The sequence below is a fragment of the Apostichopus japonicus genome, chromosome 6 (assembly GCF_037975245.1).
Source record: "Apostichopus japonicus isolate 1M-3 chromosome 6, ASM3797524v1, whole genome shotgun sequence".
Classification (NCBI taxonomy): Eukaryota; Metazoa; Echinodermata; class Holothuroidea; order Aspidochirotida; family Stichopodidae; genus Apostichopus; species Apostichopus japonicus.
In genome coordinates, this window is record NC_092566.1 from 12,403,093 (window position 1) to 12,464,040 (window position 60,948).

Sequence of the window (60,948 nt, forward strand, 5' to 3'; positions counted from 1 at the left end):
CACCGGTTCCGTCGCCACTGAAGTCGAGTAGGGGGGATTTCGAGCAGTAAAGAAATTACATCGGCATTGCCATTGCATATTGTTGAATGACACGGGGGGGGGGGGGGTGTCATGTGTCAGTTTATTGAATTTAATTATTGATATACCCAATATGCAAATCTGGCTTTCGTAAATCGTTTCTCTGGATTTAGTTATTCAACGCATTCAGTAGAGCAGCAACGTTGAAAATCAATTCCTGAAGCTAGCACTGTAGCACATGCCGCGGATTCAATGTATGCAGAATTGAATCGCTAGTGTGTTAGCTCCAGGGTTCGTAACCTGTGCTGCGAACCATGTGCTAGCTCCAGCTCCAGCTCCAGTTATTCTGCATGCTACATGTAATACGATCTTAAACACAAATTCGACTTAGATTCGAAACAAATAGGCCTATTTGATAGAGCTGTTGTGGGGGAATAATTTCGATTAGGGTTGTGCACATTTGTCTGCAAAAACGACAAAAAAGTGAACTAAGATTTGGAAAAAAGTGGGGGGCAAATGCCCCCTCTTGCCCCCCCCCCCCTCCCGTAATCCCGCCCATGACTCCAGAGATCAAAATGATCCAATGAAAAATGAAGATTAACATTAGGTCATTTCATTACAATAATTCAATACAGTTCAATATAATAATTCAAATTTTAGAATGAAGACAACTATACAAGAGTTTCAACATAACACATGCAAACACTTATGATTAACAAACGAGAGCCAAAATAAGTGTCTTACAATAGGGTATCGACTATTATTGGTTTTATCTAATTGACAGATTGGTTTCTCGCCGTTAATACCGCAAATTTCAATGAAATTTGTTTCAACCTGTTGTGACTTTTCTTAAATGATAAACACAGCAGAAGCCTATACTGTTTTTCTATTGTATAAACTTGTAAGTATCTGAATGTTATGACTAATAACAGTCAATTGGTGTTGACTATTATTCAACAACTTGCTAAACCTTTTTCTTTGCTTATTCGAGAGTGGCATATTCATTCCATTATTAAGAAGGGAAAATAAAGAAAAACTCTCAAAGACAAATGTGTTGTGTGAATGTTGTGTGAATATTGTGTGTTGAAAAATAAGTAAATTTTGATAAATAATTTGGAAAATTGACAAATTAACAGTCACATTGCAACAAGAGAACAGCTATAGAGTAAAAAGGATTTATGCTCTGAAAGAAGGAAGATTGTCCTGATGATCAGATATACACATTTTAATGAATCACCCATGGTACAATGTTTACAATGTGCATCATGTACTGTAACAACAATGTATCATGATGATATATTGATGGAAAAATAAGCTGATCAGTAAAGCCTGTGAAATTTACTTTAACTATTACTTGAGATTCATCCAAATGAGCATCACATGAACAGTGTACTGTCAATTTTGGTTTTATTAAACATGAAGGTTGTACTGATAAGAAATTAACTTTCACATTAATGAATCAATGGAGGTAAAGTGATAGTAATGACAGTGTATCAAAGGTACAGTACGCTCTATTGGCCCCAAATATGCTATGTATTCAAATATGGTCATCTTGGTCAAAATTCTTAATGGAAATGGTTCTTGATTCCTATATGTCGAGAAAGCCGAGATCCAGCGAAGGTCTTTGAACAGAATGGGCACTGTGACAATCTCTGTGGACATCCTTGTCTTTGCTGAGGCGGTTTATAAGCTGTAAATTAGAAAAGAAATGACAAATTGCACTTAAACCAGGGTTGCAAAAGCATTGGTAACACCCACCATCACCACAAACTGTCCAATTACATTCACTGTAAACAGAGCCAATCATTAGTGATATAGACATTGATGTCTTCTTTAATTAAAAATAAACTGAGATTTCAATACATTCAGATGAAGACTTTCACGAAATATTCCGAGTTCCATGCTTCTTTCATCAGGTTCTGGTGTAAATTTTTCTGTGGTGTATATGATTACAGCTTAAATTACTTATGAACTCTTGTTGGATTATTAATCAACATTAGCCATATTGTGGTACAGAATGATTTAAGGGACAAGGAGTTTTACAGTGTAGTTAGTCCAGGCTTTTCCAACGTGTGTGTTTCACCACTTGATTTCACATTGCAAGTAAACCAATGTAAAACTGGGGGAAAGGATGTTCGGTGGTGACATTCCTGGGGGGTGGGGTGATGGGAGCTCCGGGTCTCTGCCGACAAGGTGATGACGACAAGAATAGAATAGACACGATGGTTTTTGTATCAGTCCATGTATTATCTCTACTAGCGTGTTCTCTGACACCGACTAGTGAGCTCTACGTAAAAGGAAAGGAAAACAATGTCTCATAAGTAAAAGCCATTTACAAATAAGATAAAAGTGAAAATCTTAACATTATTAGAATAAGGAGCAGCATGACAAACAATTAAGTAAGACACTTAAATAAATGAAAGTAAAACTTAAGGACGGTTACACTGAAATGAGAATGCTGCTATTAAAGTTAATTAGTACTCCTTTAATAATTAAATACAGGGACGGCTCCTTTAACTACGTGTGGTCATGTGACCATGCACAGGGTGAACATTATTAAAGTCCACAATTCTGATAAGGAATTAACTAGCAACTAAATTATGGCAAAGCAAATACAAATACCTGTTATTCACCTAATAACAATTTGTTTGTCGGTTATTCACCTTATAACCATTTAACCTCAACTTGTAACCTTTATAAATGGCTCTATAACAATGGTTGCATATTAGCTAACTTTCCAAAGTTATAATTAAAAAGGTGTACATATTTCCCAGTACAAGAAATTAATCTCTTTTGAAAACCTAAGAGAAGTATCCAAAATTTTGTTGAAACAACCTCTCTGTACACATTAATAACATGTCAATAAAAACAACTCGGCCTAAAGTTCACATTGACATTACAAACATGAGTTAAGACTATTAGATCTAACGACTCATGGGCGCGGCCATATTAAATACAAGTACTTCACTAAATGAGGGCGCTTTGCAAAAATATAAGTTTACTATGACATATAAGGTCCCCTGTTAAGGCTACAATACAATTTGTTCATGTGCATACGTAAATTACGGTCTTTGGAACCACTGAGATAATTAAGTATGGAGATATGAAATTATGATAAAGGTTGATTAAAGGTTCTGGAAAAGCACTTATACTATTATTTACGAAATCTTAACTCAGCATTTTACAGAAATATTGGATTGAAAAGCTACGATATATGCTGAAAATTTAAGCCTAGGCTACACTACTCAGGCAGTAGCCTACCATTGTAATAGTGTTAACAGTACAAGTAGGGCCAACCGTGACTCTGAACTTGATCGAGAGTAACAAAATCTAATCGATATGAATCACAGAACCCTTGTTTGCTTAAAAGATATAAAAAGAAGAGAAATTATATATTTACCTCATAGAGCTACTGTATTAAAGAAACAACTCCAAATGCTGCAAAAGCAGACAAAAACGTAGCTAAAAGGTAAATAGAAATCTTGAAGGTGTTTTGTTAACTAGTGAAAGTAACATAGTGTCTTAGAACAATGGATTTCAAGGCTACCCCATGCCCTAAAGGGTCTCCCAATCTGAACGCAAGGGTTTGACCAGTTCCGGTAGAGTTAGATTCTAAGGCAGGCCAGCTATGCCAAGAGGGCATGGCTCTACATCCTCCCCTGCTTAAATTATAACAAGTAAAGAAAAGTAAACATAGATACTAATGCTAATTGAAAAGAAAATCATTTTACCTACATACACAGTATGATATAATATGAACTATAGAAAATATATACAAACTTCGGCATTAAAAATACATGCAGTACAACCCTGTAGGTTACCATATGATTGTAGTGCACCAACACAAACTAAACTGTTTCCTGTTACACCACCTGCATAAAACATAAGAAAGTGTAACTAACTACTAAATTTTGAGCATGTGCATTCAAGATGAATACATTTAAGAAAAAAAGGAAAATGCATATTATTATTCCACCTATTCAAATATAGCGTGACAAAAATCTGCAAAACCACTCTGCATGACAATGAAAATTAAGACATATTAAAAACCGATATTTGGCACCTATAAAACAATGTCTAGTTCAAAAGCTAAAGTTTACTAGAAAGGAAATTTAGTTGGTCTAGCAAAACCCTATTTTGCTCCTTCAACTGTTGGTCCCTGACGTCCACTACGGCCCTCATCTCCACCAGCTCCTGTCTCCTGGGGCACCAATGGGTCCTGCATGGCCACGAGAATCCTGGGGTCCAGCTGGGCCTTGGTATCCCTTGTTTTCAATTGATCCTGAAGGTCCAGCATCACCATCAATTCCAGCTACGCCAGGTTCACCAGTTTGACCTTGGAATCCAATAGCACGTTGGGCACCAACACCGCCATCTTCTCCTGGATCACCATGAGCACCAGTAGCACTTTGAGGACCCTGGATTCCTGGTGCGCCATCGCGTCCAACATTTCCTTCTACGCCTGGGCTTCCCTGATCACCCTGAGCTCCTCTTTCTCCAGCTGGACCATCAGGTCCATTACCACCACAGGGGGGACCCTGTTGTACTTGAGGCCCATTGAGTCCAATGTCACCAGTTTCACCATCTGGACCATCCAACTGTTACATTGAAATCATAACACATTGCCAGTTTTACCACAAAAGAAGAATTGCAGATCTAGTATTGACTGTTCTAAATCCAACTGGCCGTAAGTTTTGTGAAAAATACCAGGTAACCAATAAACAAAATTGTCATTTGCTGCATTAAGGAGGCCTAGTCTGTGGTCATAACAAGTAATTTGGCAATAGTTTAGGCCCACAGGCACTCGTTATATTGTCTATGTGTAGTGTTTTGAACGAATCATGTCCAAATTCTTTGATTTCTGTCATCTTTTGGAAAAGCGTGCAGGTAAAATCCGTCTTTACTTGTGTTGGAGCAACCTGCAACCACACATCGGCTTGGCATAATTAACGAACTTTACGAGATAAATTTACGTAAAAACAAAACTCCAAACACCAAATCTCAATTACTATAGAGCACTGCAACAGTGTAATGTTGTGTGAACGCGGACGTTAAAGAATGTAAAATTAGCGCCCGTCAATGCGCTGGGTTCCTCGACTGACATCACGCCGCATTTCCCTATATACATCAATTTTTGGAAAGATTTTATTACCCGCGAATTTTTGATTGTTTATTCCTGGAGGATGCAAGCTTCGTTTGACAATAATTGGGTATCATTGGAAATCTACGAGTGTATAGAAAATGATGATTCATATAAATATGTCCATTTCACCCCCTCTTAAAGTGTCATGTATGCCTACAGATTGTGTGTTTGTCATTATGTAAATGAGTATTAATGGTAGACCAGCTTACTGTGATGAGGATGAATTTCCCCATGCTCTTCCTTCTCCTCATATCGGACATGCTTATATGTCAATGCTTGATTATAGTCCAACTAGATTCGTATATGAAAGGATGAATTCAGGCAAGTTTTTGAGTGGAATTCTTCTTTATAAATTGATCAATGTCTAAAGTTAAAAGAGTTAATAACTTAACAATGTACCCATTGCTACTTGATGTTTTCAGACTTTGGCCTTGAATTTTTTCTACCAAAGTAAGGAAAGTTTGTGATTTCCGGATGTGTAAATGCTACATTGCAAAATCTGTTGTGTTGTGACCACTTATAACTTGGCAATAGCTAGGAAAGTTTTGTAATTATGTTATCAACCTGCCACCTTCATAAATACCTTGGTCACTATGAAGTAGCCTCCACAGCTTGTTGACACTGAGGTTCTTCGTGTAAACACTGCCTAGTAATATATCGTTATATGTCTACAGTGTAGTTTACCAGACAGTGTCTACACAAAGATTCTGATACCTGGAAAGATATGTGCCAGGCAGAGCAGGATAACTGTTAAAATGAGGTTATTTTACAACCATGGCAGGTGGGTTACATAATTGTAGGAAACTCTTTTTTGCGGGTAGCATGCTATATTTGGGGCCAATACAGCAGTATGACCTATGAGAATATATCTTCAACAGTTGTTCTGTTCTAGTCATATACCTCACTTTTTTATATGTGGTTTAATGTACAGTAACATAAAGATGACATAAAAGCAAGCAGAGTGCAGTTAGCTGGAATTTTACAAGATGCTACATTTATTTAGCCGGCTAAGGACAATCCTGTGGAGAAACAGTCAGAACTCACCATCCTCATCTGATTTAGAGACTGAATATTTTCCATCTGTCTTGTTGTTGCAGTCAGTTTCTGTGTGTATCTGTAAAACAAATATCCAACACATCATAATTTTGGAAGATCAGGAAGATTGAACATAACTATAGCTGAATGAGATGAAATAAAATGTACAATTAAAATAGTATATGAAGTCAAATGTCCTATATTCAACATCTTAAAATCAAATGATAGATTATTCAAAAACTATTTTACACCATATATGATTACCAGCTGTTAAAAGGGCATGTTTCTATTGCGTGACATGGCAGGGTAATTGCTTTACTATACAGAGAATCATTGCATTTGTTGTACAGGAAAATGGTCGTAAAAAGACTTTTTTAGTAATGTTAACCTCCAGCTAAACTGTCTCCAAAAGGCCTTAGGGACTATGACTATATACTTTAAATTGAGCATGTTCTGGATTTCACACTTCAATTTTTTACTATAAACATTAGAGAATCAGTGTTACTAGGTAAATTGACTGAAGGTATTAAAGTGAAATATACAATTGTGGAAAATATTCATGCTCAAGTGATTAAAAAAAATATGGTATTCATTGCATCTTAGATCGATCTAGGATACTAGTAGTGAATAAGAGGCATGAGTGAAGGGTGGGGGGGGGGGAGGGAAGAGTCTTCTAGTTATAGTCTTCTTTCAAGAGAAAAAAGGTGGGACATAAACCACCTCCCTTCAGCTGCAAAGTGGAAGCCAAGAGATACAAATTTACAGCCCCTTTGCCATCACCATTCCCCCTACCCTTCAATGGGGTGTATATTAAACCTACACAGGTTATGGCACATAAGTTTCAAGGTATACATTTTGTGTGAAAGTAACAAAATTACAAAATCAATAAGGGCTCTCAATGTGATTTGGCATTGGTTCAATACATACCAGGAGTAGATGGTGGTAAATGTAGGAAATGAACAGAAAGTGGGAGGGTTCTTTAACGTGGGTTAAAATAGTACATAAATGATATCTACTACTGCTACCTTTAACCTCAAAGTACAGGATAGCCGAAGCAATGGAGGTCAAGGCAACCGCAACCCCTCCTCCCCCCCCCACCCTCCTTAGTTTCAAGACAGAACAGAAATGTTTCACAGCCTTCTACCAATGATTCTCCCCATTGCAAGCAGGATAAAAAGGGTCTATGTTAACGGTATGCTGTATTGACCCCAAATATGCAAGTACACTCTACCTAGCAAATTCTTTGATAAATTATTGGTTCCTTGCTTTAGCAAAACGAACCTATGCAGTCAGGTTGGCGTGTGTGTGTGCGTGTAATGCCGTGTATGTGTGTGTGCGTCTGTGACACTTGCTTGGGTACGCTCTATTTCAATAAGGGAATGTTGGATTGAGGCCAAACTTGGACTATAGATCCGCCATATGGAGAAGGTGTGCCCTATTGTTTTTGGTGCCCACAAAGGTCACCATAGGTCAGTTATGGTCCAAAAACCAAAAATATTAAAACTGCAATAACTCCCAGTGCCAATGTGCGACAAGGTTGATATTTTGGGACAAGTTGTGAACTGGTTAGGGGAACATTTTCAAACTTAACGGTCATGTGATCCGCGGTCACCAAAGGTCAATTAATGATAAAAAACTAGTATTTTTGCAATAACTTGAGAACGAATTGTCCGTTAGGGTTGGGAGTTACCTCAATGTAATCCAATTGTCGACCCGCATCTGGGTGACCTTTGACCTCTGGTGACCTTTATGTGTTTTGGGGATTTTTACAGTTTCGATGCTATTTTCAGATGTCAGAGGTACCTTCTGATCAAAAAATGTCAATAGGTTGACCCCGTGTGACCTTTTTGTGCAAAGTTATAAGGGGTCAAAGTTTTTCGGTTGGAGACAGAATGGCTGTACAGACTTGTCGTTTTGTTTTTTGTAATCAGGAGATAAAACTACATCTGAAACCAAGGTCAAAGGTCACATTAGAAAAAATATGCTTATTTAGGGAGGAAATGAACAAAAAAGAAAATGTTTGGTTTTGATGCTAGATTTGGATATCAAAGGTACCTTCCAATCAAAAATGTCAATAGGTTGACACCCCTGTGACCTTCATGTGCAAAGTTATATGAGGTCAAAGTTAATTTTCAAACATTTAATGCAATAACTCCCAGTTCCAAGTTGTGACACAGTTGATATTTTTGGACAAGTTGCAAATGGTACAGGGTAATATTTTCAAACTTAACAGTCATGTGATCCGAGGTCACCAAAGGTCAATAAATGTTAAAAAACTAGAATTTTGGGGGGAGAAAATGGGCAAAGACAAAAATGTATGAATTTTTTATAGTTTGATGCTATATTCACGTCACACCGATCAAAAATGTCAATGAGTTGACCCAAGGTGACCTTTGTGGGTTCAGTATATGAGATCAAAGTTAATCTTCAGACATTAAGTGCAATAACTACCAGTGCCAAGGTGTGTCACGGTTGATATTTTGGGACAAGTTGCAAATGGTATAGGGAATATTTTCAAACTAACGGTCATGTGATCCGAGGTCACCAAAGGTCAATTAATGATAAAAAACCAGTTTTTTGGCGATAACTTGAGAACGAATTGTCCGTTAGGGTTGGAAATTACTTCAATGTAATCCAATTGTCAACCCGCATGTGGGTGACCTTTGACCTCAATTTGACCTCTGGTGACCTTAACTTGTTTTGGGGATTTTTACAGTTTCGATGCTATTTTCAGATGTCAAAGGTACCTTCTGATCATAAATGTCAATAGGTTGACTCCCGTGTGACCTTCCAATGCGAAGTTATACAAGGTCAAAGTTAAATTTCAGACATTTAATGCAATAACCCCCATTGCCAAGGTGTGACATGGTTGATATTTTTGGACAAGTTGCAAATGGTAAAGGGGAATATTTTCAAACATAAGGGTCATGTGATCTGACGTCATCAAAGGTCAATTAATGTTAAAAAACTAGTATTTTGGGGGGAGAAAATGGGCAAAGACAAAAATGTCTGAATTTTTATAGTTTGATGCTATATTCACGTCACACCAATCAAAAATGTCAATGAGTTGACCCAAGGTGACCTTTGTGGGTTCAGTTATATGAGGTCAAAGTTAATCTTCAGACATTTAGTGCAATAACTCCCAGTGCCAAGGTGTGTCACGGTTGATATTTTGGGACAAGTTGCAAATGGTATAGGGGAATATTTTCAAACTTAACGGTCATGTGATCCGAGGTCACCAAAGGTCAATTAATGATAAAAAACTAGTTTTTTGGTGATAACTTGAGAACGAATTGTCTGTTAGGGTTGGAAATTACTTCAATGTAATCCAATTGTCAACCCGCATGTGGGTGACCTTTGACCTCAATTTGACCTCTGGTGACCTTTACTTGTTTTGGGGACTTTTACAGTTTGGATGCTATTTTCAGATGTCAAAGGTACCTTCTGATCATTAATGTCAGTCGGTTGACCCCCGTGGGACCTTCGTGTGCAAAGTTATTAATGTTAAAAATTATTTAATGTTAAAAAACTAGTAATTTGGGGGGAAAATAGGCAAAGAAAAAATGTTTGAACTTTTACAGTTTTGATGCTCTATTTAGGTCTCACCGATAAAAAGGGCAAGTGGTTGACCTCCGGGTGACCTATGTGTGTGTTTACAAGTTCAAAGTTAATTTTTAGACATTTAATGCAATTAAATCCCAATGCCACGGTTGATATTTTGGGACAAGTTGTGAATGGGGTGGTGGAACATTTTCAAATTTCACGGTCATGTCATCTGTGGTCACCAATGTTATCATATATGTTGACCTTCTTGTAGGTGACCTTATATCTCTTACATTTTCGACGCCATGTTCAGATCTCAAAAGTGCATTTTGATCATAATCGATCACAATTTGTGATCACAAAAGTGTTGGCTATAGTGTTGGTTACTTTATGGGTACATGTAGGACCACAATTACTTGACTATTTGAACCCAATCTTGCTTGATAATATTATGTGTATTGTCATATACCCCTACGCAAGGAACCACAGTGCCCTTGGGCTCTTGTTGGAATTTACAGCCCGGTAGTCTGTACAATTAATTTATTATGCCCATTGTAGGACCTAATACATATGATATGAGTACCAGTGTAGCTTGTGGGGTACAGAACTGAAATGTGATATAAATGTACCTTAATTCTTCTAGGTTGCAGCCAAAAGTAGTTGCCTTCATTGCTATTAGAAGTCAAACAATAATTATAACTGAGGTGTTATACTGGAATATGAAAATTCACCTATTGATGTTGTATTCTGGTCATGTTGTATGAGTGCCAGGCAGGGACGTCGCTAGAGGGGGGATGTGGAGTGTGTCTCACCCCCCTAATCTCGGTAAAACTGATGATGCGACAGTGGGAATTTCCGACTGTCGCACTCTAATTTACATATGCCTATTCACGTATTCTTGTGATTGTGAATGACCTAAAAACTTTGGTTAAATTTGACCTTCAATCAGTCATATTCATCACGTTTTCCTTGCCACTTTGAGAAATTGTATCTCGCGATCCTTATACTCCACCGTACAAAACTCTGTATGATTTTGAATATTCTACAAAAAATGCCTAATAGAACAACTGTACAACGTTCGCCAGCTTCAATTCAGTTTATTTATGTACAAATTTTGCTATTGGGTGGGTTGACTCTGTTCGCTAGCTTCAAGTAAGTTCTGGATATATATTGTCTCTATGGAATACAATAAAACACTCAATGCTAATCTATGGAAGCTTAAAAGTGCCATCAACATAAGAAAAACTTTGCCCCATAAGTTGACATTTTTCAGTAAATTGTTTAGATAACAAGATAAAATCTTATCAAAAATTAGAAAAATGTTGGATTGCTCAGTTGCTTTAACTGAGCAATTGAACAATTTTCTGCAAAATGTTTAATTGACAACTTATCATATTTCGTCAATTGGACATTTTTCTTCAAAATGTGCAATTGTTCAACTTCATTCCATCTGAGCAATTGAAACATTGACTGCAAAATGTTTAATTGACAACTTATTGTATCTCGTCAATTCAACATTTATCTGCAAAATATTCACTTCATTCCAACTGAGCAATTGAAAAATTTTCTGCAAAATGTTTAATTGAGAACTTATCGTATCTCGTCAACTCAACATTTTTCTGCAAAATGTTTAATTGTTCACTTCATTCCAAATGCTCAGGTGGAATGAAGTGAACATTGACAAATTTTCATGTGAGTGATAAATAGCACGCCTCCCCCCACCCCCCAAAGAAAATGATATTAAGTGCACTAGGAAAAAGCTCTGTATTTTTTGGCAATTCACTATGTCGTGGAATATGATTTGTTGAAGAAACAAAATTTACATTAACATAGCTTTTGTAGTATATAAGTAGTCTATGTAGCCTTTAAGCAGATAACTTATACTCAGTTGCTAACTTGCTTAACCAGAGTGATAAAAAAGTTTGTGAAGTGATGGCCAGTGGTACAAATGTATCAAAACAAGTTGAAAAGTGCAGTCGCGAAAGATGGGGGGTCTGACTGACACTGACCGTATCGTTGAAGAGTAGCGTGGGGGTAGGGTACAAGGCAGCAGTCGGAATTTTCTGACTCCAAAACCCATCCAGTTGGAATTTCAGCCACTACAAAGCCCCAATCATCAGGCCTTAGCTACATGTCCCTGGTGCCAGGATACCTTGTGGCGTACAAACAGTGAAATCAAATGCCAATTTGGCCCTCAAGAACCTTCTACCGAGCAAACAATGGAAGTTCCATGATATGAATTCATAGAATTGACAGCTTTAATCTTTGCGCGATTCTCGATTTTGATCGTATATGGAATAAACCTTTAGTACACCCAATAACCCATTAGTATCATCTGGTAAATTAAATTGTCGGTCTATCCTTTTAAGTCAATGGGGCAATCTAGCCGAACCATCTGTTCATTCGCTGGATTTTTGTGACGCAGTTATAAGATATCCATGGAATACTTTCATTATATTGCCTTATCCTTTGACCATATGGTAGCCTAACACCACACTAAGTCAATGGGGCAATCTAGCCTAACCATCTGTTCATTCGCTGGATTTTTGTGACGCAGTTATAAGATATCCATGGAATACTTTCATTATTGCTTTATCGTTCGACCATATTGTAGCCTAACACCACTCTAAGTCAATGGTGAAATCTGGCCTAACCATCTGTTATTTGCTGAAACTGGGACGCAGTTATAATATATCCATGGAATACTTTCATTATTGCTTTATCCTTCAACCATATGGTAGCCTAACACCACACTTAGTCAATGGGGAAATCTAACCTAACCATCTTAGCTGAAACTGGGAAGCAGTTATAAGATATCCATGGAATACTTTCATTATTGCTGTTAACTTCAACCATATGGTAGCCTAACACCACTCTAAGTCAATGGGGCAATGTAGCCTAACCATCTGTAATTTGCTGAAACTGGGACGCAGTTATAAGATATCCATGGAATACTTTCATTATTGCTTTATCCTTCGACCATATGGTAGCCTAACACCACACTTAGTCAATGGGGAAATCTAGCCTAACCATCTGTTTATTCGCTGAAACTGGGACGCAGTTATAAGATATCCATGGAATACTTTCATTATTGCTGTTAACTTCGACCATACGGTAGCCTAACACCACACTAAGACAATGGAAAATCTTGCCTTACTATCTGTTATTTGCTGAAACTGGGACGCAGTTATAAGATATCCATGGAAAACTTTCATGATTGCTGTTAACTTCAACCATATGGTACCCTAACACCACACTAAGACAATGGAAAATCTTGCCTAACCATCGGTTTCACGAAAAAAGAAAAAAATCACACTTAGCGAAGGTTTCGGGTAATAAATCAGGAACTGCGTAGTACCGCGTCGGGTGGGTACCCGGGTACCCAGATGCCCCGTGAAAACACATGAATTCATGGATTGACATGTACAGTAAAATTATTATTCGTATTGTAGGACCTAATAAATATTATATGAGTACCAGTGTAGCATGTGGGGTACATAACTTAAATGTGATATAAATATACCTTAACGTATCTAAGTTGCAGCCTCAAGTAGATTGCTAGTAGAAGTCAAACAATACCTTTGATTGAATGATATGAATTCATCAAATATACTTCAAATGAATTCATCCAACTTACAGCTGGGTAATCTGTACAGTAAATTTATTACTCCCATTTTAGTGACTAATCAATATTATATGAGTACCAGTATAGCATGGGTGGCAATCATGGGGAGACGAGGGGACATGTCCCTCCAATATTTTAGGTGGGGGGATATAGTATTTAATACCCCCCCCCAATATTTGGTGGCATAGTTTTTTTTGTGGGCTATTAATAGAAAATAATGCATGAGATTATTTATCCAAATCATATTTGGCAGTGGCTAAACCTTCATACAAACATGCTGCATGAGGTAAATTACACCTCGTGGCGAAGGTGGCGACCGCCTCCCCCTTGAGCCTATTTTTTGAATTTTTTTATGATATTGCTAGTAATTTCAAAATAGAAAATGCTTAGATGCAACATACAAGTCCTGGGAAGGGCCATTTCCAGCGAACTGGGAGGCATCTTCTGCCAAAGATTTTTGTCACGCTAGATATATGTATATATGTATATATATATATATATACATGTATACATACACGCATACATACACCCATACATACACATATACATACACATATATATATATATATGGGTTTTAGTTAAGTATATTATGTGATATATATATATAGATCATATATATAGATCATTTATATAGATCATATAGATATAGATCATATTAGATAGATGATTTATTCAGCCACATGCATAAAAATACAATGGAAATTGTTCAAACACAAGAGCTCTAAAACAGACATGAAATTGAAAACGCATAACGATGAAACACATATAAAAGTGATATTGCATCATGAGTAATATATACCGGTATGCTATCGACAATGGTATAAAAACATTGCGATAAAAGTGACGATGTAAAAAAGTACGAAAAAATATATTTGCTTCTTTGGGATGGGTACTATGATGGCATCTTTGAATGACCGGGGTACTTCTGACGTGCTCAGCGACCAATTGAATATGTCAGTGTAGACGCCAGCAAGTTGTTCGGCGCATATTTTGAGCAGTTTTGGAGTGATGCCATCAGGTCCTGGAGCTTTCCGTTCGTTGAGTCGTTTGAAATTGTTCCTCACCGAGGTCACATCTATGACGAATGGCACGGTGACATCTGTGCTGTTGGCTGGAGATGGTTGGCTGTTATTATCTTTGTCAAACCGCGTATAAAATTCGTTCAGCTTGTCTGGCAGCTCTCCGTCATCACTGACCTCTTCACCCCTTTGTAGTTGGTAATCTCCCCGATGTTCGCCCATGCTTCTCCCGGGTTTACAGTATCAAACTTTTGCTCAATCAGTTCCTTTTGTGCTCTTTTCGCGTTCCTAATGGCTCTCCTGAGGTCAGACTTGGCGTGGTGGTATCTATCTGGATCAGTGGTCTTAGTCCGATAAGCTTCATCCTTGGCCTTTATTTTTGCTTTGTCACACCACGATTTGTTGTTTGGGTATTGTGAGACAGTCTTAGTTGGTATACAAATGTCCTGGCAGAAATTGATGTACCCGGTTACCGTATTTGTGAATGAATGCAAAACATTATCCTCTTGGAACAAATCCCAATTCATGTCATCAAAACAATCTATATTGATATAGATCAAATAGATATCATATAGATATAGATCATATCGATATATATATATATATATATATATATATATATATATATGTATATATATATATGTATATACCGGTCGTGAAGTGGAATTTTTCTGGTGTGTTATTTCTTTATTGATTTACTATATATCTGTCATACCACTTGCTACACATTCATTTCTTATTTACGGCTTGGCTTGCCTATAAAAGAGTGGTTATTCTGTGTAAAATTGTGTAAAGTTTGTTAGATTCAAAGCGCCAGGGGCGCACTCTGTACAATCTTAATACTTGGGTAATACGCCCTTCATAACAGTTATTCAAAGCCAATTTATACGCTTTAACACACCAGTAGAATCACTGTGGTCGAGTGGTACGGGCTTAGGTTCATGACACGAAGATCCAGGGTTCGATTCCTACCTTCGCCTGATGAGTCCCAAAAGGACGAAACCGGTCCTGAAGTGGAATTTTTCTGGTGTGTTATTCTTTATTGATTTACTATATATCTGTCATACCACTTGCTACACATTCATTTCTTATATATATATATATATATATATATATATATATATATATATATATATATATATATATATATATATATATATATATATATATATATATATATATATATATATATATATATATATATATGGATGGATGGATGGATGGATGGATGGATGGATGGATGGATGGATGGATGGATGGATGGATGGATGGATGGATGGATGGATGGATGGATGGATGGATGGATGGATGGATGGATGGATGGATGGATGGATGGATGGATGGATGGATGGATGGATGGATGGATGGATGGATGGATGGATGGATGGATGGATGGATGGATGGATGGATGGATGGATGGATGGATGGATGGATGGATGGATGGATGGATGGATGGATGGATGGATGGATGGATGGATGGATGGATGGATGGATGGATGGATGGATGGATGGATGGATGGATGGATGGATGGATGGATGGATGGATGGATGGATGGATGGATGGATGGATGGATGGATGGATGGATGGATGGATGGATGGATGGATGGATGGATGGATGGATGGATGGATGGATGGATGGATGGATGGATGGATGGATGGATGGATGGATGGATGGATGGATGGATGGATGGATGGATGGATGGATGGATGGATGGATGGATGGATGGATGGATGGATGGATGGATGGATGGATGGATGGATGGATGGATGGATGGATGGATGGATGGATGGATGGATGGATGGATGGATGGATGGATGGATGGATGGATGGATAAAAAATATCACCACGCGTGCGAACAATTTTGGGGATGAAAGTTGCTATGTGCCTGCACCCAGGCAAATGTCCCCCCCAATATTTGAAACAAATTGCCGCCCCTGTTGTGGGGTACAGAACTTAAATGGCATATCAATATACCTTCAATGCATCTAAGTTGCAGCCTAAAGTAGATGCCTTCATTGCTATTAAAAGTCAAACAATAATTATAACTGAGGTTTTATACTGGAATAGGAAAATTCACCTATTGATGCTGCATTCTGGGTCATGTTGTATCAGTGCCAGTATACCTTGTGGGGTGCAGACAGTGAAATAAAATTTCAATTTGTCTCTCAAGTACTAAAACACTCTACCTAGCAAATTCTTTGATAAATTATTGGATTTTACAGCTCGGAGTCTATACATTTCATTTATTATGACCATTGAAGGACCTCATACATATGATTTGTGGGGTACAGAACTGAAATGTGATATAAATGTACCTTAATTCTTCTAGTTTGCAGCCAAAAGTAGTTGCCTTCATTGCTATTAGAGTCAAACAATAATTATAACTGAGGTTTTATACTGGAATATGAAAATTCACCTATTGATGTTGTATTCTGGTCATGTTGTATGAGTGCCAGGCAGGGATGTTGCTAGAGGGGGGATGTGGAGTGTGTCTCACCCCCCCCCAATCTTGGTAAAACTGACGATGTGACAATTGGAATTTCCGACTGTCGCACTCTAATTTACATAGGCCTATTCACGTATTCTTGTGATTGTGAATGACCTAAAAACTTTGGTTAAATTTGACCTTTAATCAGTCATATTTACCATGTTTTCCTTGCCACTTTGAGAAATTGTATCTCGTGATCCTTATACTCCACCGTACAAAACTCTGTATGATTTTGAGTACTCTACAAAAAATGCCTAATAGAACAACTGTACAACGTTCGCCAGCTTCAATTCGGTTTATTTACGTTCTAATTTTGCTATTGGGTGGGTTGACTCTGTTTGCTATCTTCAAGTAAGTTCATGATATATATTGTATATATGGAATACAATAAAACACTCAATGCTAATCTATGGAAGCTTAAAAGTGCCATCAATATAAGAAAAACTTTGCCCCATAAGTTGACATTTTTCAATAAATTGTTTAGATAACACGATAAATCTTATCAAAAATTAGAAAAATGTTGGATTGCTCAGTTGCTTTAACTGAGCAATTGAACAATTTTCTGCAAAATGTTTAATTGACAACTTATCATATCTGATCAATGGGACATTTTTCTGCAAAATGTTCAATTGTTCAACTTCATTCCATCTGAGCAATTGAAACATTGACTGCAAATGTTTAATTGACAACTTATTGTATCTCGTCAATTCAACATTTATCTGCAAAATGTTCACTTCATTCCAACTGAGCAATTGTACAATTTTCTGCAAAATGTTTAATAGACAACTTATCGTATCTCGTCTACTCAACATTTTTTATGCAAAATATTTAATTGTTCACTTCATTCCAAATGCTCAGGTGGAATGAAGTGAACATTGACAAATTTTCATGGGAGTGATAAATAGCATGCCTCCCCCCCACAGCAGCCCCCCCCCAAAGACGTTGTGACGCTGTTATAAGATATCCATGGAATACTTTCATTATTGCTAAAGACTTCAACCATATGGTAGCCTAACACCACTCTAAGTCAATGGGAAAATCTAGCCTAACCATCTGTTATTTGCTGAAACTGGGACGCAGTTATAAGATATCCATGGAATACTTTCATTATTGCTTTATCCTTCGACCATATGGTAGCCTAACACCACACTTAGTCAACGGGGAAATCTAGCCTAACCATCTGTTTATTCGCTGAAACTGGGACGCAGTTATAAGATATCCATGGAATACTTTCATTATTGCTGTTAACTTCAACCATATGGTAACCTAACACCACACTAAGACAATGGAAAATCTTGCCTAACCATCGGTTTCACAAAAAAGAGAAAAAAACCACACTTAGCGAAGGTTTCGGGTAATAAATCATGAACTGCGTAGTACTGCGTCGGGTGGGTACCCGGTTACCCCGATACCCCGTGAAAACACTTATGAATTCATGGATTGACATGTACAGTAAAATTATTATTCGTATTGTAGGACCTAATAAATATTATGTGAGTACCAGTGTAGCATGTGGGGTACATAACTTAAATGTGATATAAATATACCTTAACGTATCTAAGTTGCAGCCTAAAGGAGATTGCTATTAGAAGTCGAACAATACATTTGATTGAATGATATGAATTCATCAAATTTACTTCATATGAATTCATCCAACTTACAACTCGGTAATCTGTACATTAAATTTATTACTCCCATTTTAGGAACTGATCAATATCATATGAGTACCAGTATAGCTTGTGGGGCATGGGTGGCAATCATGGTAGGACGAGGGGACATGTCCCCCCCCCCCAATATTTTAGGTGGGGGATATAGTATCTAATACCCCCCTCCAATATTTGGTGGCATAGTTTTTTTGTGGGCTATTAATAGAAAATAATGCGTCAGATTATTTATCCAAATCATATTTGGCAGTGGCTAAGCCTTCATCCAAACATGCTGCATGAGGTAAATGACACCTCGTGGCGACCGCCTCCCTCCCCCTTGAGCATATTTTTTGTATTTTTTTATGATATTGCTAGTAATTTCAAAATAGAAAATGCTTAGATGAAACATACAAGTCCTTGGAAGTGCCATTTCCAGCGAACTGGGTGGCATCTTCTGCCAACATTTTCTTTCACGCTATCTATATATATATATATATATATATATATATATATATATATATATATATATTTATATATATATATTTATATATATATATTTATATATATATATTTATATATATATATATATATATATATATATATATATATATATATATATATATATACATATATATATATATACATATATATATATATATTTATATATTTATATATATATATTTATATATATATATATATACATATATATATATACATATATATATATACATATATATATATATACATATATATATATATATTTATATATACATACATATATATATATTTATATATATTTATATATATATATATATATATATATATATATCAGGCGCGTATCCAGGGGGGGCGTTGGGGGCGCGCGCCCCCCGGGTAAGGAAAAGAGGAGAGAAAAAAAGAGAAGAAAAAAGGGAAAAAGAGGGGGAAAAGAAAAGGAGGAGAGGAAGGAAGGGAAAAGAAAAAGAAGAAAAAGGAGAAAAGGAGGGAGTAGAACATAAACGCCAAGACCTCGGGAAGAGAAAGAGGAACAGTCATAATTACAACGCTGACCCCTATTATATATACATGGTAGCCAGTGACAGATCGAGTATTACGGAGGGGGTGTTCGCCTCACCCTACCCCTTACACCGACAACTCCATTTTTGACGTTTCCATTTTTTCTCTCTCACTAATGTATCTATATATATATATATACTATATATGGTCTATCTTAACGCGTGTGTGTGTATGGACGCCTTAAACAATTGTTACAATTGTGCTATGGATCCAACTGTGGCTGGTTTTGAACTCGACCGAGTCGTCGGGAAACATGACGCATTTCGGGAAGGGGGCGACCGCCCCCCACCGGCGACCGCCCCCCCACCCCCTGAGCAAATTTTCTTTATGATATCGCTAGTAATTTCAAAATAGACAATGCTTAGATGCAACTTACAAGGCCTGGGAACTGTCATTTCCAGCGATCTGGGAGGCATTTTCGGCCAAAATTTTCTTGTACGCTTCTCGCCAACTCATGGTGGCGCTAGGCTTAGATAGTTTGCCTACAGGCTTCGCCCCTCCCTTGGCAAATTACTCGCTACACGCCTGTTCGAATTTGTAAAGCAAAGAGCAGATATCACATCATATCAGTGAGCATGAAAATGCATTTTCCAGGATGAACAGCCTCAAAACTGTCTATGTGTGTAGTCAAAGGCGTAGCTAGGAGCCCAAGTGGATTTGGGGGCTGTAACGACTTGCCCGAAATATATAAGCAAAATTTTTCGCGCGCCTGGCGCGCGTTCAACATGTTAATGTCAATATCATATAAAGCATGCATCGGTCATTACATCGCATGGCATGCTAATGTAAACAACGTAATGTCTTATGTAGATGGAGAAAAAGCATACAGGTCCAATTATATCAAAACTCTCTTTTACAGTAGTAATGGCGAATAAGTCGGCCAATCTTAGAACTTTATTTTAATTACCAAGGAGATCATTTTTGGGTCCTTGCTTTTTGCAAAGCAAGGAACCTATGCGTTCAACTTGGCGTACTCACCTTTACATTAATTGTGGAGCCAGTGACTGAAAACACATCTAGAAATGTGGGACAGCAATAGCAATTGTGGGACCACTGCCTGGTCCCACAATTTACAACCTATAGAACCCTATTTTTCCATCTTCTGAGTGATCATCTTCATGAATATGCATGGTGCCAAAAATTCTGTATGTTTTCTCATTGTGTCTTTTTTGTGTGGAAAAAACATAATACACTCTAAATACACACTAATATTGATGAAGGGCTATTGTGAATAGCGCCCTCAAATGGTATGGTCAGTGGTTAGGGAAAACACACATACTGTAACTTGGTACATTATATATCTCACTTTTACAGTTTTTGTTTTGTTTATTTGACAGCTGATTAACTCTCATTAGTTTTAATAATCTTCTGCCAGGCCTGTACAGGATATTCTTACTTCATATTTCAATGAAAGCAAATATCATGACCATGCAACCTCAGTGGACTATTTAGTAGTCCTACTGTATGTGTCACTGTAGCTGTTGGTATACACTACTGGCTTAAGAAGTACCACACTACAGTACTTCTACTCTCAATGTACCTGCAAGCTAGAAGCTGTTATTTTTCAAGGAATGTGTCAAAACAAGTGGGTACAGTATGTAGGCTTTTTTTGTTTTCATCAGTGTAATGCCAAATTAACCATTCAGTTTTTATAACTATATTGAACTTTGATACTGGTATTAGAGTTAGAATATAACCAGCAAGTCAAAAATCGCCATGCATTCATGCCCAAAATTTCAACTTCAAAAAATATATATATATATAGTTTTGCTGTAAAACAATTTTGTCATGGAAGTAGAGCTAGACTTGTTTGGGGTTAAAATAAATCATGAAAGCATGCATTATTAAAGGAGATCAAGTACTAGGCTCATGAATCTCTTGATTGGGGTATTTCACGGCCACTAGGTAAATATTGATGGTCATGACCATACTTGCATTGTTCATGTGACACCTAACGGATTTGAATTTCAGTAGAGTAGAGTAGGTAGAAAAAAATGTCAATATAAGAATCAATTGTTAGCCATTCACAAAATATACTTGATATTTTGTCTTGTATCATCAAAATTTAATGAGAAAATACACAAAAATTACACTTGCATGTATATCGCAGAATAACAGTACAGGACATATTGAAAATAATGATATCGAATGTTGTCCATTCAAAGAATCTACAAGTTGAATTTTGTTTCACATTTATGTAACATAGTGCAATTTTGATCATTATGGAGTAAGATGCTGGAGAACTTTCAATGTCTCTTCATAATCTGCTACAGAACATGTTTGGATTTTTGTTACCTCAATGAGTGGCCCTGTCCCCATCTTTTTTGAGGGGTGGGCTGTGTGGGTGGGGGAGCCTGGGTTGGTGGGGGAGGCAGGGATCAACTTACTATTGAATCCATATGTCCCATATAAAATGTAACCCTTTCAGAATTCAATTTCAATGATCTATGAACGAACAGATTGGAATTAAAACAAGAACTCCCAAGTTCTTTCATCAGCAGTACTATATATTGGGCATGGAAAAGTTGCCACTCATGACTTTGCTAACCTGGCAGACTTTCCCTCTGTCCAAGCTTAGTACGCGACTGCTTTTAACTCTTCCAAAACGCTGTAAAGGTTTCAGTTCTTTCGAATGACGAAAGTCTAAAATGGTTTCAAAGGCAGTGCACTCCTACCCCAAATATAAGATCCATAAATATACACCATCAGTTTCAGTGGTGAATACAGATTTTTGTAAAAGTAGGTTTCTCAGTGACTTTTAAAGAGGAGACCATCAGGAGACTGTCTGTTTTGTTAACTCTTGCTTTGCGCATGGTGGTCTTGGGTCCAGGGGCCTGCACAGTTTCCCTGTAAATTATACAGTAGAAGCTATATGGTTTAGTACAGATCTGAACACCATCCGTACATGTCTGACCGCTATGTATTCCCCTTTGATACCATGAGGATCATGTAGTTAATCTATACAACCATATAATTACCTAATGATCATATAATTGACCCCTTTATCCTATTTTCATCCCCCCCCCATTCTTTTCTTTTCCTCCTTTCCCATTTGTTTGCCTTCCCCCTTTTTCCTTCTTCCTTCTTCCTTTTTCCTTTTTTTAAGGAGGGGGGCTCCCCCACCCATCTGGATATGCACCCGATATATACAGAAATGAAATCTATCTTCCTTTTTGTTACTAGTGGGGTACAGAGGTGAATCCTGGAGATGATAAAGCATTTCGAGCGTCAAATCTTGTCAAAGTGCAAAACAATTATAAATTCCATCAAACAACTAGTAAACTCAATGGCATGCAATGGCATGCACATTTTGCACAAACATGTATACCCAAAACTCTGTGAAGTTTGAACAGCTACCATATTGGAAACTCTTTTGTGAAAATTGTTTGACAATTAATTTAAATATGCAATAAAATCTTACTCAATTTAATGTTATAGCGTGACTGTTACAGTGTGACAATTGAAATGTCAATGCATAGTCGATGTATAGCGGCACACTGTCATGTTTCAATGGTGCTTTGAAGTTGCTTACAGTATATCTTTCTGATGGTCCCTAGCATCAGTCTTTGATCTTAGATGTAGAAATGTGTTAAAAATACATTAATCATGAAATAAAAATTTCAAATTAGCATAGCATTACATCGTGACAGACAGCAGGCAATTACAAAATTATGAATATTTTGTCATGTGAATATAACATAAATATGACTTGATTAAAAGATAACTTGACAATTTATGTTCCCTAAAAATAGATCACATAGCATATCCGGAAACGCATGTATACAGTAGCTGAGGTGAATGAAGAAGTTGGAATGGTGCCACCAGCTTTTAAAAAGGGTGTCAACTATAATTAATATGTGTTATATTTTCCCTGTCTCTATTGTTTCTCATTAGTCATTTAAGAAGGTGAGTGATATCTCACATTTGAAAGCTAAATCACTTTATAGGCAACCTCATTTGAAGTGGTAGGTACAGTAGGGTTGGTGCCAGAGAGGTGGGGGGATGTTTCAATCATGTCTGGGAATAGGACACTACACTGCAAAAGTTTGTGTTTATATCAGCTGTAACGTCACGCTGTAGCAAAATTGTTGCAGCGTACGTGACAGACTTTAATTAGTCATTAATGAAGGCAAGTCAGATGAACTTAAAAATGTGCTTGTATTTAATGGTTATCGATGTCCTAGGTTTGGAAACAAACTTCATTGCAAATTGTCTTGCAAAGGAATAATTAAAAAACATCAAAATTTACCCTTACAGCATGACATATTTTTTCAAATTCTAATTACTGTAGGTCATTGACCAGTAATGAAGTATGTTACAGAAATGTTAAGCTCATGCTTTGGATCTCTAGAGTTCAAACATCATGCACCAATTCAGGTTTATCATTTTTATCATGCATATAAATGTATTTAGTATCAAACTTGACAACCATTATTTTTATTAATGTTGCATTAAAATTATGCAAATTTCAATATGTAAATGACATGAAAATAGTATTTCTTATGCAGATTAAGGACATTTCGATTCTTAGCTTTAATTTGATACCAAATTTGTTACGATTAAACCTATTTGAAATTTTGGAAGTCATGTCCTGTTTTGCTTGGAACTGCCCTTAGACTTGTTGCGGCAGACAAAATAGTCATATATGCTAATCACATGAAATTGCACTTAATTAACTTGATTCAACTCTCAAATTTATGAAATGAGTTTTTTAAAGCATTTTGATGGCCACTTGAGGTCAACAGGCTGTTTTGAAAGTTCAGTAAAAGCTCTCTCAAACTGGGAGTATGGTAAATGTTGGGAAAGTGACAAGTAGAAGCTGCTCATGGAGTTGGTATAGAAGAGCATACAAAGGTCACCATGTTTTGCTTTAGTTCCATCCCACGTGTTGTCACAGCTTGTATTAGACCATTCGATTGGAATAAAGAAAGTTAACTCTTATTTGAAAGGAAGAGAATACCATACAAGAACACATCATTCCTAACTTGATGTCCCAAACTTAAGGAATTGGAATAACCAGAATGCAAAATGCATTGAGGTTTCGATGACTTTAATGCACTAGACTTCTGCTTGTTAGTATAACCAGAACTAGCTGTTACAATAACACTATGACATGCTAACACAGGTCAGTCTACTGTACGTGGTTATACACACCTCCATCAAAAGCAATAGGGTTCTTGTACTCAATGTTATGAATCCACACACCAAGTATTACAAAACCAAACCAAATCTCTTAATAACTTCGCACATTAGGGTTGCAGAGGAGTCCACTTATGGACAAGTTAGATTGGAATATGCCCACGAAACTTCAAAGAATCAACTTGAAAGAAGCTAATACAGGTCACTGGAGGTCAACCTGAGGTCAAAGGTCACCCAAATGCAGTTCGACCATTGTATTACAATAGCGTTAAGGCCCGGTCACACTACAGCGATATTTTATCGAATACGGTCCGATTTTTCCGATTTTAGGCCGAAGAGTGAGGTTTGTGGTAGTGAATGTAATGAACTCAGTGGAATATTCGAATACCTACTCCAAATCTGAGGGGTTCTGGAACGGACTACATTCTGAAGTGACGTCACATCGAAAAACGATAAAAATCGTAAGAGAAATCGGATAGCTTTCCGATAAAAGGAAACGGAGTCAATATCAAAAGTTAGGAGAGGGCTATTTCACATCGCAATGGCTCAACAGATAGCAAATCAGGTCCTTTATCACTGTGGCTAGAAGACCCGAACGAAAAACTGGCAGTTTCGATTCCTCCGGGAAAATCGGACCGTATTCCGATAAAATATCGCTGTAGTGTGACCGGGCCTTAACTCTCAACCCTGTCTGTGGTAGTTTCACAAGTTATCGGGAAAAAACACATTTTGACCCATAAATGACCTTTGGTGACCTTGGATCACATCACGGTTATTTTGGAAAATGTGTCCCTACTTCATTCACAACTTGTCCTAATATACCAGCCATGTCAGACTTCGTGACTAGAAGTTGTTGCAAAAATTAGCATAAGTTGGGAGTTTTTGGCACATAATCAACCTTGAATGACCTTGGATGACCTAATGGTTTTTATAAAAAATGTTCCTCTTGATGATGTGCACTCTGTCTTAAAATCCCAACCTTGACGGACATTTGGTTCTCACGTTATTGCAAAAATACTAGTTTTTGACCCCTAATTGACCTTTGTTGACCTTGGACCATATTACCGTTATGTTTTGAAATGATCCCTTACCCCATTCACAACTAGTCCCAAAATATCAACCATGTCGGACCCGTCAATGGTAGTTTCAAAAGTTATTGAGAAAAAAACACATTTTGACCCATAAATGACCTTTGGTGACCTTGGATCACATCACGGTTATCTTTGAAAATGTGTCCCTACTCCATTCACAACTTGTCCTAATATACCAGCCATGTCAGACTTCGTGACTAGAAGTTGTTGCAAAAATTAGCATAAGTTGGAGTTTTTTGCACATACTCAACCTTGAATGACCTTGAATGACCTAATGGTTTTTATAAAAAATGTTTCTCTTGATGATGTGCACTCTGTCTTAAAATCCCAACCTTGATGGACATTTGGTTCTCACGTTATTGCAAAAATACTAGTTTTTGACCCCTAATTGACCTTTGTTGACCTTGGACCATATTACCGTTATGTTTTGAAATGATCCCTTCCCCATTCACAACTAGTCCCAAAATATCAACCATGTCGGACCCATCAATGGTAGTTTCACAAGTTATTGAAAACGTGAAAATTTGAAAATGTGTCACAACTTGTCCTAATATACCAGCCATGTCAGACTTCGTGACTAGAAGTTGTTGCAAAAATTAGCATAAGTTGGGAGTTTTTGGCACTTAATCAACCTTGAATGACCTTGAATGACCTAATGGTTTTTATCAAAAATGTTCCTCTTGATGATGTGCACTCTGTCCTAAAATCCCAACCTTGATGGACATATGGTTCTCACGTTATTGCAAAAATACTAGTTTTTGACCCCTAATTGACCTTTTTTGACCTTGGATCATATTACCGTTATGTTTTGAAACGATCCTTTACCCCATTCACAACTAGTCCCAAAATATCAACCATGTCGGACCCTGTTAGTGGTAGTTTCACACGTTATTGAGAAAAACAACACATTTTGACCCATAAATGACCTTTGGTGACCTTGGATCACATCACGGTTATCTTTGAAAATGTGTCCCTACTCCATTTACAACTCGTCCTAATATACCAGCCATGTCAGACTTTGTGACTAGAAGTTGTTGCAAAAATTAGCATAAGCTGGCAGTTTTTTGCACATAATCAACCTTGAATGACCTTGGATGGCCTGATGGTTTTTATCAAAAATGTTCCTCTTGATGAGGTGCACTCTGTCCTAAAATTTGTTTGGCTTACAATATACACACATAATGTTATTGCTAGAAATGTATCAAAACCAACCTTTGGCCCCTCATAACTTGAGAACTGGGTGTCCGATTGAAGCGGGAGTTGGTTTCCTATATTCAGCACAAAAAGCTCTATCATATGTCAACAAATTTTTAAACTTATCTTTGTTCTGTTTTGTTTTGCCCCGTATCTCCTAAAATGAGCATATTTTTTAAGATTTGACCTTTGACCTTTTGACCTCGCGGTCAGATGTAATTTGACACGCTGATTCCAAAAAGCAACATGACAAGTCTGTGCGACCATCCTAACTGTACTTATTAAAAAACAAAAACATTGACCTCTGATAACTTCGCACACGAAGGTCGCACAGGGGTCAACTATGCATCATTTTGATCGGAAGGTACCTTTGAGATCCGATTATGGCCACGAAAATTCAAATAACCCAAAAAACTGATAAAGGTCACCGGAGGTCAACCTGAGGTCAAAGGTCACCTAGATGCGGCTCGACTCCCTGATTACAATAGCGTAACTCCCAACCTTCACGGACATTTGGTTCTCAAGTTATTGCAAAAATACTAGTTTTTGACCCCTGATTGACCTTTGTTGACCTTGGATCACATGACCGTTATGTTTTGAAATGATCCCTTACCCCATTCACAACTGGTCCCAAAATATCAACCATGTCGGATCCTGTTAATGGGAGTTATTGCTTGTTTTAATATTTTGGTTTTTGGCCTCTAACTGACCTTTGGTGACCTTCACAGGCAACACAAAAAATAGGGCACATCTACTCAATGTGGCACTCATATACACCAAATATTAGATTGGTCCAAGCTTCCCTACTTGAGATACCGTGTTTACAAGCCAGGCGTCACACACACACACACACACGTACACACATACACACATACACACACTCTCCGCCTGCATGAATGCATAGGTTACGATTTCATCGAAACCAAAAACCAAGGAATCTTTAGCTATAGCTTTCTCCTCACTGCAATTTCATGTCAAAAGATTTGATTAACGCACCTGTTCACATTTCTGTTTCTAATATTCAAAACCAAAAATAGGAACCTTTGAAGTGTACATAGAATTACATACAGTAGTGCAAGCTGTTGTGATACAAATTAAAACAAATTTGAGAACAAAAAAAAAAAGACTTCACCATACAGTGTTTACCTGTTGTACACATGCAGTCACATGCTTCATACAACTTCCATTTTTTAACCATGAATATTACAGTATGCCTGCAGTTAATTGTGTACAATTACCATATTAGGCATATATATATACACAGGGAAACCTCTTCTGCAGAAAAAAGCCAATGTGAACCCCAAAGGTCAAATTGTCTGCCCTTCTTAGTAACTGTTTCTCTATATTTGCATACCTTTAAGGTCACATTTTCTTGACTTAAGTGATAATGGGTCCTGTGGGAGAATCAAAAGTCACTGAGAGATTGCTACTTTATGTGTATAGGGATCCAATGATGAGTCAATAGGGTAAAATATAACAATATTCTTAATTTCATTTACCCATGTTTTTTTTATTTTGAGGGTTTTGTAGTTCCCATGTTTTCTGAATAGTTTTTCTGTGGAGTATGCATACTGTACATGTGTTCAGTAACCTAAATGACTGAATCATAGAGTCTGAGATTAGTAACTGTGCAGTTTAGAAGAAACTTCTAATTTGTAGGACATTAGATGAATTTGAAAACTGTTTCAACTCTCTTTGGAAAAAGACTGTTGGAGAACAATTGAAGGTAGTAGCTAAGTAATCTTGACTAATTATAATTAGTGGGCAAATGGAATGCATGTACATGCAGACTTTTGATTCTGATACATATTTTCTCCAGTCACTTTCGCACTTGTTGGTACACATTTAAAGTTGAGAAAGAAACTAGAAACTACTCCTAGAAATGTTCATATATAAGAATTTCTACTGATTTCACTCTCTTGCCATACTAATCTATAATATAATGTTCAGTATTCAAGAAGTATGTTTATTAAAGATGTATAACCACTTCACATCATTGGGCTGAATTTCAGTACAATTTTTTTTCAGCATGCTACAGTAATGTCAGATCATCAATGTTGTTTCCTGGACTAGCTAGGTTTTACAGTATGCCTTTGAAATATTTTAGTGGAAGGGAAAAAAAGGATGAAGTGAAACTTCCTCTAAAGTTTTTGGGATTCCTTGCATGCAGTGTAATGCCATGGTTTACTTCTACCAGATAGAGAGAGAAAGGGTGGGGGGGGGGGGGAGGCGTGGGGTACACTAAGCTGTACCATGCCCTATATTGTTCATGCCTGTTTGGTCTCACAATTAAGAGATCACACAAGCATATTGGCTAATATATTATTATTGAAAACTATGGTTTCCAGTCAATATCTCAAGAGTTTTCCAGTCCTACAGTATCGTACAAGGTTGGGATAAATTTACTGCTGTATAGTGCTATTTATACTGTTATACAGTAGCCTAAAAGCACATGAGAAAGGGGAGAAGCATGAGGGAAACACATTTTTAGTGCTCAAGGGCATACATTGTAAACCCTTCTTTAGGAATACCACTTGAGAAAAATGTTAAGCTTGTTTGCAATTTTGGGTAAGTGCAAGGCCAGGAATTATTCTTTTAACTATATGCAGGTTGGTCCAACATGTTCTGTGCTCCTTTGAGCCTACGGTTAATGTTAGTGGAAACTGACAAAACTGTTGCTTCTGCCCAGTATATAAATTGCTGCCACCCTTGTTGAGGACTACTGTACTAATTGAGTATAGCAAAAAAGTACCTGAAATCAGAGGGGGGGGGGGGCACATGGGGGCACCAAATTTTCTGTGTTCAAATCAAGGGCATATCCTACACCCCTGTTTAGGACTACTAGTTGAGTAAAACTTAGCTTTTTTTTGGTAATTTTTTTTGAAAGGGTATATATTCAACATAAAGGGCAAGACCAGGAATTATCCTTAAATGAACTAAATAGGTTGGCAGGTTGGTCCCACATTTTCTGCGCTTATTAGATCGTACTGTAAATGTGTGTGGAAACTGATACTGTTGCTTCTGCCCAGTATATAAAGCTTCCACCCTTGATAAGGTCTACCAATTGAGTAGCCAAAAAGTACATGAAAGTGAGTGAAGGTGGGGGGGGGGGGGGCACATGGGGAAATCAAATTTTCTGTGTTCAAATCAAGGGCATATCCTTAACCCCTGTGGAGGGCATTGTGGTCAAGTGGTTAAGGCAGTGGACTTGTGATCTAAGGATTACAGGTTCGAGCCCTGGCCAGATCATTGCGTTGTGTCCTTGGGCAAGGTGCTTTATCTCCATTGCCTCTCTTCACCCAGGTGTATAAATGGGGACTTGCGAGGTAACTTGTAAATATAGTTGTGTGCGCCGGTTTGTGGCTGCATCCTATGGGAAGTCCCCCGGGGGACACATGGTTGTGGTGCACTGTGGTGCCCCAGGAGAGATTAATTGAATTGTGCACACTATGGTGTGAAGATGTGACAAGTTACCAATGACCAGGATTAAGTTGAAAAGTTGTGTGAGAAGGCCTTGGCCCTGAACAAATCTGTAAACCTTAAAATTAAAAACTTAGCTTTTTTTTTTGGCAATTTTTTTTTAAGGGTATATTCAACATGAAGGGCAAGACCAGGAATTATCCTTAAATGAACTAAATACGTAGGTTGGCAGGTTGGTCCCACATTTTCTGCCTTATTAGATCGTACTGTAAATGTGTGTGGAAACTGACATTGTTGCTTCTGCCCAGTATATAAAGCTGCCACCCATGATAAGGACTACTAATTGAGTAGCAAAAAAGTACATAAAAGTTTGGGGGTTAGGGAGCACACAGTTGCTTCTGCCCAATATGAAATACATAACAAGCTGTCATCCCTGATGAGGACTACTAATAAAAAGAAATTTAGCCTTATTTCTTTAAAAAATTCTATGGGGATATTAAACAGGAAGTGCTAGCCCAGGAATTATCTTTAACTATATATACAGCAGGTTATTTGACAGGTTGGTCCCACATTTTCTGTGCTCATAAGGGCCTACTGTAAATGTTAGTGGGAACAGACGTAATAGTTGCTTTCTGCCCGTTAGGTAGTACATGTCAAGCTGCCACTCCTGTTAAGGACTACTTATTGAGTAAAGCTAAGCCGTTTTTTTGTAAAACAATTTTGTGGGAATATAAAATTTGAAAGGCCAGGAGTTATTCTTTGACCTTTACCGCAGGTTATTGGCAGGTTGGTCCCACATTTTCTGTGCTCATTAGGGCCTACTGTAAATGTTAGTGGGAACAGACATAATGGTTGCTTTCTGCCCGTTAGGTAGTACATGTCAAGCTGCAACTCCTGTTAAGGACTACTTATTGAGTAAAGCTAAGCCGTTTTTTTGTAAAACAATTTTGTGGGAATATAAAATTTGAAAGGCCAGGAGTTATTCTTTGACCTTTACCGCAGGTTATTGGCAGGTTGGTCTAACATTTTCTGTGCTCTTTGGGCATACTGTTAATGTAAGTGAAAACTGACTATATTGTTGCTTTTGCCCAGTATGAATACATATAAAGCTGCTATCCTTGTTGAGGACTTCTAATAGAAAAAAAAACTTATTATTATTTCTTAAAAAGTTCTGTGGGTATATAAAACAGGAAGTGCTAGGCCAGGAATGATCTTTCACTATATATACAGTACAGCAGGTTATTTGGCAGGTTGGTCCCACATTTTCTGTGCTCATTAGGGCCTGTACTGTAGATGATAGTGGGAACAGACATAACAGTTGCTTCTACCCAGTATGTAGTATATAAAGCTGCAACCCCTGTTATCACTATACTAATTGAGTAAAACTAAGCAGATTTTAATTGTAAAACAATTGGGTGGGGATATAAAACAAGAAGTGCAAGTTAGCCATGATTTATCCTTTTAACCAACAGCAGGTTGGTCCCACATTTTCTGTGCTCATTGAAGCCTATACTGTAAATGAAAGTGGTAACAGACAACACAGTTGCTTCTGCCCAGTATGAAATATATAAAGAGCTGTCATCCTTATTGAGGACTACTAATCGAAAACAAAACTTAGTATTTCTTAAACAATTCTGTGGGGATATAAAACAGGATATTCTAGGCCAGGAATTATCTTTAACTATATATATATATATATATGTATATATATATATATATATATATATATATATATATGTATATATATATATATATATATATATATACATAGGCGTACGGGACCATTTCAGTTTGGGGGGGCAGAACTTTTTGTGCCCGAAAGTTCCCGTGACACTATCTAAGCGGAGGGCCACCATTGGTTGGCGCGTAGCGTACAAGAAAATTTTTGGCAAACAATGCCTCTCAGATTGAAAAGTCACGGGCTTAGCCAGGATTTGCAAAGTTGTATGCACGACTATCTTAGCGGAGCGTCACCATCGGTTGGCGCGGAGCGTACTAGAAAATTTGTGGTTTTACAAACCCCTCAGATGGCCGGAAACGGTTCCCTGGCCTCTTGCTAACTTGAGGCACCTCAATTTTTATGTAGAAAAAAGGCACATTTTTAACCTGAGGCAAAGTGGGGGGCACGTGCCCCCTGTGCCCCCCTGGTTCCGCCACCCTTGGTCCAGGTAAACAATTGACTAGTTAGAAAAAAATTGATCGTGCAAAAAGCGTGGTAGCCCAGATGAACTGCGCTTACGGTGGTGTTACACGGAAATATTCAGGCATCATGATGCTAAATAAAGAAAATCATAGAATTGTCAGGCAAAAATTTGAAAAGATTCGGGCAAGCTACTGCATATTTATATATAAATATATATATATATATATAGTTGGTTGGTTGGTCCCACATTTTCTGTGCTCATTTGAGCCTACTGTAAATGTTAGTGCAAACTGACAACATTGTTGATTCTGCCCAGTATGAATACATATAAAGCTGCTATCCTTGTTGAGCACTACTAATAGAAAAAAAACGTTAGCATTATTTCTTAAAAAGTTCTTTTAACCAAACAGCAGTTATTCTGATGTATCAATTAAACAGAGAAATACTTTGAATTAGAATACCTTGATGCCAAGTTTGTTGTGCATGAAAAGGTATTAGTTCAAACTCAAACTGAATGAAAAGTGACTCTGGTCAATTTGTCAAATTATATGCAGTGCAGACTGAAAGATAAGGACAACTGTGGAGAATTGAAAATGTTCCTTTCCTAACATATTTACAGTTCCTTAACTTGACACATCTGAATGGCTAAAGGAGGATAGGTAGTTATGAGAGATAAATGTGTTCCTTACTTTCTGTACAGTATTCCTCCAACTCATTGAGCTGGGACGTCAACTTAAGAAAAATTCATATATATACCGTTTTTTCTGCCGATTAGAGAAATTTTTGTTGGAAATTGCTATTGCTGAGGCAGTTTTTTGGGGGAAAATCTTCGCAGGATGAATATCTATTGCTGATTTGGGGGGAACAGTACAGAAACTTATGTATAATTTATCTTTCAACTACCAAAGCTCCTTTAATTTCTGTCTTAGAGAAAGAGACACGGTATTTGTGTTCATTAGATGGTACGTCCCACAAAGGAGTTAATCCTGCATTTTGGGATTGGTACCCAAACATTTTGAAAGGTCTGCTTTTGGTCCCATACATGTTGGAACAGCAAGATTTGTGGTCCCACATATTGGGTGTGATTCCACAAATTTAGTTTGAAACATGTTTTATCTGGTCCCACAAATGATGTTTCTCAGGTGTGTTTTTCTGGTCCCATAATTTGGTCTGGTCCCACAAATGATGTTTCTCAGGTGTGTTTTTCTGGTCCCACAATTTGGTCTGGTCCCACAAATGATGTTTCTCAGGTGTGTTTTTGTGGTCCCACAATTTGGTCTGGTCCCACAAATGATGTTTCTCAGGTGTTTTTCTGGTCCCATAATTTGGTCTGGTCCCACAAATGATGTTTCTTAGGTGTATTTTTTGTGGTCCCACATATTTGGACTGGTCCCACAAAGGTGTGTTTTTAAGGTCCCACACATAAGGTGTACATTCTGGTCCCACAAATCAGGTTCAACAATTGTTGATGCAAAACGTACCAAGTTACTGGTCCCAATAGTATTGTGGAGGTGAGTATGCGTGGGTGTGTATGTGACGCTTGGCTTGTGTACACGATATCTCAATAAGGAAATGATGTATCATGATCAAACTTGGTGGGTGGATAGCCCATAGTAAGAGGAAGATCCCTATTGTTTTGGTGCCGGCAAAGGTCACCAAAGGTCAGTTAGATGCCAAAAACCAATATATTAAAAACAGCAATAACTCCCATTGACAGGGTTCGACATGGTTGATATTTTGAGAGTAGTTGTGAATGGGGTAAGGGATCATTTCCAAACAAAACGGTAAAGTGATCGAAGGTCACCAAAGGTCAATTAATGGTAAAAAACTAGTATTTTTGCGATAACTTGATAAATAAATGTCCGTTAGGGTTGGGAGTTGCTTCAATGTAATCCAATTGTCGACCCGCATCTGGGTGACCCTTGAACTCAATTTGACCTCTGGTGACCTTTTTGTGTTTTGGGGATTTTTACAGTTTCGATGCTATTTTCAGATGTTAAAGGTACCTTCTGATCATAAATGTCAATGGGTTGACCCCCGTGTGACCTTCGTGTGCGAAGTTATAGGAGGTCAAAGTTAATTTTCAGACATTTAATGCAATAACTCCCAGTTCCAAGGTGTGACACTGTTGATATTTTTGGACAAGTTGCAAATGGTATCGGGGAATATTTTCAAACTTAACGGTCATGTGATCCGAGGTCACCAAAGGTCAATTAATGATAAAAAACTAGTATTTTGGGGGGAGAAAATGGGCAAAGAAAAAAATTTGTGAATTTGTATAGTTTGATGCTCTATTTAGGTCTCACCCATCAAAAATGTCAATAAGTTGACCCAAGGTGACCTTTGTATGTTAAGTTATATAAGGTCAAAGTTAATCTTCAGACATTTAGTGTAATAACTCCCAGTGCCAAGGTGTTACACGGTTGATATTTTGGGACAAGTTGCAAATGGTATAGGGGAATATTTTCAAACTTAACAGTTATGTGATCCAAGGTCACCAAAGGTCAATTAATGATAAAAAAACTAGTATTTTTGCGATAACTTGAGAACAAATTGTCAGTTAGGGTTGGGAGTTGCTTTAATGTAATCCAATTGTCGACCCGCATCTGGGTGACCCTTGACCTCAATTTGACCTCTTGTGACCTTTTCGTGTTTTGGGGATTTTTACAGTTTCGATGCTATTTTCAGATGTTAAAGGTACCTTCTGATCATAAATGTCAATGGGTTGACCCCCGTGTGACCTTCGTGTGCGAAGTTATACGAGGTCAAAGTTAATTTTCAGACATTTAATGCAATAACTCCCAGTTCCAAGGTGTGACACGGTTGATATTTTTGGACAAGTTGCAAATGGGGTATCGGGGAATATTTTCAAACTTAACGGTCATGTGATCCGAGGTCACCAAAGGTCAATTAATGATAAAAAACTAGTATTTTGGGGGGAGAAAATGGGCAAAGAAAAAAATTTGTGAATTTGTATAGTTTGATGCTCTATTTAGGTCTCACCGATCAAAAATGTCAATAAGTTGACCCAAGGTGACCTTTGTATGTTAAGTTATATAAGGTCAAAGTTAATCTTCAGACATTTAGTGTAATAACTCCCAGTTCCAAGGTGTTACACGGTTGATATTTTAGGACAAGTTGCAAATGGTATAGGGGAATATTTTCAAACTTAACGGTAATGTGATCCAAGGTCACCAAAGGTCAAGTAATGATAAAAAACTAGTATTTTTGCGATAACTTGAGAACAAATTGTCAGTTAGGGTTGGGAGTTGCTTTAATGTAATCCAATTGTCGACCCGCATCTGGGTGACCCTTGACCTCAATTTGACCTCTTGTGACCTTTTCGTGTTTTGGGGATTTTTACAGTTTCGATGCTATTTTCAGATGTTAAAGGTACCTTCTGATCATAAATGTCAATGGGTTGACCCCCGTGTGACCTTCGTGTGCGAAGTTATATGAGGTCAAAGTTAATTTTCAGACATTTAATGCAATAACTCCCAGTTCCAAGGTGTGACACTGTTGATATTTTTGGACAAGTTGCAAATGGTATCGGGGAATATTTTCAAACTTAACGGTCATGTGATCCGAGGTCACCAAAGGTCAATTAATGATAAAAAACTAGTATTTTGGGGGGAGAAAATGGGCAAAGAAAAAAATTTGTGAATTTGTATAGTTTGATGCTCTATTTAGGTCTCACCGATCAAAAATGTCAATAAGTTGACCCAAGGTGACCTTTGTATGTTAAGTTATATAAGGTCAAAGTTAATCTTCAGACATTTAGTGTAATAACTCCCAGTGCAAAGGTGTTACACGGTTGATATTTTGGGACAAGTTGCAAATGGTATAGGGGAATATTTTCAAACTTAACGGTAATGTGATCCAAGGTCACCAAAGGTCAAGTAATGATAAAAAACTAGTATTTTTGCGATAACTTGAGAACAAATTGTCAGTTAGGGTTGGGAGTTGCTTTAATGTAATCCAATTGTCGACCCGCATCTGGGTGACCCTTGACCTCAATTTGACCTCTTGTGACCTTTTCGTGTTTTGGGGATTTTTACAGTTTCGATGCTATTTTCAGATGTTAAAGGTACCTTCTGATCATAAATGTCAATGGGTTGACCCCCGGATGAGCTTTGTGTGTGAAGTTATAGGAGGTCAAAGTTAATTTTCAGACATTTAATGCAATAACTCTCAATGCCAAGTGTGACAAGGTTGATTTTTTTTGGACAAGTCGCGAATGGTATAGGGGAATATTTTCAAACTTAGCGGTCATATGATCCAAGGTTACCAAAGGTCAGCTAATGTTAGAAAACTTGTATTTTGGGGGGAGAAAATGGGCAAAGAAGAAATGTTTGAATTTTTACAGTTTTGATGCTCTATTTAGGTCTCACCGATCTAAAATGTCAGTTGGTTGACATCCGGGTGACCTTTGTGTGTGAAGTTATGTATACAAGTTCAAAGTTAATTTTTAGACATTTAATGCAATGAAATCCCAATGCCAAGGTGTGACACGGTTGATATTTTGGGACAAGTTGTGAATGGGGTGGTGGAACATTTTCAAACTTAAAGGTCATGTCATCTGAGGTCACCAATGTTATCATATCTGCTGACCCACTTGTAGGTGACCTTATATTTCTAACATTTTCGACGCCATATTTAGATCTCAAAAGTGCCTTTTGATCAAAAGTCCGATCACATTTTGTGATCACAAAAGTGTTGGCTATAGTGTTGGTTACTTTATGGGTACATGTAGGACCACAATTACTTGGACTATTTGAGCCCAATCTTGCTTGATAATATTATGTGTATTGTCATATACCCCAAGCAAGGAACCACAGTGACCTTGGGCTCTTGTTAAACTATTCTTTTCCTTAAGATGCATCATTGCTATTTATTTTCTTTTAGTAGGTGCCGGAAAAATTCTCAGCATATTGCCCAAATTTTCAGGAGAAAAAATTTGATGGGGGGGGGGCAGCCCGTGCCTCCTACGCCTATGTGTGTAGTGTTCGGTGTCGAAATATCTGATATCGGAAATATATGGTATTTTTCATTTCCTTCAACGAAGTTTTATAATAGCTGTTACAAGAGGTTTTAATGTTTCCACACCAATAAATTAACTGTGTCTGAATTTTTGAAAATGTTCTGACCAACATTCTTCATCAAACTTCCCTCTACTCGTGCAATTTTGACCAGTCTGTTAGGGGTTTAAGGAGGTTTTTCTATATTGGTTGTCCATAGATTGAATTTTGTGCAACATTATGGGTTTTGAAGTGATTTTATTCACGAGAAATGTGAATTTTCAAGTTCTGAACAAATAATGGTCTTAAAACTTTGAAAAGTGGGGCTTTCAGATATTGTGGGCCGTGACGTAGAATCACCTACAAAAGCATGATCCACAGGACATGCAATGAGGTCGAACATGATGTGTGACTGGTAACAATCTTCAAAAAGGTTATGGATGGAAAAAAAAAACTGTTGGGAAAACTTGGTTCTCAGGCAAAAGTGTACATCTGGTTGGTCATTTTCAAGCCAGAGAAGTGCCATTTCCGGTGATCTGGGGGGTATCAAAACCAGAAATTTTCTTGTACGCTCTGCGCCAACCGATGGTGGCGCTCCGCTTAGATAGAAATTCGCGCCCCCCGGGTTAGAAAATCCTGGATACGCCCCTGTATATATATATATATATATATATATATATGTGGTATTTTAGTTAAGTATATTATGTAATATATATATATATAGATCATACAGATATAGATCATATAGATATAGATCATATTGATATAGATCATATAGAGCATATAGATATATATATATGTTTATATATATATATATATATTTATATATATATTTATATATGTATATATATATATATATATATAGATGTAGATATATATACAAAATATCACCACGCGTGCGAACAATTTTGGGGATGAAAGTTGCTAGGCGCCTGCACCCAGGCAAATGCCCCCCTCCCCAAATATTGGAAACAAATTGCCGCCCCTGTTGTGGGGTACAGAACTGAAATGGCATATCAATATACCTTCAATGCATCTAAGTTGCAGCCTAAAGTAGATGCCTTCATTGCTATTAGAAGTCAAACAATAATTATAACTGAGGTTTTATACTGGAATATGAAAATTCACCTATTGATGCTGTATTCTGGGTCATGTTGTATGAGTGCCAGTGTACCTTGTGGGGTACAGACAGAGAAATAAAATTTAAATTTGTCTCTCAAGTACTAAAACACTCTACCAAGCAAATTCTTTGATAAATTGTTGGATTTTACAGCTCGGAAGTCTATACAGTTAATTAATTATAACCATTGAAGGACCTAATACATATGATATGAGTACCAGTGTAGCTTGTGGGGTACAGAACTGAAATGTGATATAAATGTACCTTAATTCTTCTAGGTTGCAGCCAAAAGTAGTTGTCTTCATTGCTATTAGAAGTCAAACAATAATTATAACTGAGGTTTTTTACTGGAATATGAAAATTCACCTATTGATGTTGTATCCTGGTCATGTTGTATGAGTGCCAGGCAGGGACGTCTAGAGGGGGGATGTGGAGTGTGTCTCATCCCCCCCCCCTAATCTCGGTAAAACTGACAATGCGACAGTGGGAATTTCCGACTTTTGCACTCTAATTTACCTAGGCCTATTCACATATTCTCTTGATTGTGAATGACCTAAAAACTTTGGTTAAATTTGACCTTTAATCAGTCATATTTAACACGTTTTCCTTGCCACTTTGAGAAATTGTATCTCGCGATCCTTATACTCCACCGTACAAAACTCTGTATGATTTTGAACACTCTACAAAAAATGCCTAATAGAACAACTGTACAACGTTCGCCAGCTTCAATTCGGTCTTTATGATCTAATTTTGCTATTGGGCGGGTTGACTCTGTTCGCTAGCTTCAAGTAAGTTCATGATATATATTGTATATATGGAATACAATAAAACACTCAATGCTAATCTATAGAAGCTTTAAAGTGCCATCAACATAAGAAAAACTTTGCCCCATAAGTTGACATTTTTCAGTAAATTGTTTAGATAACAAGCTAAAATCTTATCAAAAATTAGAAAAATGTTGGATTGCTCAGTTACTTTAACTGAGCATTATTGCTTTATCCTTCGACCATATTGTAGCCTAACAGCACTCTAAGTCAATGGGAAAATCTGGCCTAACCATCTGTTATTTGCTGAAACTGGGACGCAGTTATAAGATATCCATGGAATACTTTCAGTATTGCTTTATTCTTCAACCATATGGTAGCCTAACACCACACTTAGTCAATGGGGAAATCTAACCTAACCATCTTAGCTGAAACTGGGAAGCAGTTATAAGATATCCATGGAATACTTTCATTATTGCTGTTAACTTCAACCATATGGTAGCCTAACACCACTCTAAGTCAATGGGGCAATGTAGCCTAACCATCTGTAATTTGCTGAAACTGGAACGCAGTTATAAGATATCCATGGATTACTTTCATTATTGCTTTATCCTTCGACCATATGGTAGCCTAACACCACACTTAGTCAATGGGGAAATCTAGCCTAACCATCTGTTTATTCGCTGAAACTGGGACGCAGTTATAAGATATCCATGGAATACTTTCATTATTGCTGTTAACTTCGACCATATGGTAGCCTAACACCACACTAAGACAATGGAAAATCTTGCCTTACTATGTTATTTGCTGAAACTGGGACGCAGTTATAAGATATCCATGGAAAACTTTCATTATTGCTGTTAACTTCAACCATATGGTACCCTAACACCACACTAAGACAATGGAAAATCTTGCCTAACCATCGGTTTCACAAAAAAAAGAAAAAAATCACACTTAGCGAAGGTTTCGGGTAATAAATCAGGAACTGCGTAGTACCGCGTCGGGTGGGTACCCGGTTACCCCGATACCCCGTGAAAACACTTATGAATTCATGGATTGACATGTACAGTAAAATTATTATTCGTATTGTAGGACCTAATAAATATTACATGAGTACCAGTGTAGCATGTGGGGTACATAACGTAAATGTGATATAAATATACCTTAACGTATCTAAGTTGCAGCCTCAAGTAGATTGCTAGTAGAAGTCAAACAACACCTTTGATTGAATGATTATGAATTCATCAAATTTACTTCATATGAATTCATCCAACTTACAGCTCGGTAATCTGTACAGTAAATTTATTACTCCCATTTTAGTGACTAATCAATATTATATGAGTACCAGTATAGCATGGGTGGCAATCATGGTAGGACGAGGGGACATGTCCCCCCCCCCAATATTTTAGGTGGGGGATATAGTAACTAATACCCCCCCAATATTTAGTGGCATAGTTTTTTGTGGGCTATTAATAAAAAATAATGCTTGAGATTATTTATCCAAATCATATTTGGCAGTGGCTAAACCTTCATCCAAACATGCTGCATGAGGTAAATTACACCTCGTGGCGAAGGTGGCGACCGCCTCCCTCCCCCTTGAGCATGGTTTTTGTATTTTTTTATGATATTGCTAGTAATTTCAAAATAGAAAATGCTTAGATGCAAACATACAAGTCCTGGGAAGTGCCATTTCCAGCGAACTGGGAGTCATCTTCTGCCAAAATTTTCTTTCACCCTATATATATGTATATATATATATATATATATATATATATATATATATATATATATATGGGCAAATACACAGTAAACCAACACGAAATGATAACATAGAGGTTTTTCACCCCTAAAATTGATATTTCCAATGTTCTGTAATGTTCAATATTACTCATTTGAAGCAAAGAGCTAGAGTAAAAAGTTTCAACTTCCTACTTGAATTTTGAAAAAATGGCCCATTAGAATCCTATAGGAAAATATCGGTTGAACATTGACATACGGCAAGAAAATACAATGGTTGCAAAACATTGACATACATCACATAGATGGCAATTTTTCATAAAGTTTGAAACATACTTAGTCTTTGACCTTTTCCTATGGTGACATACAGTCATGTCTAACTCACAACCAAATTAGAATAATATATGATGTATATATCACGCTCAGTACAGCATGAAATAGATAACGGGCGAACATGTAAAAAATGTTCGACCGTTATAAATTTATGTTAAAAAATGGCATAACTCAAAAGATTTGAAATGTATATGATCCATGTTACTGCACTCAGAATCTTAGCCAGTAGTGGTTTATATAAACACTGAAAACATTTTTTGGTACACATGGGGCACAGGTGGCAAATTTTAAGAAGTTTGACATACAAATATGTAACTCATGTGAATGTCGATCTTTTTCAAACATACCACTATACCCCCATGTGCATCATCAAATGAAGTTTCCATGGTTTTTATAAACTATTTCATGGTAGGAATCTGTATTCACAAAAGGAACTACATGCACTGTATACTTTTTGAGTTTCGCAATTTTTTGTGGTACATTTATAACGGTCGAACATTTTTGACATACTGTTCGACCATTACCTATTTCATGCGCTACTAAGCCTGATATGCATCACCTATTGCTCTCGTTTGGTTGTGTGGCAGGTATGACTATATGCCATCATAGGAAAATGTCCAAGACTATATATGTTTTAAACTTTATGAAAAATTGCCTGCCATGTGATGTATGTCAATGTGTTACAACCGTTATATATTTCTGGTGTATGTCAATGTTCGCGCGTTATTTTTCCCATAGGATTCCAATGGACCAAAATTTCAAAATTCAAGTAGGATGTTGAAACTTTCTGTGCTATCTCTCTGCTTCAAATAACTAACACTCATCCTAATAGAACAAAGAAAATACCAATTTCAATACTGAAAACTGCATGTGTTGTTTTTCGTGTTGGTTTACTGTGTAAAGGCCCATTTATATATATATATATATATATATATATATATATATATATATATATATATATATATATATATATGTATGTATACAAAATATCACCACGCGTGCAAACAATTTTGGGGATGTAAGTTGCTACGAGCCTGCACCCAGGCAAATGTCCCCCCCAATATTTGAAACAACTTGCCGCCCCTGTTGTGGGGTACAGAACTAAATGGCATATCAATATACCTTCATTGCATCTTAGTTGCAGCCTTAAGTAGATGCCTTCATTGCTATTAGAAGTCAAACAATAATTATAACTGAGGTTTTATACTGGAATATGAAAATTCACCTATTGATGCTGTATTCTGGGTCATGTTGTATGAGTGCCAGTATACCTTGTGGGGTAAAGACAGTGAAATAAAATTTAAATTTGTCTCTCAAGTACTAAAACACTCTACCTAGCAAATTCTTTGATAAATTGTTGGATTTTACAGCTCGGAAGTCTATACAGTTAATTATTTATGACCATTGAAGGACCTAATACATATGATATGAGTACCAGTGTAGCTTGTGGGGTACAGAACTGAAATGTGATGAAAATGTACCTTAATTCTTCTTAGGTTGCAGCCAAAAGTAGTTGCCTTCATTGCTATTAGAAGTCAAACAATAATTATAACTGAGGTTTTATACTGGAATATGAAAATTCACCTATTGATGTTGTATCCTGGTCATGTTGTATGAGTGCCAGGCAGGGACGTCTAGAGGGGGGATGTGGAGTGTGTCTCATCCCCCCCCCCCTAATCTCGGTAAAACTGACAATGCGACAGTGGGAATTTACGACTTTTGCACTCTAATTTACCTAGGCCAATTCACATATTCTCTTGATTGTGAATGACCTAAAAACTTTGGTTAAATTTGACCTTTAATCAGTCATATTTACCACATTTTCCTTGCCACTTTGAGAAATTGTATCTCGCGATCCTTATACTACACCGTACAAAACTCTGTATGATTTTGAACACTCTACAAAAAATGCCTATTAGAACAACTGTACAACGTTCGCCAGCTTCAATTCGGTCTTTATGATCTAATTTTGCTATTGTGTGGGTTGACTCTGTTCGCTAGCTTCAAGTAAGTTCATGATATATATTGTATATATGGAATACAATGAAACACTCAATGCTAATCTATAGAAGCTTAAAAGTGCCATCAACATAAGAAAAATTTTGCCCATAAGTTGACATTTTTCAGTAAATTGTTTAGATAACAAGATAAAATCTTATCAAAAATTAGAAAAATGTTGGATTGCTCAGTTGCTTTAACTGAGCAATTGAACAATTTTTCTGCAAACTGTTTAATTGACAACTTATCATATCTCATCAATTGGACATTTTTCTGCAAAATGTTCAATTGTTCAACTTCATTCCATCTGAGCAATTGAAACATTGACTGCAAAATGTTTAATTGACAGCTTATCGTATCTCGTCAATTCAACATTTATCTGCAAAATGTTCAATTGTTCACTTCATTCCAACTGAGCAATTGAAAAAATTTTTGCAAAATGTTTAATTGAGAACTTATCGTATCTCGTCAACTCAACATTTCTCTGCAAAATGTTTAATTGTTCACTTCATTCCAAATGCTCAGTTGGAATGAAGTGAACATTGACAAAACAAATTTTCATGTGAGTGATAAATAGCATGCCTCCCCCCCCCCCCCAAAGAAAATGATATTAAGTGCGCTAGGAAAAAGCACTGTATTTTTGGGCAATTCACTATGTCGTGGAATATGATTTGTTGAAGAAACAAAATTTACATTAACATAGCTTTTGTAGTATATAAGTAGTCTATGTAGCCTTTAAGCAGATAACTTATACTCGGTTCCTTTCTTGCTTAACGAGAGTGATAAATAAGTTTGTGAAGTGAGGGCCAGTGGTACAAATGTATCAAAACAAGTTGAAAAGTGCAGCCTCGAAAGATGGGGTGTCTGACTGACACTGACCGTATCGTTGACGAGTAGCGTGGGGGGGGGGGGGGGGTACAAGGCAGCAGTTGGAATTATCTGGCTCCAAAACCCATCAAGTTGGAATTTCAGCCACTTCAAAGCCCCAATCATCAGGCCTTAGCTACGTCCCTGGTGCCAGGATACTAGTGTTTGCACGGGTTATCCGGGTACCCGGGTACCCGCCCGACGTGATACTACCCGGTTCCTAATTTATTACCCGAATCCTAAGCAAAGTGAGATTTAAAAAAAAAAAAAAATTGGCAAACCGATGGTTAGGTAGATTTTCCATTGACTTAGTGTGGTGTTAGGCTACAATGTGGTCAAAGATAACAGCAATAACGAAGGGGCCTGTTCGACGCGATACTACCCGGTTCCTAATTTATTACCCGAATCATAGGCCTACGCAAAGTGTGATTGTTTAAAAAAAATTGCAAACCGATGGTTAGGCTGATTTCCCATAGACTTAGTGTTGTTAAGCTACCACGTGTTCGAAGATAACAGCAATAACAAAAGCTTTCCATAGATATCTTATAACTGCGTCACAATTTCAGCTAATAAACAGATGGCTAGGCTAAACTCCCCCCATTGACTTAGTGTGGTGTTAGGCAACCATGTGGTCGAACGTAACAGCAATTACGAAAGGATTCCATGGATGTCTTATAACTGCGTCACATCTCCAGCAAACAAACAGATGGTTAGGCTTAGCTAGATTTTTCATTGACTTAGTGTGGTGTTAGGCTACCATGCGGAAGAAATTATTATTTATTCATTCGTTTATTTCAAAGAAGGAAAGGCTGACAAGAAATTTTACGCGATGTTTATGGATTATAGACTGGATAACTAAAAAATAGTAATCGCAACTGGCTTTTTACTAATCGTTTATTCCAAATGCGATCAAATTGCGCGATCTCGCGGCTAATGAGAACCCTGGGCCTGCACAATAGATAGTAGTAGTATTAAAAACTGTTTAAGAGCTAAATTGGATATCTATATGGTTTGATCCAATAGACGTGCACGAGCTAGCATAAGCAGCGGCGGCAGTGCGATGTTAGTAGTAATGCTAATTATAATTAAATAATTTATTTATTAACAAGTTAATGAAAGAAACAGAAGCATATAAAAATTATTGAGGGAGGTTTTATACCTTATCTTACACTAACTTATTTGAACATGAAAACATTGTCAGTAGAGAATATAATGCATTTATTACAGCATCCAATATGTAATATCTTGAAAATCGTGATACTGTACACGAGGGTAAACAATTTTTTCCGGGTACCCGGATACCCGACGGGTAACGGCCCTCGGGTACCCGGTTCCCGATTTTTGGACCCGTGTAAACACTACAGGATACCTTGTGGCGTACAGACAGTGAAATCAAATGCCAATTTGGCCCTTAAGAACCTACTACCGAGCAAACAATGGAAGTTCCATGATATGAATTCATAGAATTGACAGCTTTAATCTTTGCGCGATTCTCGATTTTGATCGCATATGGAATAAACGTTTAGTAAAAACCCACTTGAAATTATTATTTTTTAGTTATCCCATCTATAACCCATAAGTATCATCTGGTAATTTAATTGTCGGTCTATCCTTCTAAGAAACAAACGAATGGAAAATAGTAATTGTTAGAATTCTTTCTATTTCTTCCACATGGTAGCCTAACACCACACTAAGTCAATGGGGCACTCTAGCCTAACCATCCGTTCATTCGCTGGATTTTTGTGACGCAGTTATAAGATATCCATGGAATACCTTCATTATTACTTTATCCTTTGATTATATGGTAGCCTAACACCACACTATGTCAATGGGGCACTCTAGCCTAACCATCCGTTCATTCGCTGGATTTTTGTGACGCAGTTATAAGATATCCATGGAATACTTTCATTATTGCTTTATCCTTCAACCATATGGTAGCCTAACACCACTCTAAGTCAATGGGGAAATTTAGCCTAACCATCTGTTATTTGCTGAAACTGAGACGCAGTTATAAGATATCCATGGAATACTTTCATTATTGCTTTATCCTCCGATTTTATGGTAGCCTAACACCACACTAAGTCAATGGGGCACTCTAGCCTAACCATCCGTTCATTCGCTGGATTTTTGTGACGCAGTTATAAGATATCCATAGAATACTTTCATTACTGTGGTTAACTTCAACCATATGGTAGCCTCACACCACTCTAAGTCAGCCTAACCATCTGATATTTGCTGAAACTGGGACGCCCTTATAAGATATCTATGGAATACTTTCATTATTGCTGTTAACTTCGACCATATGGTAGCCTAACACCACACTAAGACAATGGAAAATCTTACCAAACCATCGGTTTCACAAAAAAAAAAAAAAATCACACTTAGCGAAGGTTTCAGGTAATAAATCAGGAACTGCGTATTACCGCGTCGGGTGGGTACCCGGTTACCCCGATACCCCGTGAAAACACTAATGAATTCATGGATTGACATGTACAGTAAAATTATTATTTGTATTGTAGGACCTAATAAATATTATATGAGTACCAGTGTAGCATGTGGGGTACAACACTTAAATGTGATATAAATATACCTTAACGTATCTAAGTTGCAGCCTCAAGTAGATTGCTATTAGAAGTCAAACATTACCTTTGATTGAATGATATGAATTCATCAAATATACTTCAAATGAATTCATCCAACTTACAGCACGGTAATCTGTACAGTAAATTTATTACTCCCATTTTAGGAACTAATCAATATAATATGAGTACCAGTATAGCTTGTGGGGCATGGGCGACAATCATGGGGGACGGGGGACATGTCCCCCCCCAATATTTTAGGTGGGGGAATATAGTATTTAATCACCCCCCCCCCAAATATTTGGTGGAATAGTTTGTTTTTTTTTGTGGGCTATTGATAGAAAATAATGCGTGAGATTATTTATCCAAATCTTTGGCAGTGGCTAAGCCTTCATCCAAACATGCTGCATGAGGTAAATTACACCTCGTGGCGAAGGTGGCGACCGCCTCCCCCTTGAGCATATTTTTTGTATTTTTTTATGATATTGCTAGTAATTTCAATAAAGAAAATGCTTAGATGCAACATACAAGTCCTGGGAAGTGCCATTTCCAGCGAACTGGGAGTCATCTTCTGCCAAAATTTTCTTTCACGCTATATATATGTATGTATGTATATATATATGTATATATATATATATATATATATATATATATATACATACATACATACATATATATATATATACATACATACATACATACATCCTACATACATACATACATCCTACATACATACATACATACATACATACATACACACATACATACACACACACATACATACATACATACATACATACATACATACATACATACATACATACATACATACATACATACATACATACATACATACATACATACATACATACATACATACATACATACATACAAATATATATATATATATATACATATACATATACATATATATATACATATATATATATATATTTATATATAGATATGTAGATATATAGATATATATATATAGATTATATATAGATCATATATCTATAGATCATATTGAAGTAGATCATATTGATATATATATATATATATTTATACACATATATATATATATATATATATATATATATATATATATAGATGTATATATATATAGATGTATATATATATATATAGATATATAGATGTATATATATATATATATATACACAAAATATCACCACGCGTGCAAACAATTTTGGGGATGTAAGTTGCTACGAGCCTGCACCCAGGCAAATGTCCCCCCCCCCCAATATTTGAAACAAATAGCCGCCCCTGTTTTGGGGTACAGAACTTAAATATCATATCAATATACCTTCAATGTATCTAAGTTGCAGCCTAAAGTAGATGTCTTCATTGCTATTAGAAGTCAAACAATAATTGAGGTTTTATACTGGAATATTAAAATTCACCTATGATGCTGTATTTTGGGTCATGTTGTATGAGTGCCAGTGTACCTTGTGGGGTACAGACAGTGAAATAAAGTACTAAAGTACTAAACACTCTACCTAGCAAATTGTTTAATAAATTATTGGAATTTACAGCTTGGCCATCCGTACATTAAATTGATATTGTAGGACCTTATATATATGATATGAGTACCAGCTCTGTAGCTTGTGGGGTACAGAACTGAGCAAACAACGGAAATTCCTTGATATGCATTCTGTGGTAAATTTAGTGTAAACCTCTGGTACAATAGGGGTTAAAAGTTTGGTACAGATACAGGGTAAAATATCTCAAATACACCATGTACTATATAATGACCATAGTTTCTTTCATTATGTATATAGTACATGGTGAATTTGAGATAAAACCATGGTGAAGATGATATAGAAAGTGATAAACACCATGGCAAAATTGTGGTTTGGTACTATGGTCAAACTGTGGTAAACTGCATCTATAGGACCAAAATTATACAACAGTTTACCATGGAAAAAAGGGTGGTGTTTTGCCTAGTCTACACTCCATATTGGGAGCTTGTATTTTGTGTTGAAAATTTTCTGCTCCTTTTTTCAGGGCTATAGCAATTTAAAGACAATTAAGTATGATCAAGAACTAAAGCAAAGTTCATCATTAGATGTACACACAGAGCCAATATTAAGTCCTTAAGTCCATCTGTATTACATAACGCTGTGTTTTGCCGTAAGTTAATACGATGATTATTGACAGGAATAGTGCATTTTCCAATCGCGAATTTTGTATCAATGTAAAAATGCATAGATTATACTAGCCAATTTTTTTCAAATATGTGCATATACTCCTGTCAAGTTCACGGCAAATTAAGCGGCACTTTCTTGAGCCATGTAAAAAGACGCCAAATTCAATGGAGATTTACCAGAAAGTACGGCAAAAATAGAAATTCTTACTGTATTCTTATGAAGAAATAAATTTGATAAGATTCAACTTACCGCGTCTTGGTGTCTAGAAATGCCTTTGAATTATTCAAATCTTTTAACCAGAGGGATATGTATGTCTCTAGCAGTTCACGAAATTCCATACGTCTGAACAAATTTAGGGGCGGGGCGTCAAGAATACTGCTCCCTGACTGAGCTCATATACTCGCTTGATGGGACTGACAAAGGGCTCTTCGAGTTGAACAACAAAGATGCAAAAAGAACATTAGACCAATCACAGTCCATTATTCACAAGACACACCTGGCAGCCAAGGAATGCTATGCTAAAGGAGTAAAAATGTTGCATATATGGCTGGAAATTACAGATGTTGCTGTTGGACAAGTATTCTTGGTACGCTTATAGATTTTATAGTCTTTTGTAAGTCTCTCAGTTGGTTGTTCGTTACGTTGATGAACACATGTTTCCAACTTTAACGTAAACAATGTATCATCTTTGCCGCCAGCAGCAATATTTTTCAACTTGTACTTGAAAGTGTAGACGGTAACTTCTCTTCACTCCTTTAAGAGAAATGTATTTTACCGCCAAGAGACCACCCGCGAACCTAGTGCAATTTGGTACCCTCGAACACCTGTGAACATCTTAATAGCGTGAATGGGGGGTAGAGCAATTGATTGTATTTTCTCGGCAGGGGGTATTATAATAACATCTACGTTTAGGAAGTTTCCACACCTGGGGCAGGAAGTTTTTGTGTTAACAGACGAATTATATTTTATCATCATCAGCAGGTTTAACAGTTAAGCAACCGACTGAGCAAACCCTTCATTAGTTTAACATTCTAAGACGACTTTAGGTAAATATTTAGATGTGCTGTCAGTATCCAGAGTAGTTTTCTAACTGACGAGGGTATCCGGTGATAGGGATGACCCTGATTTTTTTCTGAACACGAACTTGAACGTGAACTTCGTAAAGTGCAGTAACACGTTTATGTGATGTTAAAACTGTAAGAAAACGTTTATATTGCCAACACATTTCTTTTCGACATTTTTTTTATTGCCCTATTGTTTTTGGTGGAGGTCAAATGTCATTTGAGGTCACCAGGGGTGAAATTGTGAAAACCTTTTAACCACGATATCTCAGGAAGGAAAGGTCGGACCAACTTCATAGTTAGTGTTCAGGAGGAACTTTTTAAGTCCAAGAACCCTATTGTTTTTGGTGGAGGTCAAAGGTCATTTGGGGTCACCAGGGTGAAATTGTGAAAACCTTGTACCACGATATTTTGAAAAGTAAATGATTTGGGGGGGGGGGGGAAAGGGTCAAATAAAGATCTTCGCCGAATGATTAAGAAAACCGGGGCAGGGGGCTTGTCATTTAATGTCCCCCAAAACAATAAGCCATATTAAATGCAAAAAATTACGTTAACCGTTTAAGTCCAAATACTCTTTTGTTTTTGGTGGAGGTCAAAGGTCATTTGGGGTCACCAGGGGTGAAATTGTGAAAACCTTGTAAACACGATATCTCAGGAAGGAAAGGTCGGACTAACTTCATAGTTAATGTGCAGGAGGAACTTTTTACGTCCAAGAACCTTATTGTTTTTGGTGGAGGTCAAAGGTCATTTGGGGTCACCAGGGGTGAAATTGTGAAAACCTTGTAACTGCGATTTCTCAGGAAGGTAAGGTCGGACCAACTTCATAGTTGGTATTCAGAGGTAACCTTTTAAATCCAAGAACCCTACTGTTTTTGGTGGAGGTCAAATGTCATTTGAGGTCACAAGGGGTGAAATTGTGAGAACCTTTTAACCACGATATCTCAGGAAGGAAAGGTCGGACCAACTTCATAGTTGTTGTGCAGGAGGAACTTTTTAAGTCCAAGAACCTTATTGTTTTTGGTGGAGGTCAATGGTCATTTGGGGTCACCAGGGGTGAAATTGTGAAAACCTTGTAACCACGATATCTCAGGAAGGAAAGGTCGGACCAACTTCATAGTTGGTGTGCAGGAGGAACTTTTTAATCCAAGAACCCTATTGTTTTTTGCACATTTGCCCACATTTCCAGATAATGAACGTTTTCACGAGATAACGGTTTCTCGTCTAATGCATCAATATTCTGCAAATTGACGAGTTGCACCCTTTGACGAGATCTCGACAAATGCATTTAATTTCTGCAAATTGACGAGTTGCCGCACTTTGAGATCTCGACAAAGTGACCAAAATTCCAGAATTTAACGAGAATAGCGGATCTCGTCCAATGCATCGATTTTGCACCCTTTGACGAGATTTCGCCAATTCCATTAATTTTCTGCAAATTGACGAGTTGCACCCTTTGACGAGATCTCACCAAATGCATACATTTTTTGCAAATTGGCGAGTTGCACACTTTGCTGCCATCTCGATAAATTTCCAGAAAATTGGCGTTTTCACGAGATAACAAATCTCGTCCAATGCATCAATGTTCTGCAAATTGACGAGTTGCGCACTTTTGAGGAGATCTCGACAAAGTGATCAAAATTCCAGAATTTAACGAGTATGGCTGATCTCGTCTAATGCATCGATTTTGCACCCTTTGACGAGATTTCGCCAATTTCATTAATTTTTCTGCAAATTTAAGAGTTGCACCCTTTGACGAGATTTCGCCAAAGGCATTAGTTTTCTGCAAATTGAAGAGTTGCACATTTGCCCGCATTTCCAGATAATGAACGTTTTCACGAGAACGGATCTCGTCCAATGCATCAATATTCTGCACATTTACGAGGTGCACGCTCTGACGAGATCTCGTCCAATGCATCAATGTTCTGCAAATTGACGGGTTGCGCACTTTTGCTGCCATCTCGAGAAAATGATGAAAATTCACGTTTTCACGAGATAACAAATTTCGTCCAATGCATCAATGTTCTGCAATTTGCCAAGTTGCACACTTTGCTGCCATCTCGATAAATTTTCAGAAAATTGGCGTTTTCATGAGATAACAAATCTCGTCCAATGCATCGATGTTCTGCAAATTGACGAGTTGCGCACTTTGAGGAGATCTCGACAAAGTGACCAAAATTCCAGAATTTAACGAGAATAGCGGATGTCGTCCAATGCATCGATTTTGCACCCTTTGACGAGATTTCGCCAATTCCATTAATTTTCTGCAAATTGACGAGTTGCACCCTTTGACGAGATCTCACCAAATGCATACATTTTTTGCAAATTGGCGAGTTGCACACTTTGCTGCCATCTCGATAAATTTCCAGAAAATTGGCGTTTTCACGAGATAACAAATCTCGTCCAATGCATCAATGTTCTGCAAATTGACGAGTTGCGCACTTTTGAGGAGATCTCGACAAAGTGATCAAAATTCCAGAATTTAACGAGTATGGCTGATCTCGTCTAATGCATCGATTTTGCACCCTTTGACGAGATTTCGCCAATTTCATTAATTTTTCTGCAAATTTAAGAGTTGCACCCTTTGACGAGATTTCGCCAAAGGCATTAGTTTTCTGCAAATTGAAGAGTTGCACATTTGCCCGCATTTCCAGATAATGAACGTTTTCACGAGAACGGATCTCGTCCAATGCATCAATATTCTGCACATTTACGAGGTGCACGCTCTGACGAGATCTCGTCCAATGCATCAATGTTCTGCAAATTGACGGGTTGCGCACTTTTGCTGCCATCTCGAGAAAATGATGAAAATTCACGTTTTCACGAGATAACAAATTTCGTCCAATGCATCAATGTTCTGCAATTTGCCAAGTTGCACACTTTGCTGCCATCTCGATAAATTTTCAGAAAATTGGCGTTTTCATGAGATAACAAATCTCGTCCAATGCATCGATGTTCTGCAAATTGACGAGTTGCGCACTTTGAGGAGATCTCGACAAAGTGACCAAAATTCCAGAATTTAACGAGAATAGCGGATGTCGTCCAATGCATCGATTTTGCACCCTTTGACGAGATTTCGCCCAATTCCATTAATTTTCTGCAAATTTAAGAGTTGCACCCTTTGATGAGATCTCGTCCAATGCATCAACGTTCTGCAAATTGACGAGGTTCGCACCTTTGAGATCTCGACAAAGTGATCAAAATTCCAGAATTAAACGAGAATAGCTGATCTCGTCTAATGCATCGATTTTGCACCCTTTGACGAGATTTAGCCAATTTCATTAATTTTTCTGCAAATTTAAGAGTTGCACCCTTTGACGAGATCTCGTCCAATGCATCAACGTTCTGCAAATTGACGAGGTTCGCACCTTTGAGATCTCGACAAAGTGATCAAAATTCCAGAATTAAACGAGAATAGCTGATCTCGTCTAATGCATCGATTTTGCACCCTTTGACGAGATTTCGCCAATTTCATTAATTTTCTGCAAATTGACGAGTTGCACCCTTTGACGAGATCTCGCCGAAGGCATACATTTTTTGCAAATTGGCGAGTTGCACACTTTGCTGCCATCTCGATAAATTTCCAGAAAATTGGCGTTTTCACGAGATAACAAATCTCGTCCAATGCATCAATGTTCTGCAAATTGACGAGTTGCGCACTTTTGAGGAGATCTCGACAAAGTGATCAAAATTCCAGAATTTAACGAGTATGGCTGATCTCGTCTAATGCATCGATTTTGCACCCTTTGACGAGATTTCGCCAATTTCATTAATTTTTCTGCAAATTTAAGAGTTGCACCCTTTGACGAGATTTCGCCAAAGGCATTAGTTTTCTGCAAATTGAAGAGTTGCACATTTGCCCGCATTTCCAGATAATGAACGTTTTCACGAGAACGGATCTCGTCCAATGCATCAATATTCTGCACATTTACGAGGTGCACGCTCTGACGAGATCTCGTCCAATGCATCAATGTTCTGCAAATTGACGGGTTGCGCACTTTTGCTGCCATCTCGAGAAAATTATGAAAATTCACGTTTTCACGAGATAACAAATTTCGTCCAATGCATCAATGTTCTGCAATTTGCCAAGTTGCACACTTTGCTGCCATCTCGATAAATTTTCAGAAAATTGGCGTTTTCATGAGATAACAAATCTCGTCCAATGCATCGATGTTCTGCAAATTGACGAGTTGCGCACTTTGAGGAGATCTCGACAAAGTGACCAAAATTCCAGAATTTAACGAGAATAGCGGATGTCGTCCAATGCATCGATTTTGCACCCTTTGACGAGATTTCGCCCAATTCCATTAATTTTCTGCAAATTTAAGAGTTGCACCCTTTGACGAGATCTCGTCCAATGCATCAACGTTCTGCAAATTGACGAGGTTCGCACCTTTGAGATCTCGACAAAGTGATCAAAATTCCAGAATTAAACGAGAATAGCTGATCTCGTCTAATGCATCGATTTTGCACCCTTTGACGAGATTTAGCCAATTTCATTAATTTTTCTGCAAATTTAAGAGTTGCACCCTTTGACGAGATCTCGTCCAATGCATCAACGTTCTGCAAATTGACGAGGTTCGCACCTTTGAGATCTCGACAAAGTGATCAAAATTCCAGAATTAAACGAGAATAGCTGATCTCGTCTAATGCATCGATTTTGCACCCTTTGACGAGATTTCGCCAATTTCATTAATTTTCTGCAAATTGACGAGTTGCACCCTTTGACGAGATCTCGCCGAAGGCATACATTTTTTGCAAATTGGCGAGTTGCACACTTTGCTGCCATCTCGATAAATTTCCAGAAAATTGGCGTTTTCACGAGATAACAAATCTCGTCCAATGCATCAATGTTCTGCAAATTGACGAGTTGCGCACTTTTGAGGAGATCTCGACAAAGTGATCAAAATTCCAGAATTTAACGAGTATGGCTGATCTCGTCTAATGCATCGATTTTGCACCCTTTGACGAGATTTCGCCAATTTCATTAATTTTTCTGCAAATTTAAGAGTTGCACCCTTTGACGAGATTTCGCCAAAGGCATTAGTTTTCTGCAAATTGAAGAGTTGCACATTTGCCCGCATTTCCAGATAATGAACGTTTTCACGAGAACGGATCTCGTCCAATGCATCAATATTCTGCACATTTACGAGGTGCACGCTCTGACGAGATCTCGTCCAATGCATCAATGTTCTGCAAATTGACGGGTTGCGCACTTTTGCTGCCATCTCGAGAAAATGATGAAAATTCACGTTTTCACGAGATAACAAATTTCGTCCAATGCATCAATGTTCTGCAATTTGCCAAGTTGCACACTTTGCTGCCATCTCGATAAATTTTCAGAAAATTGGCGTTTTCATGAGATAACAAATCTCGTCCAATGCATCGATGTTCTGCAAATTGACGAGTTGCGCACTTTGAGGAGATCTCGACAAAGTGACCAAAATTCCAGAATTTAACGAGAATAGCGGATGTCGTCCAATGCATCGATTTTGCACCCTTTGACGAGATTTCGCCCAATTCCATTAATTTTCTGCAAATTTAAGAGTTGCACCCTTTGATGAGATCTCGTCCAATGCATCAACGTTCTGCAAATTGACGAGGTTCGCACCTTTGAGATCTCGACAAAGTGATCAAAATTCCAGAATTAAACGAGAATAGCTGATCTCGTCTAATGCATCGATTTTGCACCCTTTGACGAGATTTAGCCAATTTCATTAATTTTTCTGCAAATTTAAGAGTTGCACCCTTTGACGAGATTTCGTCCAATGCATCAACGTTCTGCAAATTGACGAGGTTCGCACCTTTGAGATCTCGACAAAGTGATCAAAATTCCAGAATTAAACGAGAATAGCTGATCTCGTCTAATGCATCGATTTTGCACCCTTTGACGAGATTTAGCCAATTTCATTAATTTTTCTGCAAATTTAAGAGTTGCACCCTTTGACGAGATCTCGTCCAATGCATCAACGTTCTGCAAATTGACGAGGTTCGCACCTTTGAGATCTCGACAAAGTGATCAAAATTCCAGAATTAAACGAGAATAGCTGATCTCGTCTAATGCATCGATTTTGCACCCTTTGACGAGATTTCGCCAATTTCATTAATTTTCTGCAAATTGACGAGTTGCACCCTTTGACGAGATCTCGCCGAAGGCATACATTTTTTGCAAATTGGCGAGTTGCACACTTTGCTGCCATCTCGATAAATTTCCAGAAAATTGGCGTTTTCACGAGATAACAAATCTCGTCCAATGCATCAATGTTCTGCAAATTGACGAGTTGCGCACTTTTGAGGAGATCTCGACAAAGTGATCAAAATTCCAGAATTTAACGAGTATGGCTGATCTCGTCTAATGCATCGATTTTGCACCCTTTGACGAGATTTCGCCAATTTCATTAATTTTTCTGCAAATTTAAGAGTTGCACCCTTTGACGAGATTTCGCCAAAGGCATTAGTTTTCTGCAAATTGAAGAGTTGCACATTTGCCCGCATTTCCAGATAATGAACGTTTTCACGAGAACGGATCTCGTCCAATGCATCAATATTCTGCACATTTACGAGGTGCACGCTCTGACGAGATCTCGTCCAATGCATCAATGTTCTGCAAATTGACGGGTTGCGCACTTTTGCTGCCATCTCGAGAAAATGATGAAAATTCACGTTTTCACGAGATAACAAATTTCGTCCAATGCATCAGTGTTCTGCAATTTGCCAAGTTGCACACTTTGCTGCCATCTCGATAAATTTTCAGAAAATTGGCGTTTTCATGAGATAACAAATCTCGTCCAATGCATCGATGTTCTGCAAATTGACGAGTTGCGCACTTTGAGATCTCGACAAAGTGACCAAAATTCCATAATTTAACGAGAATAGCGGATGTCGTCCAATGCATCGATTTTACACCCTTTGACGAGATCTCGCCAAAAGCATTAATTTTCTGCAAATTGACGAGTTGCACATTTGCCCACATTTCCAGATAATGAACGTTTTCACGAGATAACGGTTCTCGTCAAATGCATCAATATTCTGCAAATTGACGGGTTGCACCCTTTGACGAGATCTCGACAAAGTGACCAAAATTCCAAAATTTAACGAGAATAGCGGATCTCGTCCAATGCATCGATTTTGCACCCTTTGACGAGATTTCGCCAATTCCATTAATTTTCTGCAAATTGACGAGTTGCACCCTTTGACGAGATCTCGCCAAATGCATACATTTTTTGCAAATTGGCGAGTTGCACACTTTGCTGCCATCTCGATAAATTTCCAGAAAATTGGCGTTTTCACGAGATAACAAATGTCGTCCAATGCATCAATGTTCTGCAAATTGACGAGTTGCGCACTTTTGAGGAGATCTCGACAAAGTGATCAAATTCCAGAATTTAACGAGAATGGCTGATCTTGTCTAATGCATCGATTTTGCACCCTTTGACGAGATTTCGCCAATTTCATTAATTTTCTGCAAATTTAAGAGTTGCATCCTTTGACGAGATCTCGCCAAAGGCATTAATTTCCTGCAAATTGAAGAGTTGCACATTTGCCCGCATTTCCAGATAATGAACGTTTTCACGAGAACGGATCTCGTCCAATGCATCAATATTCTGCACATTTACGAGGTGCACGCTCTAACGAGATCTCGTCCAATGCATCAATGTTCTGCAAATTGACGGGTTGCGCACTTTTGCTGCCATCTCGAGAAAATGATGAAAATTCCAGAAAATTCACGTTTTCACGAGATAACAAATTTCGTCCAATGCATCAATGTTCTGCAAGTTGCCAAGTCGCACACTTTGCTGCCATCTCGATAAATTTTCAGAAAATTGGCGTTTTCATGAGATAACAAATCTCGTCCAATGCATCAATGTTCTGCAAATTGACGAGTTGCGCACTTTGAGATCTCGACAAAGTGACCAAAATTCCAGAATTTAACGAGAATAGCGGATGTCGTCCAATGCATCGATTTTGCACCCTTTGACGAGATTTCGCCCAATTCCATTAATTTTCTGCAAATTTAAAGAGTTGCACCTTTTGACGAGATCTCGCCGAAGGCATTAATTTTCTGCAAATTGAAGAGTTGCACAATTGCACGCATTTCCAGATAATGAACGTTTTCACGAGATAACAAATCTCGTCCAATGCATCAGTGTTCTGCAAATTGACGAGTTGCGCACTTTGAGGAGATCTCGACAAAGTGACCAAAATTCCAAAATTTAACGAGAATAGCGGATGTCGTCCAATGCATCGATTTTGCACCCTTTGACGAGATTTCGCCCAATTCCATTAATTTTCTGCAAATTTAAAGAGTTGCACCTTTTGACGAGATCTCGCCGAAGGCATTAATTTTCTGCAAATTGAAGAGTTGCACAATTGCACGCATTTCCAGATAATGAACGTTTTCACGAGATAACAAATCTCGTCCAATGCATCAGTGTTCTGCAAATTGACGAGTTGCGCACTTTGAGGAGATCTCGACAAAGTGACCAAAATTCCAAAATTTAACGAGAATAGCGGATGTCGTCCAATGCATCGATTTTGCACCCTTTGACGAGATTTCGCCCAATTCCATTAATTTTCTGCAAATTTAAAGAGTTGCACCTTTTGACGAGATCTCGCCGAAGGCATTAATTTTCTGCAAATTGAAGAGTTGCACATTTGCACGCATTTCCAGATAATGAACGTTTTCACGAGGTAACAAATCTCGTCCAATGCATCAGTGTTCTGCAAATTGACGAGTTGCACACTTTGAGGAGATTTCGCCAATTCCATGAATTTTCTGCAAATTGACGAGTTGCACCCTTTCACGAGATCTCGACAAATGCATTTAGTTTCTGCAAATTGACGAGTTGCACCCTTTCACGAGATCTTACCAAATGCATACATTTTCTGCAAATTGGCAAGTTGCACACTTTGCTGCCATCTCGATTAAATTCCAGAAAATTGGCGTTTTCACGAGATAACAAATCTCGTCCAATGCATCAATGTTCTGCAAATTGACGAGTTGCGCACTTTTGAGGAGATCTCGACAAAGTGATCGAAATTCCAGAATTTAACGAGAAGAGCTGATCTCGTCTAATGCATCGATTTTGCACCCTTTGACGAGATTTCGCCCAATTCCATTAATTTTCTGCAAATTTAAGAGTTGCACCCTTTGACGAGATCTCGCCGAAGGCATTAATTTTCTGCAAATTGAAGAGTTGCACATTTCACTCATTTCCAGATAATGAACGTTTTCACGAGATAACAAATCTCGTCCAATGCATCAGTGTTCTGCAAATTGACGAGTTGCACATTTTGAGGAGATTTCGCCAATTCCATGAATTTTCTGCAAATTTAAGAGTTGCACCCTTTGACGAGATCTCGCCAAAGGCATTAATTTTCTGCGAATTGAAGAGTTGCACACTTTGCTGCCATCTCGATTAAATTCCAGCGTTTTCACGAGATAACAAATCTCGTCCAATGCATCAGATAATGAACGTTTTCACGAGAACGGATCTCGTCCAATGCATAAATATTCTGCACATTTACGAGGTGCACGCTTTGACGAGATCTCGTCCAATGCATCAATGTTCTGCGTATTGACGGGTTGCGCACTTTTGCTGCCATCTCGAGAAAATGATGAAAATTCCAGAAAATTCACGTTTTCACGAGATAACAAATTTCGTCCAATGCATCAATGTTCTGCAAATTGACGAGTTGCGCACTTTGAGGAGATCTCGACAAAGTGACCAAAATTCCAAAATTTAACGAGAATAGCGGATGTCGTCCAATGCATCGATTTTGCACCCTTTGACGAGATTTCGCCCAATTCCATTAATTTTCTGCAAATTTAAGAGTTGCACCCTTTGACGAGATCTCGCCGAAGGCATTAATTTTCTGCAAATTGAAGAGTTGCACATTTGCACCCATTTCCAGATAATGAACGTTTTCACGAGATAACAAATCTCGTCCAATGCATCAGTGTTTTGCAAATTGACGAGTTGCACACTTTGAGGAGATTTCGCCAATTCCATGAATTTTCTGCAAATTTAAGAGTTGCACCCTTTGACGAGATTTCGCCAAAGGCATTAATTTTCTGCGAATTGAAGAGTTGCACACTTTGCTGCCATCTCGATTAAATTCCAGAAAATTGGCGTTTTCACGAGATAACAAATCTCGTCCAATGCATCAGATAATGAACGTTTTCACGAGAACGGATCTCGTCCAATGCATAAATATTCTGCACATTTACGAGGTGCACGCTTTGACGAGATCTCGTCCAATGCATCAATGTTCTGCATATTGACGGGTTGCGCACTTTTGCTGCCATCTCGAGAAAATGATGAAAATTCCAGAAAATTCACGTTTTCACGAGATAACAAATTTCGTCCAATGCATCAATGTTCTGCAAATTGACGAGTTGCGCACTTTGAGGAGATCTCGACAAAGTGACCAAAATTCCAAAATTTAACGAGAATAGCGGATGTCGTCCAATGCATCGATTTTGCACCCTTTGACGAGATTTCGCCCAATTCCATTAATTTTCTGCAAATTTAAGAGTTGCACCCTTTGATGAGATCTCGCCGAAGGCATTAATTTTCTGCAAATTGAAGAGTTGCACATTTGCACCCATTTCCAGATAATGAACGTTTTCACGAGATAACAAATCTCGTCCAATGCATCAGTGTTCTGCAAATTGACGAGTTGCACACTTTGAGGAGATTTCGCCAATTCCATGAATTTTCTGCAAATTGACGAGTTGCAC

At 37.7% G+C, this 60,948-nt stretch overlaps 1 protein-coding gene across 1 annotated transcript; it reads right to left on the minus strand.

Moving 5' to 3' along the window:
- Nucleotides 1-1,902: 1,902 nt before the first annotated feature.
- Nucleotides 1,903-50,173, minus strand: LOC139969019 (uncharacterized). The gene is made up of 3 exons (XM_071973713.1): nucleotides 49,396-50,173; nucleotides 6,206-6,275; nucleotides 1,903-4,616 (listed from the first exon to the last, which is right to left on the minus strand). The coding sequence occupies exons 1-3, from the start codon at nucleotides 49,482-49,484 to the stop codon at nucleotides 4,197-4,199; spliced, it is 579 nt and encodes a 192-aa protein (XP_071829814.1). The 5' UTR covers nucleotides 49,485-50,173; the 3' UTR covers nucleotides 1,903-4,196.
- Between the last annotated feature and the right edge of the window lie 10,775 nt (nucleotides 50,174-60,948).

Bases quoted from the DNA above. Each gene is read 5' to 3' on its own strand.
- LOC139969019 (XM_071973713.1), bottom strand. From the start codon at position 49,484: ATGGAATTTCGTGAACTGCTAGAGACATACATATCCCTCTGGTTAAAA. The intron at 6,276-49,395 runs GTAAGTTGAATC...TTTGTTTTACAG, and splicing joins TTTCTAGACACCAAGACGCG to ATACACACAGAAACTGACTG. The intron at 4,617-6,205 runs GTGAGTTCTGAC...TCAATGTAACAG, and splicing joins CTCTAAATCAGATGAGGATG to TTGGATGGTCCAGATGGTGA.